Here is a 72089-nt window from a genome sequence, read left to right as displayed (position 1 = left end):
AATCTAACATTTCAACTTAAATTTAACTGGGTTTTTTTCTCTCAGAAAAAACAAGTTTTCTCCTTTTTTCACAAACAACATGGCCACCAGACCTACCAACCTCACTGTGGTCTCTCAGACCCCCGTAACCAGCTACAGAACCTCTGCCACACCAGTGCAACTCAGAAGATTGCATCTTTGCAGAGTGCAGCCAGCAGCTGCTATCCCGTTGGAGGAGAGATTCCCTCTCAACAATGGGGGGTTTGGGGGCTATGCTTTCAGCCTCCCAGAGGGTGAAATCTATTTCTATCAACTTAAAGCGGGCGAAAGTTTTGGTCCGCTCACACCGCGGATCACCTTGACCAGGCCATAAATCACTCAGTTTGACATAAGGGGTATAATATCCCTCTCTTCCTTCTTATTCTTTTTCCGGACTGTTACTGGTTACTGGTCCCCACACTCACACCCCTAGACCTCTTTGTGGGGACATAACAGGTACAATACAGTGAAAAGTCAGATTTTTTTAATGCTTTTTTTTGTCACATTTAAATGTTTCAAATCATCTAACAAAGATAACCTGGATCAATACAAAAAGCAGTTTTACAGGGATGATTTCATTTATGAAGTAGAGAAAAGCAAACCAGAACTATCTCGTCTAATGTGAAAACATGTTGCTCTCTAATAAACAGGTGTGGAAGCCCTGATAGCAACAACCACCATCAAGCATTTACAGTAACTAATAATGAATGGTTGACATTACTGGGGGCTATTTTGGTCCAATCTACTTTCAGAATTGTCTTAATTAAGACCCAATATAGAGTTTTCCAGTCATGTCAAGTACCTCAATTTCATTAAAGTCCAGACTCTGATTAGTCTACACAAAGAGTTGTGTTGCATTGAGAGTGGGACCTGCTTGTGTGCTTTGGATCAATTTCCCGCTGTGAATCCCAAACATGATTAAACTTAAACTCAGGACCTGATGAATTAATGCCAGTCCTGAAGTAGTAAAGGAACTCTGGGCCATCACAGTAACAGCATGGTGTTTGACTTTAATGATGGTGTTTTTCGGAAATATTTCTCTCACTATTGAAGATTCAGTTTAGTGCAGTGAGTCAAAACAGCTCTTAGTGATCATCAAGATGTTTTGTGGAAGGATTTGTGTTCTTTTTGGCCCGTCATTTTTTTTTTTTTTTTTTTTTGCCTTTGTGTCCACAACTTCTGGGAGTGCTCGTGTTTACTGGATTCCCCAAATCCTTAGAAATGTCTTTGTAAACCTTTCCAGATCTCTATGAATTTGAGCGGCTCATGATTAGTAGTTTAGGGACAATTAATTTGTCGGTTAGGGCCTTGTGGATTTTGCAAGCTTCACTGTCTGAAAACTGCTTGTTGTATTATTTTATTACAAAAAATTGTGTTGATGATTTGAAAAATATAAGTGTGATGAAAACATAAAAATAGGGCCTTTGTAAGAGGCCAGATATTTTTTAACAAAAATGTACTCTTTTATATAATCCTGCTCACATTTACAAAAGAAGAACGGTCTGAAAGTCATTTGTTTTTAAAGAAATGGAAGAATCTCCAGCAAAGACTGTACATACAACAGCAAAGACACTGGACTCATTTCTGTTTTTTTTTTTTGTTTTTTTTATCATTAAGTGATCTACAAAGAAATTATCATCATACTACATTTTGCTAATGAGGTCTTAAGATCAGCTATGATAAGTTTATCATAAATTTAGTGGCGTGCTTATGGCTGTGTATCAAACATGCCCCAGCTGTGACTGAAACATGTAGAAACTGCTGTGTAGGAATTTTACAGACTCGGTTTGGTTTTAGCACCTTCTCCAAATTTCTCACAAATGGAAAAAATCACAAAACCCCAACTTTTTTTTCCAAAAAATACATGCCATCTGATTTATTTTCTAACCATGATGCAGGTTAGATGTATACCAATAATTAACTGTATCAATGAGTTTTATGCATCTTTGTTTTGTGTGTGTGTGTGTGTGTGTGTGTGTGCAGTGACAGAAAAACAAAAAAAATCCACTTTCATTGACTTGATTTTTTAAATTAGCATCAGTGCTGTTCATGAAAATCAAAATTTCATTTTCTAAATAATACATGCAAACTAATTTGTTTCCTAACCATGATGGAGGTTAGATGCATAGCAATAATTAAAAGTATCAATGATTTTATATGCATATTATTTTTTGTGCAGAAAAAAAAAAAATACCTCTCAGCTTGTTCGTAGCCATAAATGGCCACCCCCTTTTTGTGTTTACAAAATGCTATAAAATTCATATATATTAAAACATTTTTCTACTTTCATTGACTTGATTTTTTAAATGAGCATCAGTGCTGTTCATCAAGACCAAAATATCATACCAATTCAGAATTTTAACCCTTTAAATACCAGTTACAGTTTTTCTCCATTGGTTTGGTTCATTTCTTGAAACAGAAATTACATTCTCAAAACTCTAAGATCATTTGGCAAAGTTTGGCACAGTTCAGCACAACACTATAGCTCACCTGCAAAAGCTCATATCTCTTCCAAAACTGTTCCCTCAGGCTTCAATCTAAATCACTTTCTCATCTAAACAGTCAATGTCTCCAAAATGGCGAAGATCCTTCTCAATAGCTTTGGCTCATTTCTCGACACAGATTGGACATTCTCATCATTCTTGGTGCTTTTGTCAAAGTAAACCTGGATGGTTGATCACAACAACATGGTCCACCTGCAAAAGCTCATATCTCTCCTAAAACAGTTCACTCATGTGTCAAAACTACATTTCTTGCTAATCTGAATAGTCAGTGCCCCCAAAATGCATCGTCCCTTTGGCATTGTGTGAGTACTGCCATACAAAATGTTTTGTCACTATGGCAGAGGACCAACAATATACAACAGAAAAGAGTATCCCCCAAGGTTTGACATCACAGATTGCACTCACACTACCAAGGAAATTATAACCATTTTATATTCACACGCAAAGAAAGTTTCATACATATGTAAAAAGAAAATGTACATTACAGTAGTAAATTCTATGAACACAAAATCAGAAAACAAGGACTTATTCAGTGGTCGCTGTACTCAATCTCCCGCTCTTGTCCACTGTCTTCACCCTCCTGATTATTTACACGCTGTTGTCCGTCTGGCCACAGATTCTCGTCCACATCACAGCGGATACTTTCTCTTGCGATGCAACAAGGGAAGAAACGGCGTGCATGCTGCAACCATCCCCTGCATTGATCTCCTGTAATGTTATCACATGCTGCGTCCATAGCATGGAGCAGGGACGGCTGATCCTGAGCATGATGCTCATACACTCTTCACCTCCGAGCAGAGAAAAACTCCTCTATCGGATTGAGGAAAGGAGAGTAAGGTGGTAGGAACCCCATGACCATCCTTGGATGCGTTGCAAACCAGCCCCTAATGAGTGGGCTATGGGGGAAATTGACATTGTCCCACACAATTACATAAATGGGTAGGTGAGGCCCTATGAGACCTCTCTCATTTTCAGGGATAAAATTGGTATAAAGGCGATCCAAGAAGATGAGGAGCTTGTGTGTGTTGTATGGGCCAAGACTGGGGATGTGAGTGGCCACACCCTTTTCAGAAATGGCAGCACACATAGTTATATTGCCCCCTCACTGACCTGGGACATCCACTGTGGCCCAGTGGCCAATAATGTTACGGCCACGTCTTCGGCCCTTGGCCAGGTTGAAGCCAGCTTCATCCACGAACACCAGGATGTGAGGGGTCTCATGTCCTTCCAATGCCATTATTCTCTAAAATAGAGTAAAGAACATAAAATCAGTCATACAGAAGAGTCATATACTACAGTTAGACAATTACATGTTCTCCCCCACAGGTTCAGTATACTACAGGCCACTACTCCAGTGGTTCTAAACTAGTGATAGGCCTATGAGGAAGTACTGTAGGGGTATTTGATAGAAAGGGGAGTGGGAAATACTGATGACTCACTGAGATGTTACAGTAAAACCTACAGTATTAGATAGATTTGATTGGGAGACAACAAAATAAGGATTATAATGAGAATTGTATCATACAGTAAACTGCAGTTTTCTGTTGAAATATTTGAAGTCAGATGAAGCAAATACTGATTCTGAAATCAGGTAAAGGAGGTATTGAAACCAAATAAGTGAACTACTGCTTACTGTGATTACAGGTAAGGTTATAATGAGAGACAACCAGTGACTGACTTACATCTACATACTGGTAGCGCAGCTCCTTCACTCTGTCAGAGTTCCTCTCAAATGGTACCCTGTAGACTTGTTTCATTGTCATCTGATGCTTCTTCAAAACCCGGTCTATTGTGGAGATGCTTATTGTGTTTATATTGTGGAATATGTGATTGTCCTGAAGGACGGCATCACGGATCTGTCTCAATGTGATGGCATTATCTGCCATCACCATGTTACAAATCTCTCTTTCCTGTTGTTCATTGAGCAGTTTTCCTCTGCCACCCACGTGAGGTTGTCGTCCAATCCTACACATAGAACAGAATACAGTAAGTTACCAGTGTAATTGTATTATTGTTTTACTCACAGTAACTTCACCACAATCCTAATGCAACATTGCACAGTGGCTGGAATACTACTCTAAACTGTATGAATTATGTAATTCCATAGTTTACAGTAATTTGTTCAATATCTTTCTTGTCATATTTAGTATCACAACATTCCACTAGTCCTCTCCACCTGCTAGTATAGACCTACTACTGTAGGCAGATGCACACAAAATCTCTACAGTAAGTTATACATTTTTTGCCTCACGCACAGTGCCCTGTCCTATACAACATATAATTCCATCATAGATTACATAGAGTACATACCTGTTTTCCCTGCGAAAGGTTTGGATGATGGAGGAGACTGTAGAGCGAGGCACATTAGGTTGCACTCGACGACCTGCCTCTGCCATTGTGAGGCCATGGTTTATGACATGGTCTATAATTGTGGCCCGAATTTCATTTGGGACAGCACAGTGTCTTCGCGCACCTCAGCCTCTTCCTCCTATTCCTCCACCACGCATTCTCAGTCCTCCTCTTCTTCTTCTTCCTCCTCTTCCTTGAGGGAGAACTTCTCCTTGTCCGTTTGCTTGGCCTTGTCTACAGGGAGTGCAGAATTATTAGGCAAGTTGTATTTTTGAGGAATAATTTTATTATTGAACAACAACCATGTTCTCAATGAACCCAAAAAACTCATTAATATCAAAGCTGAATGTTTTTGGAAGTAGTTTTTAGTTTGTTTTTAGTTTTAGCTATTTTAGGGGGACATCTGTGTGTGCAGGTGACTATTACTGTGCATAATTATTAGGCAACTTAACAAAAAACAAATATATACCCATTTCAATTATTTATTTTTACCAGTGAAACCAATATAACATCTCCACATTCACAAATATACATTTCTGACATTCAAAAACAAAACAAAAACAAATCAGCGACCAATATAGCCACCTTTCTTTGCAAGGACACTCAAAAGCCTGCCATCCATGGATTCTGTCAGTGTTTTGATCTGTTCACCATCAACATTGCGTGCAGCAGCAACCACAGCCTCCCAGACACTGTTCAGAGAGGTGTACTGTTTTCCCTCCTTGTAAATCTCACATTTGATGATGGACCACAGGTTCTCAATGGGGTTCAGATCAGGTGAACAAGGAGGCCATGTCATTAGTTTTTCTTCTTTTATACCCTTTCTTGCCAGCCACGCTGTGGAGTACTTGGACGCGTGTGATGGAGCATTGTCCTGCATGAAAATCATGTTTTTCTTGAAGGATGCAGACTTCTTCCTGTACCACTGCTTGAAGAAGGTGTCTTCCAGAAACTGGCAGTAGGACTGAGAGTTGAGCTTGACTCCATCCTCAACCCGAAAAGGCCCCACAAGCTCATCTTTGATGATACCAGCCCAAACCAGTACTCCACCTCCACCTTGCTGGCGTCTGAGTCGGACTGGAGCTCTCTGCCCTTTACCAATCCAGCCACGGGCCCATCCATCTGGCCCATCAAGACTCACTCTCATTTCATCAGTCCATAAAACCTTAGAAAAATCAGTCTTGAGATATTTCTTGGCCCAGTCTTGACGTTTCAGCTTGTGTGTCTTGTTCAGTGGTGGTCGTCTTTCAGCCTTTCTTACCTTGGCCATGTCTCTGAGTATTGCACACCTTGTGCTTTTGGGCACTCCAGTGATGTTGCAGCTCTGAAATATGGCCAAACTGGTGGCAAGTGGCATCTTGGCAGCTGCACGCTTGACTTTTCTCAGTTCATGGGCAGTTATTTTGCGCCTTGGTTTTTCCACACGCTTCTTGCGACCCTGTTGACTATTTTGAATGAAACGCTTGATTGTTCGATGATCACGCTTCAGAAGCTTTGCAATTTTAAGACTGCTGCATCCCTCTGCAAGATATCTTACTATTTTTGACTTTTCTGAGCCTGTCAAGTCCTTCTTTTGACCCATTTTGCCAAAGGAAAGGAAGTTGCCTAATAATTATGCACACCTGATATAGGGTGTTGATGTCATTAGACCACACCCCTTCTCATTACAGAGATGCACATCACCTAATATGCTTAATTGGTAGTAGGCTTTCGAGCCTATACAGCTTGGAGTGAGACAACATGCATGAAGAGGATGATGTGGACAAAATACTCATTTGCCTAATAATTCTGCACTCCCTGTATTCATGTTCAGAGATCGGACTGGCTCTGGTCAAGCTCTATATATCTGTGTTTGGCAGCACACAATCATGGAACACACCTGTGTGTGACACTTCCCCTTCGTTAGTCTAGTTTCAACTGACTGTCAATGACTGTCATCAATTTATCAAATATTCAAAGAAATTCATATATGGTATTCATGGTATTATGTTCTTGACCAATTTTCACAATTGAACAGACAGTTGTGCATGCGAGTACTTATACAATGAAATCATGCTGACATGTTTTGGAGAGAATGATCATTAGACTGGGAATCAACTAATCAGTTTAGATCTACAGGATCTATTCATTTGGAAAATGTGCTAAATGTGGGCTAACTGTATAACTGTAGGCTACTTGTACCTAATCATTTGCAAAGATGCACTGAGACAATTGAGACATATACTAAGGCATTTGCCATTTGACAAAATGAATGAGAAATGCCATTCTGTTGTGAACATTTGCCAAGAGGTTTGGAGGTTTGTCCATGTTATTTTGAGAATGTAATTTCTGTTTCAAGAAATGAGCCAAACCAATGGAGAAAAACTGTAAATCACATAATTTTAATGATTTACATAGGAATAAAGGGATAAAATCCCTATTTTTAAAACAAAAAATACATGCAAACTGATTTATTTTCTAACCATGATGGAGGTTAGATACATAGCAATAATTAAAAGTATCAATGAGTTTTATGCATCTTTTTTTGTTTTTCTGTCACTGCAAAAACACCCCAAACTCCCTCTCATCTTGTTCATGGCAACCCCCTGTTTATGTTTACAAAATCCTACTCATAAAAACCTACTCATAAAAACCAAAGTCCTACTCATAAAAACCAAAATATAATTCAAATTCAGAAATTATAACCTTTGAATACCAACCAGATTACATATTATTACTATGTAATGTGGCTGGGGGGGGGGGGTGTGAATGGCCAAAAAGAAAAATCATACATGGTGTGTTAGTGGCCAGAAAGGCAATTTAATGACCAAATAACCACTGACATGATCAAAATTTATATTCCAGCGTGTGTGCTTCTGTGTGCATCCTCATTAGCAGCAAGATGTACTAACCACAGTCGAGTGGTTTTTGTAGGCGCACTTTTTTACACCTGGTGCAAGGGGCTGCTGTTCCAATCCTGGAGGTGCGCCTTTTGCACCTTCTTCTCATTTTGTTGGTGGGGTGTGGGTCACACTTTGGTTCAGACTACTGCATCTAGAGATCAATGGCAGAAGTGCCTGAGAATCAGCGACAAGCGTGTCTTGCAGTTGTTGAGGTCACCAGCATGTGCCCCAGCTCTTCCAGGATCACTCTTCATTTGTAGGTTGTAGGGGATTCCCCCACTTCAGTGAAGTTGTTTCCAGCGGGACGAAGGCATCATATCCCAAGACATCCAGGAGACTGGAGAAAAGAGCCAGCAGCCATCAGTTAGAGAGGATGTTGGCACCTCGAGTAGTTGAAGGAAAACTAAGTTATCCAAGCAATATTTGTGCCTTTTGTAGTCCAGGATTGCTTCTTGCTTCCACGTGTCCTTTATTCCCCATCACTGACTGCTGGTTCCCTGTGTGTTGCTGTCAAAAGAAGCACATTCCTCCATTGCTTTGGCATGTGGGATACCGCTGTGGTGGTTTTGGTGAAGCCAAAGACAGACAACAAAATCTTCCTCTGTTGCAACTAGAGGAGCTGGGGAGGAAGCTCTCGGTTGTTTCCCCTGTGACAGTTAGCATCTGAGGAGCTCCTCTGCCAAGGTGACCGAAGTAAAGACGTTGTCCTCGGAGCTCCTCCGTCAGTTGGAGTCTGAACCCCATGCCATTTTTTGCTTCCTGATACTTCCAGTGTTGTCATCCAACATGCTATGTATTGCTTTATTCTGGTGTAGGCTTACATCTCCACTTCATCTATAATCCTCCAATCCTCACACCTTCGCCTCCCGTGCAGGTTTGTAAGGGTGCACAGCAGCCAAAAGATCTCCTTTGTTATAAAAAAGTCAAAAGTAGATCTGAGGCTGCTAATGCAGGGAACTGCATACAGGGTGATCCCTGGTTTGATACCAGTGGGTGCTGGATTGTAAAACAGTCTCTCTTCAGTGGTGGGACCCATATGGTTTTCCTTTCATGTGGGATCCACTCAGTCGCCGGCTCCTCTGTCTCAGAAAATGCTCCTATGTTCTTTTCCATCAGCTGCTCAACCTCCACCTCCATGCCCCCCAACCCCAATCCTCCCCCAAAGAAGAGGTTTCAGGCACTGGTTAGTACTCATCATCAGTGGTGATGCAGTCAGCCTCTTTGGAGACTGTCCCCACATCTTCTGGAGAGGAAGTGTCTTCATCTTGGGCAGGACTGCTTCTTGTTCTTGCTCTCTGACCAGATCATATAGACAGTGCTTGAAGCAATGATGACCTTCTTGCCATATTTCCAGAATAAATGATCTGGAAGCTGTTAGGCTTGCTTACAGAAGTACCACTCTCTGCACCTGCATAAACTCCAGGACATGACTATACTCTACGAATCACTCTAAGGGTCCTGACTATGTTAGCCATAATCTTCTGACAATACATCAAGTGGTGCAACTTTGTCTTACTAAAACATTTCACTGATTTTTGAGTGCTGTGTACCACATGAATCCAGTTCGAGGTCAGTAAGCACAACCAGAATGAATACATAAGACACACTGTTGATTTTTGATAAAATTACTGGATTTTAACTTTGCCTTATAGTCCGAAGAATATGGTAAAGCCAAGCTTATTGGAAATATGTCTAATTCCAGTCTCTTTGTGTCTTACAGGTTACCTTACATGTTAGTTTTTGCAGAACTCCTCATTTGGAAGCCATGGCATTTCCTGTGCAGTTTCCTATTGGTCAGAATACACTGGATGAAAAGAGACTTCTTAAACTGACACCGAGTGCTTACTTCAAGTCAAGGCTTTTCAACACTGATGCAAGATTTGCTAAAGACACAAATTACCTGTTTTTCTCACAGTATGCTTGGCTAATTCCAGCATGACAATACAGTTTAGGAAAGGTAAAACTATGACCAAAGATGGACGGAAAATCACATCAGGAATGTTACAAAGTAAGACAAAAGTAGAGAAGCTGATAAGAAATAAAGATGCAATCAGATTTATGCAGCTACTCAGAGGAACTCCAGCTTACTGGGAGAAAACTACTTATGCATATGCATATTCAGTATGCTTTGTCAAATAGGTCAACCTCAGTCCTTTGTCACGTTGTCTGCTGCTGAGATGAGATGGCCTCAATTGATTCAAGCAATAAAGAGTAAACAAGGTGAAAACGTTGATTTTGAAGCCCTGGACTGGTCCGAAAAGTGTGAAATTTTAAGATCAAATCCATTAACCACCATGCGAAAGTTTGATAAGCATGTTGAGGCTTTGTTCAGAGATTTGCTTTTATCTCCTGCACAGCCCCTTGGTGAAATCATTGATTATTTTTATAGAGTTGAGCTCCAGCACAGAGGTAGTCTGCATATACACATGTTGCTGTGGATTTGGTAAAAGGTAGAAGTAGATTTGGAAGATGTTCAAACTGTTTGCAACTTTGTACACAGATACATTTCAGCTTAACTGCCTGATCCAGAAAAACAAATAATAATAATGTATACTTTATTTATCCCCTTGCGGAAATTACTTGTTTTTCTCTGCATTTGACCCATTTACTCTTCTGAGCACTCAAAGCGCTTTGTACAAGTTATGCATTCACCCATTCACACCTATTCACTCACACACATTTTTCTAAGTGCTTTCTGACTAACATTCACACACATTCATACTCTGATGGACGCATCGGAGAGCAATTTGGGGTTAGTATCTTGCCCAAGGATATTTGGCATGCAGACTAATGGAAAGCCAGGAATTGAACCACCAACCTTCCGATCAGTAGATGACCTGCAGGAAACGCAACTTTTTCTAGTTTAATTTCATTTGGTTAATTTTTTTCATTTACTTCCTTTTGAATTCATATATATTGAACTAAAAAAACAACTAAAAAAACCCAAATAATTATTTTAGTTTCTTCATTAAAACTTTTATTTGTAATAACTTATATAGCAAAGGCAACATTATTATTATATGACAATGGTGAAACCACAACATGAACAATCAACACAACAACCAAAAATGAATAAAAGTAAACAAATCAAAAAAGTTACAAAGCTAGATGGCTTTTCTTGATGATGATGAGGCTGGATGGATAGCGGTCCGCTACGGGAGACGCCAGTGGCGTTCTGGGCGGTCCAACATCCAGCAGCACCAGTGGGTCACCCGAGGGATAGACCGTGCACATACTCCTGCCTTCGAAAGAGGGGAGGAGGAGTCAGTCTTCATTCCCTAAGACAAAGAAACAATCACTCCACTGTCAGCAGCAGAAGACTCAGTACTGGAAAAGAATACGCAAAAATTAAAACAGATTCTGATTCACCCATAGTCTTCTGAGAGTAATTAAAATGTTAAACAGTGTCCTATGACGCACAGCAAGAGAGTGAGGAGATAACTGTAAGTCCATGCAGTCACACACACACACTCTCATTCACGGACACACTCGCAAATACAATTACACTCACACACACTTTCACACACACACACTGAAAGTGAAAGTAAAAGGTGCTGCTGAGAAGTACAGGATTTACTGTAAATCACGTGGTAGACGTGTTTGGGGGTGGAACTGGGTTTCTTTATATAAGGAGACAGTTTGTGTCACTTTGAACAGAAGACATCAGCGGTCCGGAAACTGCAAAGGCAGAAGAGCATAGCTTCTGAAGGCTGCAGGTAAATCTTTCTGTCCTCACCATAAACTGCTCTACTGGCTGTATAGGAACATGCATGCTGTCAGATCATTTTTATCTGGAGAGATCTGTTGATTTAAAGCTATTATGTTACTGATTAGCTCTTTAGATGGGCATAAAACAGTTATCAGTCCTCACCAAAAGTTGTCGTGTCAGTTTTTTAAGAGAGAAGACAAAAAAAAAAAAAACTGACAGCATCTTTTTCTTCGATTTATTAAACAGTTAAAGAGAATGAGAGCGAGAGTGCTCTCTCATGCTCTGTTTGTGTCTAGGTGTTTTGTTACCAATGTACTTTCAACACTATTCAAATTTGTGCAGTAAAAGGTATAAATGTCTGAAAAAATATTATTAAGTACTTATGAAAGATTCAATAATGAGGTATAATAATGCGGTATATATAAAATATAAAAAAATAAATTCTGACAGGCCCCACAACACCTATCAGTATGAGTGGTTTGTGGTTTGAATACTTCCTAAATCATATATCTACATTTTCCATCTTATCCCATCAATAAACTAGATGGGGAATTTGAGTGTACCTTCACAAACCTGTTCATTCTGTTTACCAGTTTAAGTCCTGCTTCTGATTTAGGAAACTCACACATTAATTGGTGACTGTTACAGTTCAAAAGCCATCTGCTCAATTTAACCAAATATCGTTGCATCATTTTGTATGAAATAGCCAAACAAGTCTCATGTTTAATCAGCTCAGATAGCTGTGCTGCTGATGCTTGTATTCACCTCAGAATTTAACCCTTTAAGACCTACCATAGAACCAAGTCCGCCAGAGGTTACTTTATATTTTTACATGCTGTAATATGTATGCAGTAAGTCCTTAGTAACAAGAGAAATTGCAAAAAAGTGCAATAAGCTAAGAAAAATTTAAAATTGTTATTTTTTTTTACATATATTTCTAATTAGAGAAATTTAAGAGGTTTATCTCTCAAAACTGTAAATACAAAAAAAGTTGCACAAAATAGTTTACAACAACAGGAAATTTATTTTGAGTGTCTTCATAGTTTTATGTTTGAGATACACCAATTTTTATCTACTGCAGAAAAAACGAAAAAAAAATCCTGTAATGCAAATTTGCAAAGAAAACAGCATGTGCATCAAAATAAACTATTTAAAACAGTGCAATTTGAGTTCTAAGCATCCCAGACACTATTCAGAAAAGCATTAAGTCAAACATGACTCTTAAAGACACTAGTATAGGCTTATAAGGCCTATAAGTAAAAAACTACATTTTCCGCAAAATGACGTCACTTCCGGTTTCAGGCAGGTAATGGCGGACATGTGATAGTTCGCGCTGACATCTATTTCAATGTAGGAAGTGTTATGAACAGCTGATTGGATTGGCAAAGCGTGTTTGTGGAATATTATGTTTTTGTTGCTGCAAGTGCTTTTTATGCAATTTTTGCAAAGCAATATGTGGAAGGAAATCGTGACCTAGGACAAGCTGATGGCATAAGATGTAAGTACAACTCTTCTGGTTTCATATGCAAAAAAAAATTATTGCGCTAGCTTAAGTGGTTCCGGTTCTACACTGTAAAATCTAATTAGTTCCCAGAACTCAAAAAAATTATGGAAACTCGTTGCCTCAAAAAAATTGAGTAAAGCTTAGCTAAAAATGACTAAGTTAGGACAACGTATTTATTTTGAGTATTCTGTACAACCTCATTTGTTCCCAGAACTCAAAAAAATTGGATCAAGTTTACGTAAGATGACCAAGTTAGGGCAACTTACTCATTTTGAGTACACCCTACTCAAAATGTACACAGCCGTGTTAGTTCCCAGAACTCAAAAAAATTATGGAAACTCGTTGCCTCAAAAAAACTAAGTAAAGCTTACTTAGGATGACTGTTAGGACAACTTATACATTGCAAGTCTGCAGTATTAAGAATAACTTGATATTTCTGACTTTCTGACAATACTAATTGTTTACCTACTGACAAACATTTCAAGTTCAACTAAATGAAAAAACAATTTGTGGTACCATGAATATCATTAAAAATAATTAACAACACTTTTGTAATGATGTTAAAATGAGCACAACTTTTATTTTCAAACACAACAAAGTACAACTGGACACTGTTCTGCTGAATAAAAATGATATTGCCATCACTGTTATAATCTTACAACGAAACAAAGTCTCAGATGTAATTATTCTGAAAATAAGTTTAGGCCTACCACAAGTTTGTTTTGTACTTACATTATTTATATAATCAACATAAAATATTTATTGTTCTGTCACAAGTGCAGTCTCTAATTTAAACAACACATTCGTTTTTCATTCCAACACAGGAGCTGGAATGTTGTAATATTTTAAGGATGCTTGTTTCCAGTCCAGGCATTACTGCCTGAATGACTATCATGGATCGAGGTGATCCAAATGTAAGTGCAGAAGAAAGTCTTTAACTTCCCTTAAGTACAGTCGCAGTGGATGTGGGTTGGAGATGCAATGAGCTTGAACCTGCAGGCGACCATCTTCACTGACCACACCATCTGTGACGGGGGACTCATCTCTCCTGGTGTCCTGCAAGCAAACAATCATATTTGTTGGAACATGAACTTAATTGCTTTCTTAAAACATTTTTTCTGCATTTGGTATAAAACAGACTCCAATTTAGACAATCTCAGGCTCCCTCCCCGCCGGAGAGGTGACATTCAATGTCCCAAATTGTCAGTCTGGATAGCCGTGACCACCACGCAACACACAATATTGTCATGAAAGAATAATTTTAAAAAGGGCTATGCAAACATGGGCAATAACTTTCATTCTAATGATGTGCAAAATGATTTGGGCACAAAACAAATTTTGCTGTTAGAAAACTTGCAGACTTCACTATATACAGTGTAGATCCTTTAAACTAAGTTTGGGGGATGTGATCTTTCAAGAAATGCAGACCAAACTGTTGTTGTTTGTTTACTTACACAGCATGTCTTGCAGAATTAACTGGAGTCACAGCAACAGCATAGTGCAGTCACATCTCAAGTCTAATAACAGAAGACAGGAAAAGATCAGTAAAGAAACAACTTCCCCAAACCAAAGCACAAACAAAACAATAAGTAAAACAGGCTGATCTAAAGTATGATTAAAGTTCAGCCTGATTAATATAAATGTCACTGACAGTTGCTAATATATTGGAAAACCAAAATACTTACCACTGAGTTGATGTCTTTCTGTCCAACAGCAGGAGTGCTGGTCCCGAGCCTCAAAGACAGTAAGAAGCAAGCACAGGGAGAAAAAACAGAACATTTTTCAGAAACTGATTTGATCCTTAATGGCTGTGCAATCATTGTAACATAGAGTTCGCTTATGTTGTTAAATAAAGGCTAGATTTGACATTAATAGATGCCACAGATGTTCTAAAGCTGCCACAAAGCATGAAAAAATAGACGTCTCCGAAAACGTCGGAGCATTTTTGCAAATATGTGATGTCTTGATAAATCGAGCAGATATTTGAAATTCACACAGCTACATTCTTGCCTGAAAATATCTTAAAAGTTTATTTTGTGACCCAGAAAAAGTAATACGTTTTTCAGCAGTGCTCCTCCGCCATTGCCGCGCTTACAAGTGCGCACAGGCTCCGACAACCGTGGCCGACAAATGCGATCCTCTTTTTCACCAGACTACCCTTTCTGGGTCACAAAATAACCTTTTAAGATATTTTCAGGCGAGAATGTAGCTGAGTAATGCTCAAATATCTACTTAATTTATCAAAATATCACATATTTGCAAAAGTGCTTCCACGTTTTCGGAGAGCTCCGTTATCCACCCCCCACACCCACACCTACCCCACCCCTAACGGCTGCACCTCCCAAAGAATTTTGTCTGGGCTCTTATCTCACTTATTTATTTCAAACAATCAACAAAAAAATTCACCGACGTAGTTTTATGTAAGGTTTTTAAGGCTGTGGTGTTAATTTTTAAGTAACATGAGCACAGCGGCAGCAGCAACGCTAGGCTAACACTAACTAGCTAGCAAGATTATAAACCTGGTGCTAAACTAAGAGAAGCCACAAAATCAGTTTGAATAAGAGTAAACATTTACTCACCAAGTCAGTAAAGATCCACAGCAATGACAACAATAATATCTCCAGGTTTGCTCAATATATTCCATAACAAATGCTGGCGCCATGAACATGCGGACTGATCCGGGAGGGAGGAGAACGGCAGTCACGTGGCATTTTCAAAACACATCTTTCATCCTTCCGCCCTGAGAAGCAAAACTTCCAGCTTACTTAGTTTTTCTAAGTTAGGACAACTCAAATTAATCGAGTTTATCAGCATTTTTGCATAAAAAGTACTGGTAACTTATTTAAATTGAATTCTAATAACAAATTGATAAAAATTGAGTTCGGCCTATTTAATATTTTTAATTAAACACAATATTACATTTTACAGTGTACAGGGATTTAAAAATAGTTTCGCAAAACGGTGTGTACCCGCTCCGACCGGCTTTAAAGGATTAAAACGTCTAGAAGGAAATGAAAAAAAGGTCACCAATTTTATTAATGAACCACAATGAATTAATACGTTTCCACCAGGCTGGTAAGCATTCTTTATTTCAGAAACAAGAACAGAATCTCATTCAGGAAATAAGGATCATTTTAGTAGTTCAGAAATAAACACGGATCTCTCTACAGCCATCTCACAAAGAAAAACTAATTCTTTCTTTGACTGTTTGCCACAATGTTTGGTTATCCTGAGCCTACAGCTGCCAGTGTTAATCAGAATCAGAGTACTTTATTAATCCCTAAAGAAATCATGTGGTTACAATTTCTCCAAGACAATTAGTTACCCACAGCCTAGTACTCTGTCTCATCATCCTCAGTGATGCATCATCCCACTGCCAGATGGGCTAATACAGGAATGAGCAGTTAGATGAGCAGCTCTGAGACCCTGCTGGTACACTGTAAAATTTTATATTGTGTTTAATTAGAAATATTAAATAGGCTGAACTCAGTTTTTATCAATTTGTTATTAGAACTCGATTTAAATAAGTTACCAGTACTTTTTATGCAAAAACGCTGATAAACTCAATTTATTTGAGTTTTCTTAACTTAAAAAACTAAGTAAGCTGGAAGTTTTGCTTCTCAGTGCGGAAGGATGAAAGATGTGGTTTGAAAATGCCACGTCACTACACTGTAAAAAAAAAAAGTTGCGAAAACTTAAAAACTCAAGGCAACCCACTGCATTTACGTTTTTAGGTTCTGATGGATAACTTATAATTTTAAGTTTAGGAGAAAAGTTGCTTCAGCTAATGTTTTTGTGTTTACAAAATTAATAATTGTGCTTTTTCTTAACTCATATTTTATTGTTTTGGCAACGTATTTCCTAAAGTTTACACAAGGTATTAGTTTTAGTTTTGGCAACGTATCTCCTAAAGTTTACACAAGGTATTAGTTTTAGCTTTAGCAACATATTTCCTAAAGTTTACACAACATATTTCTTTTTGTTTTGCCAATTTCCTAAAATTTAGAAAAAGTATCTTTTATAGTTTTCATGAGGTGCTCCCTGTTGTAGCAATGAATGTTTACACAGTTGATTTTCAAGTAACTTTGTGTTCAAACACAACTGCACCATTGGCAATGTTGACTTTTGAGATCAGCCATTTTTAACATACTGACAACATTCAGCCACAAATAAAGTCCTTCCAAAAACACAAAAAAGTCAAATTTTTGTAACAAATGTTACTCATCCAATTTTAAAGGTGTGGTATTGTCAGACAGAATATCAAACCTATCTTGATAGATAGTCACTAACAAACAGATTCAAAACATCAGATGGTAGGATGTGAACATCTGGTATGCGAATATCTGGTTTCCATACAGCAAACAACTTTCAAACAAATTTTTCCACCACTTGTCTTTTAATAGTAATGGTATCAACACTCCTCTCTCTCCACTCAATTTCCTCTGAAGTTCAGTATCGCACCACATTTGTTATAAAACTAATACAAATGTACCTAAAACCAGATTATAAAAATTGTTTAAAACAGTTCAAGTTAGAATAAACCCTTTCAACATTGTATAAAAACTTGTTATACATGAAATCTGCAATCAGTCATGCAAGCTACATTAAGTAAAGTTAGAACAGAAGAGATTGATTCAGAACTTTCTGCACCTTATCATTTTCTTAAAGCCAGAAATTAACTTTTTTCAGAGCAACTTACCACAAAACCCAAAAACTGTAAATCAAAACAAATTGCTGCATTCTGTTTTACACAAGTTGCATTTGAGTTGAACATGTTGTCAAATAGGTTAGACTTTGGTTAAGAGCTTGGTTTTGAAGCTTTTTATCCTCTGGGAACAGGTAGATGTCAACTCCATAAAAATGTGTTGCACAGCTTCAAATGTGTACTTGAGTTCTTTGGGAAACTCCATGTTGAGCCCATAAAGTAGGCCAAACAGGTAGGCAAAGGCAGTAGGAAGGTCTGGCAGATCATCAAGAATAATGTCCTCTTCCAAAACAATGGCAGTGTTGATCACTGTGGACAGCGAGTTGGGTCTCACGTAGTCCTCCAGAACAGTGAGGATGCCCACCGTAACGCCTCGGGTTGCCCTCTCAACTGGATCTGTATCCTATGCAAAATAAAAAACAACAGTACATATAAGTCTCTGAAAACCAAAACTGAAGATTGAGTAGATTTGCATGCTCACCAGACATGTTAAGAAGAGTTTGGTCTCGTCGTCGCGAACAAATATCGGCAACCCTTCCAAACTGATAGTTCGTCGATGCTGGACTGTTTGAGACCTAAAACAAGGAAATCAAATAAGACTCAGTCTCATTTATAAACCTACCATTTTGTTTTTAAAACACATTAAGTGTTGTTGCTAAAAATACAGCCTTAAGAAATAAGATGTTGAAATGAGTTATTCCAGATACTTGCTCATGGTTTTGTCAGGTTTTTTTTTTAAAGTAATTTTGATGTGCAAGAAATGTAGCACACTTACAACATTTATAACAAAAAGTGCCATGAGTGGGATGAGAGTTGAACTGTCTGTCATGACCTGCCATCTGCCAAACACACAGCGCTGCTTGTTAGCTTATAATCCCATTCAGGACACACTTTCTGAAAACTAACAATTTTTACGTCAATTTAGTAAATATTTAATAAAGTATCTTTCGTTACAGTGGGAACTTCAGGTTCCTCATAAACCAGACACAAATACATTTTTATATATTACCTGTTCATCAAACTTCTGCAACAGGGAATCCATGTCATTGCGGAAAGCAGCTTTTCTAACTCGATACAGCTTAATCAGCCGAAGTGAGTAAGTGTCGAGGGCAGTCATGAAGGTCCCCATGAGATCCTTGGTGGTAATGCGTGAGAATTCCGCACAAATCCACAAAGCAACAAAAAAATATAGAAGAAAACTTTTAAAGGTACATTATATAAAAATGACATTGTTTTCAAATCTGGTTAAAACAGCTTAATTTCAAAACATTTAGTTAGTTTCGGTTGATCTATTGGTCAGGTCTTGATTGGATTTTTTTTTTCCTCTTTTAGTGGTAGTACAAATTCTAACTGACACATTTTAGAAAAAAAAAGAAAAAAAAATCTGATCGGCAGATTTTACATTAAGTCTATAGAATACCTAATCAAATGTTGATTAGACAAAATAATGGTTTCAATTGTTACAGGATGCATTGCAGAAAATAAATAAATCAATAAATTGTATTTTAATTTCATTGCAAAAATTTCATTAATTTTATGTAGGAATGAAGTAAGAATAACATCCTGTGGTCAAATTTGGATAATTTCATAACACGCAAGTGACTTTCTCAATCCTGTTCTGTGAGTTTCATGGCTGTTGCCTGCTAAGGGTCAGCACCAAAAGATTCTAGATGCCCAGTGAAGACAAGTCATTGCGGCGACCGTGGTTCAGGGGGTTGGGAAGCTCATCTGTAACCGGAAGGATGCTGGTTCTGTCCCCCAGCTCTCTCTGTCCTGGTCGTTGTGTCCTTGGGCAAGACCCTTTACCCTACTGCCTACTGGTGTTGGCCAGAGGGGCCGATGGTGCGATATGGCAGCGTCGCTTCTGTCAGTCTACCCCAGGGCAGCTGTGGCTATAACTGTGGTTTCCCTCCACCGATGTGTTAATGTGAGTGTGAATGAGTAGTGGAATTGTAAAGCACTTTGGGTGCCCAGCAAAGAGCGAAATAAATTCAATCCATTATTATACACAGTAAGTTGACAAGTAAATAGATTTCACTTCAATAGAGTTCTTGGTAATACCAAAATTAGCTTCATATTTTTAGAGCCAACTATTTTTTTATATTTTACCATTAGCATTGTTAGCTCAACGGTAGCCTTCAACCTTTTCTACAAGACATTGGAGTGATACAAACAGATGCTTGTCAAGGGCACAAGAAATGGAGCTCACGTTCATTTACTCACCCAGACAAGTTTCGAGGCATTTGGAGTTGTTCAGAAGAAATTTTAAAGGTCCTATATCATGTAAAATCAACTTTTTGGAGCTTTTAAACACATTTTAATGTTATTTCCTTATATTAAAAACCCTCCAGAGTGGTTTTTGGCTTAATTCAGGCATTTCTTAAGTCTCAGTGAATCCTTTCCCCATAACCGTGGCTCAGCTCTCTCCTGCAAAATGACTGACTCGTAACATTGGGATTAAAATTTCTTTCTAACAACTAAAATGCCTTGAAATTTGTCTGGGTGAGTAAATGAATGTTTTCCATTCTAGAAATAAGACCACACTGAAAAAAAAGGGAAGTTTTCCTTTAAGTATTTAAGAGATTATCTTACCTGTTCTTTCAAGAAGAGAGCTGGCCATCTGAGCTGCATTTCCTTGACCAAGGGCTGCGTCTCCACAACTTCTTTCCTCCTGAGAGAGAATGTGATGTCCATCTTTTGGGTGATGAGTGCCATGTTCTTATCCCTCTTCTTCATTTCATCTTCCAAAATGCATCTTTCATTTTCAAGAGACTCATCATTGTAGTTTTCTGGGGCATCAGGGATAAAGTTGACTTCACCTTGCTTTGGTTTCTTTAAGGAAAATCTACTTGATCCACTGTCATCTTCTTCCCCTCTTCTTTTTCAATTGACTGCAACTTCACTACATCCACTTTGACTTAGCTTGGAACGGTAGTTGGCAAGCTTGAACTGAATGCTTGTTGCCCAACCATCATATCCTGTGCCATTGCCGGGCTCTTTGAGGCAGGGATGTTTAGAAACTAGCTCCTGGGCAACAGATGTTATTTCATTCTTGTCAGGGTAGGCTTTGATTGCAAACATTTCTTGTGCCAGCTTGTCTAGAATTTCCATCTTGATGTCTCTTGTTACACTTAAATTTGCCCCTGCTTTCTCATATACCTCATTGCCCTTGCGAAGTTTTAACTCTACATCAAAGGAAAAGGTTGGGATAGGAAATGGATTTGGCCACTGTGAAGTGCTACGCATGTAGGTCTGGGTGGATGAGGATGGGCTGAAAGAAGATGCTGAACTCACACTGGCTGTATCAATAGATGAGATGGTGCTATGATCAGATGGAGTCTGTGGTGGCGAGGCTGATGCATTTTCCTCCCAAATGAGGTGCAACACTGCCCGTCCAGCGGGTAGCTCATTAATATCCATCAGGTTGCAAAGTGCGTTCCCAAAATCTGGGTCTTCATATTGTATTGCAAAGTCACCTTCAAGTCCAAGCGTTGCTTGTAGTTCATCTTGAAGCTGCTTCACATATTCTGGAACAGTGGACAGTTGGATTTTTCTGATAAGTTTTGGACTGACGTGGACTCGCAGTAACAGGGCCTGTGAAGACAAACCAAAAAAAGGGCGCAATTCTAAATAATTAACAAATTCAAAGTAATCAACTGAAAACTATTTAAGAATAATACATACCATCACTTTCAATGCAGGAGGCACGTAACAGGTGTCACCATCAGTTGTCCAGCTACGCAGTATTCAGCTAAAGGGTGGTAATCATTCAAATCTTCTGGGTCAAGTATTTCCAGATCTTTGTAGCTGCTGTCAAGCCGATATGATCTGTAATGTTCCATATACCAAGAGGAGAGCTTTGTAGCAACAAATGACACTTTCCCAGAGTCTACCAAAATGTTCAGTATCTTGTAGAATTCAGGCAGTCCACTCAGTTGTCCTGATGAAATGATCATGCCTTTGACATACTGGGTCCCATACAGATAAACACATTTAGCAAATGACACAGCTTTTACATGTGGATATTTCAGTTTCAAGCACTTCTGAAGATTTTCATTCAAGAAACAGATGTCAACTGTGTCATTATTATCAACATGCAGACTTGGTTTAAAAAGACTGTGACCATCTAAGAAGTATGCCATCATTTGTTGATGCTTTGAAGAAAGTGTTAGTAGTATATTCTTAAAGCATTGGACATCATGCACAGTTTTCTTGAAAAAGTTGTGCTTAGATTCAAATCGAACAGTCCACAAATCAACTAAGGGACCAAAACAATGCACAAGATGACTATAATGTTCAATATAGTGGTGTTTTGGCTTCAAATTCAAATTCAAATTCGAAATGGGACCCCATTTCACTGCAGGGCAACCTGCCCTGACCTTACGCACACAACACAGACATTACATGGGGATACAAGTCGGAGATCGGTAGCGTTACAGAAAAAACATTGAAATATACACTACAATGGGAAAGTACAAGAGGAAAAAAAGAGACCTCTACTCATGCTGGGCTCCCATCAGAGGACAGCATGAGAACAGGAAACAAAAAAACTCCTCTGCACAAAAGCACATAAACGTCCACATCACAACATTATGGAACACGTGACAAGCCACAGGGTTGGGTGGGGGGTGAGGACTATTCCGAAGCAGACACAGCAGCTGCCCTGCCCTGCGCTACCATTCCAGTGCGGGCTCAGACCCGCCGTGTTCTCCAGGAGGGCACAAGCATCGAAGGCGTTTGGAAAGGGAGGGGGGATTAGTGTTTGCATATCAGTGTATATGTATGTGTGTCCGTGTCCAGAGTTCAGCTGAAACAGTGTCCTTCACCCTGCCAGGCTAAGTAAACAGTCTTCCAGCCAACCCAGGTGGCCTTGCATGGTATGGGAGGAACAGTCTAGACACAGTCGTTATCAGGGAATTTTTGTTCGGCTACAGCCTTGAGCCCACAGCTGGCGCCGAAGGGATAGCCGCATGAAGTGATGGTGTTTTTATCCTTTTATGAACAACTCATTAGAATTTCAAAGCCGTTTTCTAACACTCCGACACTGACACTGGTCTCTCAATCTCCTGTTGGAGAGCCGCTAGCTTCTCCATGATGTTATCCAACTTGCGTTCCGTGGTCTATTCATTCTTGTGCCCAAAGAGCCGATTCTGAGACCTCACGACCGCAGTGAGCTGCTCCAAGATGTGATCCAACTTTCGCTCAGAGGTGTTATTCTGAGTGAACTTCTCCTTGATGTAATCCAATGTATGCTCAGAGGTCTTATTCTGAGTATTCACGGCAGCCGTAAGGTTCTCCAAGATCTTAACCATGCTGCACTCAGTGAGCCCATTCTGAGAAGTCGTGCCTCGTCCCATCATTTCAATCCCAGCAGGCAGCCTTGGGGGGGTTTGAACAGCCGGTTCCGCTTTCTTAATTCTCCAATAAGCCAGGGCCAAGCCAGCTCCGATCAGCAAGAACCCTGTTATCATGGTTCCGAATAGGTAGATATCTTAAGCGTCCTCGATCGACAGTCCCGTCAGGCACACGACCCTCCAGTTATGCCACCCGTCCATCGTGTATCCAGCATGGAAAGTACTTCCAAGGCACTCAGGCTCTCCCGAGCCGTGGCGTCTTGTTGAGAAGAGCGTGTCAATTGCATTCAGAGACCAGTTGATCATCTCCATAATTCTCTTTTAGGTTTTAGAAACAGACTGTGAGAGAGTGTTCCAGGGAAAAGTAAAAACACGAGACAAGACAATGACATAAGAAGCTAAGCAGGGAAGATAAGGGAGAGGAGAGGAGAAAAAGTGTGACCGCCTTCGCCGAGAGCCAAACGAGAAGTCATCTTAAGTAAGCTTTACTTAGTTTTTTTGAGGCAATGAGTTTGCATATTTTTTTTGAGTTCTGGAAACTACATAGGTTTTTACTCTGTACTCTAAGTGAATAAGTCGCCTTAACTTAGTCATCTTAAGTAAACTTTACTCAATTTTTTGAGGCAACGAGTTTACATGGTTTAGGGTTAGGGTGCCCTTTTCGGGACCCCTCAAAGCGCTTTACAAGACCATTATTCATTTACTCTCACATTCATACACTGGTGAAGGCAAACCACAGTTGTAGCCACAGCTGCCCTGGGGCAGACTGAGAGAGGCGAGGCTGCCATATCCCGCCATCAGCCCCTCTGGCCATCACCAGTTGTGAGGCGGGTGTCAGAGACAGACTGTGAAGTAGTTGTCCCAAGAAGACAACAGCACTTAAGAACCTAAGGCATTCTTCTACAGATTTCCAGTCAATTCTTTTTGAGCTCTCTGGACCTTTTCTTCTGCAAGTACAATGTATTTCATTTTCACAAGTCATATCTCTATCCAACCTTATAATGTGTTTTCTTTATTTCCATGTGAATGTTTTGTAAAGATGAGTAGCAGATGACATGGAGCTGTATAACGCCACAACGGAAGAAGGTGGAGGACAGCCTGAAATCAGACCTCAGACCCCACCTTTGAAATCTTACAAAGGTAACTAATCATTGATCCATTAATAAAATGTTGTTATTAAACAAACACGGATTATTAACCAAACATTAATTATATACAAGATATTCATCCTGTGTTTTCTTTTTCTTACTTCAAGAAGTTGCAGTAAATGAGAACAAGGGAAACACTATCCAAGGTAAGACAATATTGCCTGATTAGCTGTAAAATATATTTATATGACTATGTGGAAGCAATCTGATTTATAGTTGTACATATTGTGTCTGCTGGAAAATCTGAATTGTTGTTGTTCTTTTTAATTTGAGTGCTGATGCAAAGGTTTGGACACATTGGTTGATCAACTTTCTTTTTAGTTTTTACTGAGTTCTAAAAAAAACTTCAAATCAAATAAAATCAGATCATTTTTTTGTTACATCGCATGTGCAGGTAAACTGGTACAGCACATGCGAGTGAAATTCTTGTGTGCAAGCAACACAACCACACACACAAGCAACAGAGGTGTGCAAAATACAATACAATAACATAAGAACAAGCAAAATCTAAGAATGGGAAAATCTGAGAATGCCTTGTCCACCCCAGCTGAGAAACTCTGAAACCAGTCTTACTTGTTATCATCTATCGTCCATCTGGGCCTTACACAGATTTTCTGTCTGATTTCTCAGGCTTTTTTATCTGATTTAGTGCTCAGCTCAGATAAAATAATTATTGTGGGTGATTTTAACATTCATGTAGATGCTAAAAATGACAGCCTCCACATGGCATTTAATCTGTTATTACACTCAATTGGCTTCTCACAAAATGTAAAAGAACACACCCATCACTAATCACACTCTACATCTTGTTTTAACATATAGCTTAGAAATGGAACATTTAACAGTTCTTCCTGAAACCCGTCTCCTATCTGATCATTTCCAAATAACATTTACATTTACAATAATTGATTACACAGCAGTGGGGAGTAGACTTTATCACAGTAGATGTCTTTCTGAAAGCACTGTAACTAAGTTTAACAATATAATCCACCCACTGTTATCATCTTTAATGGCCTGTACCAACATAGAGCAGAGCAGCAACCTGAACGCTACTCCAACCGAGGTCGATTATCTATAATTTTATCTCCTCACTACATACGACTAAATGTAGCTCCTGTGAAAACTAAGGCCTCAAATCAGAAGTACATGACTCCGTGGTATAATTCTCAAACATGACAATGGTTAGAATTTTATTTGTGAAGAAGTTCATGAAGTTATTACTAGTTAACATTAAAGGGATTGTTGGCTCAACAGTGCTCTGACTTTTTGTCAGCCTGGCTAAGTGCTGAAGAGAAACCTAGTGTTGTTCTTATTTTCTTCAATCATTGATGAATACTAAGATGTTCTGGCTTTGCAGAGGGCTTTCTTATAAAACAACATACTATTTTTCCAGACTAAATGATGGTCTTCTAAATTTGTGTCATGCCATTTCCTCTCCTGCTTACAAGTTATCTGCTTTAAGCTACAGTAGAAAAAATTACACATAATCATCTCACACATGTAATGTTATCTACATCTACTATTATTACTACTTTTACTACTATGACTACTACTGCGTTTTTCAGTACTACTTTAGTATTGATATTCATTTAGAGTCTTTTTCTCCAATTGATCTTTCTGAGTTAACTTCAATAATTACTTCCTCCAAACCATCAACGTGTCTTTTAGACCGCATTCCTACAGAATTGTATCCAATTGAAGCCCAGACTTCCCTCTCCCCAGCCCCCTCCTCTGCCTTGTCTGTTGGAACACCAAGTCATTCCCAGGCCAGCCAAGAGATATACTCTCTCCAGTGTTTCCTGGGTCTGCCCCGGGGCCTGCTTCCGGTGGGACATGCCCCGAACACCTCACCCAGGAGGCATCCCTGTCAGATGCCCGAACCACCTCAATTTGCTCCATTCACTGTGGAAGAGAAGTGGCTCTAGTCTGAACCCTTCCTGGATTACTAAACTTCTCACCCTATCTTTAAGGGAGAGGCCAGCCACCCTTTGAAGGAAGCTCATATCCGCCGCTTGTATCCGCAATCTTGTTCTTTCGGTCACTACCCACAGCTCGTGACCAAAGTAAGGGTAGCATGCCCTCACTATACGTTTAGGCACACCAGGTCTGTCCAGTGTCCTCCCCCGCCACCTGATCCAACTCACGACCAGGTGGTGATCAGTGGACATCTCAGCCCCTCTCTCTACCCAAGTGTCCAGAACATATGGCTGCAGGTCTGGTGATACGATTTCAAAATCGATCATCGACCTGCGGCCTAGAGCATCCTGGTGGCACATGCACTTATGGACACTCTTATGTTCAAACATGGTGTTTGTTACGCCTAAAATGTGCTTTGCACACAAGTCCAGTAACAAAACACCACTCGGGTTTAGATACGGAAAGCCGTACCCCCCAATCATGCCCCTCCAAGTCTCGCTGACGGTACCGAAGTGAGCACTGACGTCTCTCAGTGGGACAACAGAGTCTCCAGGTAGAGCACCTTCCAGCAACCCACCCAGGGATTCTAAAAAGGCTGTGTACTCTGAACTGCCACTTGGTGCATAAGCACAGATGACAGTCAGGAGCCGTTCTTCGAGCTGAAGTCGCAGGGAACAAACCCTCTCATCCACCGGGAAGAACCCCAACGTACAGGCAGCAAGCTGAGGGGATATTAGAATATCCAACCCAGCCCACTGCGTCTCACCAGGGGAAACTCCAGACAAAGACAGAGTCCAGTCCCTCTCCAGGAGACTGGTTCCAGAGCCCAAGCTGTGCGTTGAGTTGAGCCTTACTATATCTAGCCGGTACCTCTCAACCTCACGCACTAACTCAGGCTCCTTCACCCACCAGAGAGGTGACATTCCATGTCCCAAATGCCAGTCTTGGGATCAGTCTGCCAGGGCCTCCACACCTGGCCGCCGCCTGGCACACCATGCACCCGACCCCTACGGCACCTCCTGCAGGTTGTGAGCCTGCAGGAGGATGGGCCCATGTCCCCTTTTCAGGCTGTGACCGACCGGTCCCCATGGACTAAGGCCCGGTGACCAGATACTCGCCCTCAGGCACGCTTCCCGGGCCTGGTTCCAGGGCAAGGCACTGGTTCCCCTGTCCTGGGCAGGGTAAACTGTTCCCTCGGTGATGTACTCATAAGGGTCTTCTGAATCGCTCTTCGTCTGGTCCCTGACCCAGGACCAATTTGCCATGGGAGACCCTACCATGGGGCAAAAGCACCTGGACAACATAGCCCCTGTGTCATGATCCTGAATCTTTTGACCCATGTTTTAAGTTTGAGTTTATTTTGATGTTTATGGTCTATTTTTAAGTTCATTAGGTTATCTAAGTTCATTTGTTTATTAGATTCCCCTTGTGTATCCAACTCCTGTTAAGTCTCCCTTGTCCTTCATGTGTTTCATGTTTGTGTTTCTTATGTTGTCATGTTTGCGTTTCATTATATTTCCCATTTTATTTTGAAAGAGGTTCTGTGTTCCTGTATTTTGTTTTACTCTTCCCCTATGGCATTGTTATGTTCATGTTGTGTCTACTCTGCCTTTCTGTCCCATGTTTCAGGTCCCTATGTTCTGTTCTCCCCAGTCTGTTAAGTTTACATGTCTTGAGTTCAGACAGTGTTTCCTGTTTTACTTCCACAGTCTATGTCCTATGTTAATGTTTCTAGTTTTGCTTCCCTTATCTCGTCCAGCCTAATTACTCCCAGCTGTGCTCTCCTCCTGTGGCTCATTCCCCCCTCGTTATCTCTCAGTGTATTTAAACCCCATGTTTCTCTTTGTCAGTGTTGCATCCTCCCTCATAGCTGTGTGATTTTTCCCTGTGGCTCCTTGTGCTTTAGTTTTCCCAGTTTAATTTAGTATTGTTTTTTGTGTCCCACTCCACGCCAGCAATAAAGCTGTGTTTTTTGAGTTTACTTTTGTTGTCTGCGAGTTTGCGTTTGGGTCCTACTCTTGCCTGCACACAGCTGTACTGTGACACCCTGGTGTCCCTGAAACACACAAACCCCTGCACCACGACAAGGTAGCGATTCGTGGAGTGGAGTTAATAGTTAAAACCTCACCACAACCACAACCCCTCCCTGAGCCTGGTTCTGCCGAAGGTTTCTTCCTGTTAAAAGGGAGTTTTTCCTTTATAATTATTTTATAGTTTAACAATTATATAACAATTATAATTATAATTGTTGGGAAAATAATAATTGTATAATTGTCATATAATTGTTTGGTTGGGATATGTACGTAGCATTCTCCCGCAAAACGCTACGTCCAGATGAACAGAATCAACTTTTGGAGACAATGGTCAGCCTCCACCTGAAAACTTACATAAGACAAACATCACAGAGTACAAACAACTCCACCGCCTGGTGTGGTGAATGAAAGCATCACATGGCAACATTGACCTGGTTCATTTGTTCCACATCCTGTCAGATTTCTCCATGGGCTCACAAGCAGTAGAAAAAATAACCACTTCTTTACATTTAGAATGATCTTTCCTCAACACTGGTTCAGTTTTGAAGTTGCACTGTAATAACACTGAGTTGTTAATTTCACCTGTTGCTGTTCCTGTTCCGACAGTCACATTATCTGACTTCCTGCTTCACTTTTATCTTTCAGGTCCCTCAGATGATGACATGAGTGGAAAGAGGGTAGGAAAGTCCACAAGCTCTTAAAGACTATTTCCATGTTATCGCTTGTTAAAATAGTGTGTATTTATTTGTTTTTTTCTGCAGTCAGTGGAGTTTCTAGATGAAATCACCAGTAAGAGGCCGTGTCAAAGGCAAACTGAGAAACTGTTTGCTAGACTTCACCTTCAGGATAAACTTACACAGAAGCTGTCACCAAAAGAGTTTCTTCACTTCTGTCCATCTGTGACACAGCACCATGTCACATCTGAGAAAAATCTGGCTTACATGTTTCTCCACAGACTAATGATGTTGGACTACAGGGCCAGATATATTTCTGTGAGACCAGACAGTCCTGAGGGCACAGACCCAAAGTCTAGTCCAGTGACTGACATCAGTGACTGGGACACTTTTTTGAGCACCATTGTAGACACTCATCAAAAAGAACAGACGCGTGTGCATCCAATGGATGTTCAGATGGCAGTATTTCACTGTTCAGACAGCTTCCTTAAACAGATGATCGTTACAAAGCTCTCTCAGTGTCAGTATGCCTTACCTTTGCTTGTTCCTGACCCAGTCACAAAGGACATTGAGTGTCCTCTATGGACTTTCAGACAGATAACAAAAACCTGGATGGTGAGTCAGATCAAAGATGGTGCATGCATCATCACCGTGAAGAGTAGTCCAGTCTGCAAAGCCCAGACACCCTTGGTGTCATTTTTCCGCCTGGGTTCTCTTTCATTGTCTAAATCTCAGCTGATGAATGCTTTGATCAACGACTGTCACAATACCTTCTTCCACAGAAACTGCCTAGGAAGCACAAGGTCTCGCCATCTGATGGATGGTGTGGCAGAGATTGCCTGGTACTGCCCTGCTGGAAAACCCACTGATGCCTTCAGTGACTGCATTGCATTTTGTAATCTTCATGGTGATGCCCTGCAGGTTAAAAAACAGCGCGACATACTGATTGAAAAGTCCTCCATCAACGTTTTTCTTGTTGAATCTTTCCAAAAAGATGAAGAAAGCAGATCACTTCTGTTAGACCTCTTAGAGTCTCATAAGCCTCTCATTTTTATCATTGAAGATTACAGCTGTGATATTGTAAGAGCAAAAAAGAGAAAATACAAAATGGGTCTGAAAGGCAGAAACCAGCCAGATGTATCCGAACAACTGAAAACAATCATTAGAGAAGTTTTATCTTCTGCAGATGGACCCAGCTCACAACCATTGTTTCAACTTGAATCTATGGATTCAATCTCTGGAATTACAGTGGATGAACATGGGGAAGCCTGTAAGAGAGGCAGATTTGCTGCTTCAGAAATAATGGAGCTGATTACAAAGGAGAACACTGATATCTCAAAGATCAATCATCTCAGAGGAGACTCTGAAAATGAGAAAAGTGAAAATCAGCAGGAAACAATGGAAGAAAGTCAGAAACAATGTGGTGCCTTCTACAGTAAACTGTTCATTAAAACCCATTCAGCGCTAGCACCAATAGAAAGAGAGTATTTCCTGAAATGGACTCAGATCTTATTGGACGACCACTCCACAGAGAATTTTTCTTCTGTTCTTCATAGTCTTGGTGAAAATTGTTTTGAGGTATTACCTATAGGGAATAAACATGACAAATCAGATATTGCATTCAAGAACCAAACTGAGATGGAAGACATATCCAAAAAACTGCCTTCTGGATCCTTCAGGTTGGAGCACATGTTCAGGGAAATGGTACATATCTGTGACTGTTGTGAATATCCTGACTTGACTGCAGAGCTGATGATATCAGGACACCCAGTGAAGCTTATAGATGGTGATGCAGGTCACCTGCCTTTAAAAGGGATCTCAAGTCTCTTAGAGAATGTCATCCAGAAACTGGGGGACAAGAGAGTTTTTGTGTTGTCTGTTTTGGGACTAGAAAGCCCAGAGAGGGGTGGAAGACCAACCATGCTTAACACCATGTTGGGACTGCAGTCTGCAGTTGGTGCTGCTGGCAGATGCACAAAGAGTGCCTTCATGCAGCTGCTCCAAGTGTCAGAGGTGATGAAGAAAGACTTTGGGACTGACTATGTTCTAGTGGTTTACACTGAAGAATTGCAGGGTCTTGAATTGGAAGATGGCACAACTCCCCAACATGGCAATAAACTGGCAACATTTCTTGTTAGTCTAGGAAACATGACGTTGATTAACATAATTGGAGCAGATCTATTGAGGATACAAGTCATTCTGCAGATTGTTCAGACTATGATGAGGATGAAGAAGGTTCAACTTTCTCCCAGATGTCTGTTTGTTCACCAAAATGTTACAGATGTACCAGCAGAGAAGAAAATGGATGAAAGAAAACTCTTACAGAAAAAACTGGACCAAATAACCAAACTCGTCAAAGCGAAGGAGTTTGAATCAGAGTGCTTCACTGATGTCACTCAATTTGATATACAGATAGACGTGAAATATTGTGAGCACTTGTGGGAGGGCACCCTGCCCATGTCTCCTCCAAATCCAGGTTACAGTGAGAGCCTCCAAGACTTGAAGAACAACATCTGTAAAGCTTCTAAGTCTGCTGGTATCACTCTGTCACAGCTTATAATGAAAATTAAGGATGTGTGGAACGCCCTTCTGAATGAATCTGACAAGTCAGAGGTAAGTTATTCTTTCTATAGAAAACAGCAAAACCTAAGAAGAAATGTGATAAAGTAATGAAATGAAATTCTGTTAAAGCATTGTTTTAAACACCCTCATAAACATAGGAAAAAACAAAACAAAAAACAAAGTATTGTGGTCACTGAATGCTACCTTTTCCATGACAATTATGTGTTTTATTACATTATACAGAGCCATTGTCTGTTTGGTTCTTTTTATTGTTTGTACTTATTTGGCCAACAGTCTTACTCAGCTGAGCATGAAAATTGACCAAACTACATCAAAATATACTTCTTGATGAAATATTGCACCATTAATTAGATTATAAAGTTAAGTTTGTCTGTATGCCTGCTTACAATGAAGCATGAACATCTAAATTTATAAGTTCAGGATGCATTCACTGCTCGTGTTCAAAGCCTCTTGTCGTCTTCCAGGCTGGGGAGGGTGGGTTTGGAGATAAGGCCTGGTTCACATTGTGTAGACATCATGTTCTTCTGTCTTTTATAGCTGTCAAGCAAAGTGGTGCATTATAACAAATCCACTGATGCAGGGTTTTCTAGTACAAAACTAACTAAAACTACAAAAAGTGTGACTCACTAGGAACCGTTTATGTGGCTAAGTCCTGCTTTATTGATGGACAATTAATGAATGCTGGTCTATATTACTGCTGGCTTTGGTGATCCATCTGTAATGTTCTCACCTGTTTCATACTTAAAGTTCAAAAGGAATCAAAACTCTGCTCTTACTGGTTTATTTTCCAAAACCAGTAATTTCAACCATTTTTGGGGGCTACACCCAAAAATTACCGATATGTTTCCAACGTTAGTCACCTACAGGGAGCAGTAGACAACTAGAATATAATGTAATTAGACTGATTTTAAAATCAAATAAATCTTTATACAACCACATCAACCATATAAGATTCTTATTGTGAAATGAGCTTCCAGCTGGTTTCATGATGAGCATAAAGTAAAAGCATATAGTAAGGGCTGGATCTGGTGGCCCTGAATCCTACCTTAGTTATGCTTAAATAGGTCTTGGATGCTGGGGGATTCCCATGATCTATTGAGTGTTTAATCTTCATTCACTATGTGTTTAAGTAACGTCCTGATGACACCCAGTTTGTGCTCGAGCGGATGATAAGAGTCAAAACTTAATGTGGTGGTTTATGTGTATGAGTTGGTTTATGGTAAATATACACTTTTAAATGTCCCTCATTACTGATGGAAATCTCACAGTCTAATAAGCCTAACCTTTCAAAGCCACTTTTCATACCCTCCCTGTTGAATTTGATGTGTTGGTCCACCGAGTTACTGTGATCAGTGAATTCTAGTACGTCCTGAGATTTAATCTTGTACCAGGTGTCAACCACATACCTGAACCAATGACTTAGTGGTGTTGCAGGGTCGGATAACAAAGCCCTCTTTACCACTTTTTCCATGTACAATTTGGCCAAAGTGGGTAAAACTGGGGATCGCAAGGCACACCCATGTTTTTTTTTTTCCCTGTAGTACTCACCCTTTGTATGGGAAAGAAGTGGAATTAAGACACAGTTCCAAAAGCAAATTCACTCGGTCGGTGCTGAGATTGGTCCCGTTGCTGAGGTTGGGGTAATCATGTAATTTCTTACAAACTACATCCAACACTTCAGTTACTGGAATGCAAGTGAAGAGAAATGTAACATCGATACCATCACTCATTGTTTAGTGTGCAGAGCTACAGTGTACAGCATTGTGCAAAACTTCCTTGGATATTGGATGCTTTGTTTCTGATCTTATGTCCAGTACTTGTACCTAACCACATTCAGAGAAAGGGAAAAAAATCCAGCAAAGACCTGACACAGGACCTGAGTGATGCATGTGGACATTTAGCTGGTCTATCTACTGTTCACTTAATACCACGAAAAGTATCATCAGAGTTTTATCCGTCATGCAATAACATCTTGAATCATCTGATTGGCAGCATCTTCATGTTTCAGCATGACAATGATCCAAAAATACACTACCAGCACAGTAAAGGCATACCTTGACAGAAACAAACAGTGGAACACAATCAGTCATAGAGCCCTGACCTCAGCATTGCTGAAGCAATGTAGGATCATCCTGACAGAACAGAACAAAAAGCAGAAACATCAAAAGAAGACCGTTGGATGCTGTCGTATCGAAACTCAGACCCCGCTGACTCAGAGACTTATTCCCGTGAAGGAAAGAAAGCCAGGCAACAGCGATCGATTGATTTACTTGCGCAAGGGAGGCCTCGTCAGTATCTCAGGAACGCACTTCAAATCCTATCACAAAATAACCTCGAAAACACAGTTGCAACATACACAACAGTTTACACAAGCACCTCCCACCGTAAAACCCCGCTATGGCTCTAAAAGACAAGGCACTATGTGTGTCTGTGTGTCTGTGTGTGTGTGTGTGTGTGTGTGTGTGTGTGTGTGTGTGTGTGTGTGCACCTGTAAGCACATGTGTGCCTGTGCAAGAACGTGTGTGTGAATATGTGTGTGTTTGTATGTGAATTAGTATGTGTCATGGGGGGGTGTTTGTGTAATCTCCTGCTCACCAAAAGGATCATAAAAGCAGGAAGCTTACCACACAACAAACAGATCTTTCAGAAAGGATGTGCCTACAATAAAACCTCAACCCAGCACCAGAGTGGGTGGAGAGATGGTCAGAGACAAAGGAATGTCTTTGATCCTACTGCTTGAACTAAGACTTCACAAATTTAAGAAACACAATGACAACATTTAACAATTTGACTCAAACAGATGACCTTTAAGAAACACAGAGAACTATTCCTAAAGATCCTTAAAAAAGTTAGAGAAAATTGCCTCACAGAATTTAGGCTGAGCTGTACGATACATATGCTCACACCAAATATACATTTTTAATAGTATTAAAAGGTAAATTGTGAATTTATTTTTTCTGTTTTCAGTTTTATTTGTCATATACAAGGTTGTACAGGGTCAGTACTGCAATTAAATATGTTTGACGAGCAGAAGACAAGTCTCTCAGCAGTGTAATGCAATATAATCTTGAGCTTGAGGGTCTGTGTAGTATCTTTAGCTGTTCCTAGGACTGCGCTCTTCTGGACAGAGATCTCTGATGTTGTTCCTCGGATCTGCTGGAGCAACTCGCCCAGCTTGGGAGTCACTGCATCTAGCGCTCCAATCACCACTGAGACTACTGTTACCTTCACCCTCCACATCTTCTCAAGCTATTCCCTGATCCCTTGGTATTTCTCAAGCTTCTCACTTTCCTTCTTCCTGATGTTGCTGCCATTCGGAACCACTACGTCAATCCCTATGGCCGACTTCTTTTGTTGGTCTACCATCACTATGTCCAGTTGGTTAGCCACCACCATTTTGTCTCCCTGTATCTGGAAGTCCTACAGGATCTTAGGGCAGTCATTCACACCATCCTAGGGGGTGTCTCCCATTTTAGTTGCAGCTTTCTTAGCGGCCTCTTCATTGTTCCCATTTGCCTGTGGGATCCCCAGGAACTTGTAACTGTCTTCAATGTCTGCAATGTTTAATTTAATTTAATTTAATTTAATTTAATTTAATTTAATTTAATTTAATTTAATTTAATTTAATTTAATTTAATTTATATAGCGCCAAATCACAACAACAGTCGCCTCAAGATGCTTTATATTGTAAGGTAGACCCTACAATAATACATCAGTGTTGCCCTCTGGTGGTTGGATCCCCTCACTTCTGACTCCTTTCCCTCTCTTTGTTATCATCTGACTACACTTCTCCAGTCCAAACGACTATTCCGATGTCAATGCTGTATATCCTGGTGGTGTGGATCAGTGAATCGATGTCTCATTCACTCTTGGCATACAGGTTGATAACATCCATGCACAAGAGGTGGCTGACACCATCTCCATTCCATCTCACTGAGGGGGTTCTAGCCCATGCAGAACAGCAATTGGGTGATGTTAACTCTGAGGAATCTGAAGTTAATGAGCCTTTCGACCTTGACACCATATAGGTGGATGGGCTGATGTTCCCCAAATGGTCGTTTCCAGTATCCAATATCATTTCCCTTGTTTTGCTGACCTTGTGAGACAGGTTATTATCCAGAAACCACTGGTACAGCGCCATCACCTCCTCTCTATAGGCCGTCTCATCGTTGTCAAAGATAAAGCATCCGCAAACGTGATATTGGTGTTGGACCTATGTTTAGCGGCAGAGAATACAGGAGTGGGCTAAGCACACATCCCTGTGGCATTCCTGTGTTTAAAATGAGTGATGAGGAAGCGTGCAAACCAACTCTCACCACCTGAGGCTTTTTTGTGAGGAAGCTGAGAATTGATCTTCAGATAGGTGTTCCCAGCCCAAAGTCGATGAGCTTCAAGGCAAGTTTTGATTGGATGATGGTGTTAAATGCCGACCTGTAGTGGATGAAGAGTATTCTTGCATATGTATTCCCTTTTTCCAGGTGTGTGAGGGCAATGTTCATTGTCAGGGCAAAGGCATCCTCTGTGGCTCTGTCAGGGAGAATCCAGCATGTCAGGGAAAGAGGATGTTCTGGTTCTTACATAGTGTTTTTCTACTCTACAGGAAAACTCAAAACTCTTTATACAGCATGCTCCATTCAGCTATTTATACATGCGCTTTTTTTCTATGCATTCACACTCTGATGGACGCACCAGAGAGCAACTTGGGGTTAGTATCTATTAAAATTATACAATCTGTTTTAAAAGGGGTATTTTAATCTAATTTTATTCATATAGCCCCAAATCACAACAACAGATCCCTCAAGGCACTTTATATTGTAAGGTAACGACCCTACAATAATACCAGGAAAACGGAAAACCTCAGCAATCACATGACCCTCTATGAGCAAGCACTTTGGGAACAGTGGAAAGAAAGAACTCTAACAGGAACTTTAACAGGAAGAAACCTCCAGCAGAACCAGGATTAGAACAGGAGCGATCAAGGAGCCATCTGAGAGACCAGTTGTGGATGAGAGGAGGAACACAGGACAAAGTAAAGCTGTGGAAAAGAGCCAGAGATTAATAATAACAAATAATTAAATGCAGCGATGTGTATGAACACATAGTAAGTGAAGAAGAAATACTCAACGCACCATGGGAATCTGCCAGCAGCTTACACCTATTGCAGCATAACTAAGGGAAGATTCAGGCTCACCTGATCCAGCCCTAACAGGGTATCACTCACATGGCTGGTGAGCTGCATCTCACCAAAGTTGACCTTTTGTTTATATGGTATGCTGTATGAATTAAAAATTAAAATAAGCAGTTTCAAGTTTTGCCGTAAATACTGTGCTAAGTGTAAATTACATATACATCTGTTTTTAACATATCTGTCTGCTAAACAACATAAATAATGATTAAAAGTTTTGTGTAGGACGTAAAATCCCAAATCCCTGAATCTGGGGACACAGTAAAAACATTTGTAAATCTCTTTAACCCATATCTTATTACCATATTTTCATTAGCAAAGTCAGAAACATTTGAAACCACATTCAATAAAGTGCATCACGACGCTTAAACACGATCAAACTTTACCCATAAAATGATGGAATGAAAACACTCCACTAAACTATCAGCACTGTTACAAGTTGCTTCTGTTTGCTTCTGAATACACATTTTCATGTTTTTTAAATGCAGATGCCAGAAGAAGTGATTGAAGTCCTTGAAAAATTAAGGCCTATGGTAACACAAGAATGTTTTCAGTGTATGTACGGCTACACACATTTGATGAGTTCAAAAATAAAACTTATTCTTCTATTTATGTTTTTTTTATATAAATACTATTATTATGTGTATGTCATTTATCATGTGAAATGTTGTGACTGTGTGTGTTTTCCTTGTAGATGCTGAAGATTCGTTGAAGAAGAAGTCAGTTAACCAGAATGAACTAATGAAGCTCTGCAGTCATTTTGTGGAACAATTCGAACAAGCACACAAAGGTGAGTTTGAAGCTAACATTAACATGTTAGTACAAATATAAATCTCTTATTAAAGTTTTACTTTTGAAATGTTGAGTACATACACTTGATGGCACCATGTTTCTGTCACGGTCCTGAGTCTGTGGACTCAGTGTTTTTCTGTGTGTATTAGTTATCTTTTATTTCATGATATGTTTATTAGTTTCTCGGTTTTGATTTCTGTCTCTAGTATTCCTAGCTCCTTAGTTCCTTAGCGTTTCCTGTGTTCTAGCGCTTAGGTTGTGGTTCTGTGCTACTTCAATTCAATTCAGTTCAATTCAATTCAATTCAATTCAGTTCAATTCAATTCAATTCAATTCAATTTTATTTATATAGCGCCAAATCACAACAAAAGTCGCCTCAAGGTGCTTCATAGATACAGAAAAAAACCCAACAATCATATGACCCCCTATGAGCAAGCACTTTGGCGACAGTGGGAAGGAAAAACTCCCTTTTAACATGAAGAAACCTCCAGCAGGATAAGACAGGATAAACTTCTGTTTAGTGTACAGTCATTTCTGCCATGTGTGTTCCCTTTGTTCTCTGTCAGCTGTATCCCCTAGTCAAGTCCGTGTCTGTTATGTTTCCTGTTTTACTTTGAAAGTCTGTGTACTCTGTCAATGTGTTGAGTTTTGCTTCCCCTTTGTCTTGTCATGTCAGATTACTCCCAGCTGTGCTCTCCTCCTGTTTGACATTCCCTAATCCCTTCAGTATGTATTCAAGCGCTGTGTTTTTTCCCTGCCAGTTGTTGTGTCCTCCATGTTAGTTGTGTGTGTATCCTTTGTTTGGTACTGTCAGGACAGGTCAGGTCATGCCACGTTTTCCCCAGTCTAGTTAAATTCTTCTAAGTTTTGTTCTCTGTATTGCCGAGCTTATTGCCATCAAATAAACCTGCCACCTTAAGTTAATGTTTCATCCCAGAGTCCTGCACTGGGGTCCAGCCACTGCCAGCCGCAAAACTCACCATGATAGTTTCACTTAAATTGTGAGAAGATTATCTGTTAAACTGCTTGTGTGAGAAAAACTTCAACACATTAGAGGCACCATCATTTAAAAATGTATGTTACTTTAAAAGATTTAAGTAAAAATACAAGATGCAGACAGGATTTAACAAAAAGCAAGTGAGGAAACTGCGACCCTGGAGGTTCCTGTTGGTGGCGCTGTCACTTGGTGTTCCCTCTCTCTGCGGTAGAGTGTCACTTCCTGTTTCAATCTAGGCTTCGGTTCCCCTTTTACCTCTTTCAAAAAATAAACGGCTGTGATTGGTGCCTTCCGTCCACCAATCACAGCCGAGCCCCTGCACAGGTGAATTATACACACATTAAGAAACAAACAAACCAACAACACACGCACATAACAGATAGACTTCAGTTTTCAGATAGACTCTTAATAAATCTGCAACTTATGTCAAGTCTTTTCTTGAAGATTATAGTCTAACGGATCCCTGGCGGTTTCTGTTTCCTACTGGTAGAGACTATTCTTTCTTCTCACATGTACATCACACCTACACTAGAATAGATTATTTTTTCATTGACAATTTGCTAATTAATAGTATAAGATCCTGCAGCTATGAAAGTATTACTGTCTCGGATCATGCCCCCCTTGTGCTCAAAATAGCATTTCAAGGCTGCAACTCTGTGAGAAAGCTCTGGAGATTGGATCCATTGCTGCTCACGGATGAACAATTTGTTTCTAACATCTCTTCTAAAGTTAAAATTTTTCTTAACGAGAATAGAACACCTGGTATGCCAAACAGGACGGTGTGGGAAGCCCTGAAGGCATCTCTGAGAGGAGAAATCATCTCAGTGGCAGCATTTAAAAGACAGTGTGCACAGCGGGAACAGAGGCTTATTTCAGACCAGATTTTAAACATCGACAGGCAGTACGCTCAGTCACCATCACCAGCACTATATAAAGAACGCTTAAGTTTACAAACCAAACTCAATCTACTTTCCACTCGACAAGTGGAAGGATGTCTGATTAGGAATAAGAGCGATTTTTACGAACATGGTGGAAAGACCGGTAAGCTTTTGGCCACTCAACTGCGTGGTATTAGGGCTAAACAAATTATAACTGGCGTAAAGGCGGACAATGGAGTGGTGATTAGGGATCAGAAGGTGATTAATGACATTTTTTCTTCATTTTACTCTAAGTTATATACATCAGAGTCTACTGTTAATGTAAAAGATTTACATGGTTTCTTTGACTCCATTGATATTCCCTTGCTCTCCCCAGAGCTCAGACAGACTCTGGAAGCCCCTATCTCAAAGGCGGAAATTCAGGCGGCAATAACATCTATGCAAGCTGGGAAATCTCCTGGTCCTGATGGATTTTCTGCAGACTTTTATAAAAAATTCTCGGACGATTTGGCTCCTTTCCTTTGCGAAGCTTTTACAGAGTCGCTAGACTCTGGGGCACTTCCTTCATCATGCTACCAGGCCTGTATCACAGTGTTACTTAAGAAGGGCAAGGACCCGACTGACTGTGCTTCTTATAGGCCTATATCTCTGTTAAACACGGATGTTAAAATTCTGTCTAAGCTACTGGCGCACAGACTGGAAAAAAATCTACCTGCTATAATCTCTCCCGACCAAACTGGCTTTATTAAAAATCGGCATGCCTTTTTTAACATACGGCGACTTTTTAATATTATCTATGCCCCTGGCCATGTCGTGCCTGAATGCCTTATTGCTATGGATGCAGAAAAAGCATTTGACAGGGTGGAGTGGGAATATTTGTTTTTTACTTTAGAAAGGTTTGGAATGGGCCCCTTTATTTTGCTCATGGATTAAACTTCTTTACGCAAGCCCCACGGCTTCAGTGGTAACTAACTGTCACTACTCTGACTATTTTAAGCTCCACCGCGGAACGAGACAGGGCTGCCCTTTAAGCCCATTGCTTTTTGCCCTTGCAATTGAGCCATTAGCAATTGCAGTCCGTGGCAGTGGGGACATAAAAGGCATATGGAGGGGGGGGGATTGAGCATAGAGTTTCACTGTATGCTGATGACCTTCTCTTATTTCTTTCCAACCCGCTTACCTCCTTACCTGCTGTACTTAATATACTGAACGGTTTCAGTCAGCTCTCTGGATACAAAATTAATATGAATAAGAGTGAACTGTTTTTGATTAATGAGAGGGCTCGAAATCTGGATTTGGTAAATGTTCCCTTTAAAATAGTCACAGATCACTTTGATTACCTTGGAATAAGTGTCACAGAGCAATTTAATTGTTTGTTTAAGAAGAATCTCCTCCCCCTGCTGGAACAGTGCAAGTATATGTTGTCTAGATGGTCCCCATTATCCTTATCTTTAATAGGTAGGATTAATTCAGTGAAAATGATGCTACTTCCAAAATTCTTATATGTCTTTCAATGCCTCCCTATCCTGATTCCAAAATCCTTTTTTAAATCTTTAGACTCACTAATCACTTCATATATTTGGAATGGCAAAGCTCCCAAATTGAAGAAATCTATTCTTCAAAGGCCCAAGTCGGTTGGAGGTTTAGGCCTACCCAATTTCCAGTACTATTATTGGGCCGCCAAAATTAGGTGTTTGTTATATTGGAGACACTATCATCTCGAACCGTCACCACCAGTTTGGGTTGCCATGGAGTCATATTCAAGTGGGAATATTTCTCTACCTGCAACTTTAGGTTCATCACTCCCTTTGGCATCGCCTCTACCCAGTAACAATAGAGTTGTCCAGCAGTCTCTTAGGATTTGGTCTCAGTTTAGGCAGAGTCTGGGTCGCCGGGCTTTCTCACTTCAAAGTCCAGTTGCAGCAAACCACTTATTTGTTCCCTCAATGGCAGATAATGCTTTTCATATCTGGCATAGAAAGGGCCTAAAATCCTTTGCAGACTTATATGAAGACAGACAATTTGTAAGTTTCTCTCAAATATCCACCAAATTTGGCATAGCTGCAGCTCAGTTTTTTCGCTTTTTACAGGTCAGACATTACGTGCAGAGTGTGACAGCAGAATTCCCCCAAATTCCTCTGCACAACCCAGTAGATGATTTTTTAATGGTCAACCCAACCTCAAGGGGTATAATATCAGCCCTCTATAGCTTAATTTCCAATTTACAATGCTCTTCAATAGCTGCTATCAAATCTAAATGGGAACAGGACCTTACCTTTCATATTACGGATGAACTGTGGGACTCTATCCTTGGTCAGGTTCACAATATATCAATGTGTGCTCAACATACACTTATCCAATTTAAGATAGTTCATCGGGGGCATTGGTCCAGGGATAGGCTGGCACATATATATCCAGGGGTGGACCCAGCCTGTATAAGTTGTGGGGGTGCTCCTGGTACATTGTTTCATATGTACTGGTCCTGTCCTTCGTTGTTCACCTTTTGGAAATCTGTTTTTCATACGATGTCTGAAGTCGTGCAACATCAAATTGAACCAGAGCCACTCTGTGCTATGTTTGGTGCGGTCCAGAATTTGAATCTGTCCAACTCCAGACTCAGAATATTAAACTTTTCATTACTGCTGGCCAGGAGAGCTATTTTGCTGAAATGGAAAGACTCTTCTCCCCCTTCACACACACAATGGCTAAAAGATGTAATGTCCTGTATGGATTTAGAAAAAATTAGATATACAGTTCGAGGGTCTAAAAATAAATTTTATAAACTGTGGTCTCCCTTTCTGGACTTTTTTGAAAGGCCCTCAACTATTACTGAGTAGTCCAAGGAAACACCCCCCCCCCCCCCCCCCCCGCTCATTTTTTTTTGTTTTTTTGTTTTTGTTTTTTTTCCTTATATGAGCCTATTTGTTGTTTTTCATTTTTGTTTGTTCTTTTGTTTTTGTTTTGTTGGGCTGCCAATTATTTGTTGTTTTAAGGGTTAGGGTGGGAATAAGATTCTGAAAATTCTGAAGCATTTTTTTTTTTGTATACATTATATTGAAACCTTTGTTTAATAAAAAGACTTTTGAAAGACTTCAGTTTTCAGGCCCCTCTTCTTTGGAACAAGCTTGCAGTTTGGATTCAGGAGACAGTCACCATCACTACTTTTAAGATTAGGCTTCAAACTTGCTGCTACTTTAATCCTGCTGCTACTTTTTTCTAAAGCATAGAGTTAGGACTGGACCAGGTGACCCTGAATCCTCTCTTAGTTATGCTGCACCAGACTGCAGTGAATTGTACCTGTTATTAATCTCTGGCTCTCTTCCACAGCATATCTTAATACTGTTTTGCTTCTCTCACCCCAACCGTTCATAGCAGATGGCCACCTCTCCCTTAGCCTGGTTCTGCCCGAGGTTTCTTCCTGTTAAAAGGGAGATTTTACTTCCCACTGTCGCCAAAGTGCTTGCTTATAGGGGGTCATTTGATTGTTGTTTTTGTTCTCTGTATCTATTATTGTAGGAGATACTGTACAGTATAAAGTGCCTTGAGGTGACTGTTATTGTGATTTGGCACTATATAAATAAAATAAAATTGAATTACATTGAATTGAAAAAGGAGACGCATAGAAACAGTGCTCTAAAACATTAACAAAGAACATTAACAAAGATAAAAATGATGAAAAAGAACAAAGTATATGATAGAGAATATTTTATTTTAAAAGTCTCAAATTCCCTGCAGAGTGCAGGGTCAGAGGTCAGGTTAAACAGTGATGAATTATCACAAATCACCTACTATCATGTATCTGTTTTAGGAAAAAGTCAGAAATCATCCTCATCACGTTCATGGATTCGACCCACAGTCAGGGTCTACACTGTTTGTACTGGTCGGACCTTTGGTGCTGATGCATCCATACTGGAACAAGTGAACCAAAAGTCAATGGAGGTTCAGCTGACTAGCTTGGAGGAATGTGACATCATCATCGTCTTCTGTCCAATCACGTCTCGTATTGTATCAGATCTGGCAGCAGCACTGACAAGAGAGGAAGGTAATAACGAGATTTTCCATTAGATTAGATTAGTTGCAGAATGTGTGTAGAAATATAGCATATAAACATATACACATATATAAATACAGTGACATATATAAATACAAAGCATACAGGGAGTGCAGAATTATTAGGCAAATGAGTATTTTGTCCACATCATCCTCTTCATGCATGTTGTCTTACTCCAAGCTGTATAGGCTCGAAAGCCTACTACCAATTAAGCATATTAGGTGATGTGCATCTCTGTAATGAGAAGGGGTGTGGTCTAATGATATCAACACCCTATATCAGGTGTGCATAATTATTAGGCAACTTCCTTTCCTTTGGCAATATGGGTCAAAAGAAGGACTTGACAGGCTCAGAAAAGTCAAAAATAGTGAGATATCTTGCAGAGGGATGCAGCAGTCTTAAAATTGCAAAGCTTCTGAAGCGTGATCATCAAACAATCAAGCGTTTCATTCAAAATAGTCAACAGGGTCGCAAGAAGCGTGTGGAAAAACCAAGGCGCAAAATAACTGCCCATGAACTGAGAAAAGTCAAGCGTGCAGCTGCCAAGATGCCACTTGCCACCAGTTTGGCCATATTTCAGAGCTGCAACATCACTGGAGTGCCCAAAAGCACAAGGTGTGCAATACTCAGAGACATGGCCAAGGTAAGAAAGGCTGAAAGACGACCACCACTGAACAAGACACACAAGCTGAAATGTCAAGACTGGGCCAAGAAATATCTCAAGACTGATTTTTCTAAGGTTTTATGGACTGATGAAATGAGAGTGAGTCTTGATGGGCCAGATGGATGGGCCCATGGCTGGATTGGTAAAGGGCAGAGAGCTCCAGTCCGACTCAGACGCCAGCAAGGTGGAGGTGGAGTACTGGTTTGGGCTGGTATCATCAAAGAAGAGCTTATGGGGCCTTTTCGGGTTGAGGATGGAGTCAAGCTCAACTCTCAGTCCTACTGCCAGTTTCTGGAAGACACCTTCTTCAAGCAGTGGTACAGGAAGAAGTCTGCATCCTTCAAGAAAAACATGATTTTCATGCAGGACAATGCTCCATCACACGCGTCCAAGTACTCCACAGCGTGGCTGGCAAGAAAGGGTATAAAAGAAGAAAAACTAATGACATGGCCTCCTTGTTCACCTGATCTGAACCCCATTTAGAACCTGTGGTCCATCATCAAATGTGAGATTTACAAGGAGGGAAAACAGTACACCTCTCTGAACAGTGTCTGGGAGGCTGTGGTAATTGGAATGGGTATATATTTGGTTTTTGTTAAGTTGCCTAATAATTATGCACAGTAATAGTCACCTGCACACACAGATATCCCCCTAAAATAGCTAAAACTAAAAACAAACTAAAAACTACTTCCAAAAACATTCAGCTTTGATATTCACGAGTTTTTTGGGTTCATTGAGAACATGGTTGTTGTTCAATAATGAAATTATTCCTCAAAAATACAACTTGCCTAATAATTCTGCACTCCCTGTATAATAGGAATAAATAGGAATAGAAATACTGTTGTGAGTCTATTGCAGTATTAAATATAAAAAAAGAAACATTGCACAGTGAAAAGGACACTACAGCTTAGTTGTTCCCACCCTCCTTTGTCCCCCTGTTTCCCCGCTCTCTTCCCTCCAGCGAGGAGTTAAACAGTATGATGGCATGGTTTCTTGTGTGAACCACGGTCATAGTGGACAGTGAAAGATTTCTGTCTGCAAAATGTAATTCTGCTACTACAGATGATGTTCCTTGTGTTCCTTAGTCTGTTTCAGGGTGGATGTCTTCCTCCTCTTCTTGAAGTCCGCCTTCTTTTTAGGATATTGTTATTACTGCTTACTGAAATTCTGAACATGAAAATGAGGCTGTGAAATGAAATCAACATGTAATACATTCCTGTGTTAAGTGGAATGATATTTCAACTCCATGTTCCAAGAAATAAAAACAAAAATTTGATTTTAAAAAAATTCTTTTATGTCCTTTAGTGTCATCAAATGATAAGCCCGTCATTCTGGTGCTGATGCATCACACCCGAGATGTCAAGTACTCAACTGGAAGAAGAAACAGGGCTGAACTGGGTCCAAATGTCAAACTGCAGGTCGATGTTCTCTTCCATGACACTCAGAACGGATTACTGCAGTGTGACAGAAATAAACAGTCTGTTGAAGAAATACACAATGAGCTGTATGAACACAGTAAATATGGATGGATGGAATGGTCCTAATTTTGTAATTTTTAATGATCTGGAGAAAATCCAGCATTAAGATGGCAAGCAGAAACATATAAAATCAAATTATTAGCATGTATTAATCACAAAGAAAGAAAGATTGACTGAAAACTGGTTTAAGACGTTCATAAACATACAGGTTTATCATGGAGGTTCATCCTGTAAACATGTGTTGGTCAGTCTGCTTGTTTAAATGATTAAAAATAAACCAGCCTTATTAAAATCATTATCTTAACTGTGTGGATAATGAAGACTTGGAATAAACAATAAAAATGTCTTTACATATATATTAGAGATGTGCAAAGTAGCCAGTATTTGTATCTGTATTTGTTTTTGTTGAGTGGGGAAAGGTATTTGTATTTGTATTCAAGTAAAATTCCAAATAGGGATAAAGATCTAGTTTTTTGCATTACACTTCTAATTAAAGTTATAGTGTAAGTATTCTTTAATTATATCCATTATAATAATTATGGATGTTTTTAATTGATGTTTTTTCCATAAATCCAGCAATGAATATGTAACGCTATTGAAAAGAAGATAACATAACAGCCATTGCCTCATCCATTCTTAAACCAACAACTAATAAAATACCATTGTGAAAAATATGAACACCCCCGCAACCTGTCCTTGTTGGAGGATGCTGAACAGACAGCGAAACTGACTTGCAGGGGTAGAACATGGCTGTCATAATGAATTAGTGCTGGTGGGGAGATTGGTGCTTGTGGGGGGTTGGCAGACAGTACCAGGAGAGTATGCTTTAAGTGTATGTGATTATGCATAGCAGATGTTGACAGATGTTTAATATCTCTGAATCTGCTGATTTGACTTTTGCACACATTACATATCAATTTGGTTTTGTTTGCAGCACTGACTGTAAAATGCTTCCACAAAGAACTTAAATGGCTCAGCAGCAGCAATGCTCTTTTCTATTTGGTTGCTCAAATCCATGTGGGAAGGTTCAGCTACGTTAATGAGTGACGGGAAGCTATGCTAAAGTTAACTGGCCTATAGCCTACATCTTGCTGTCTGCAAAACACAAAGTAACTTAAACGTACCACATAACTCATACAAGTGCTTTCAATTTGACGCAACTACACAAGCATTGTTTTAAACCTTTAAATGAATGTTAAGATTACACTGTCAACAGCCTATTGTCTAAATTACCAAGCTGACAGAGCTACGTAAACAGAGATAACGTGAGAGCACCCGACTGCAGATGTCAACAATGCAACGTAATGGAATAAACTCCCAATCTTCTATTTGTTCGAAATAACGTGTTTTTTATGAATACTTATTTGTGCCTGTCCGAATACCATATTTGGGTTCGGCTCCACCCCTAATATATATATATATATATACATATATATATATATATATATATGTATCCAGTAAGGGTAGACCCCCTGTGCTAAGCGAGCCTACCGCAGACATAAGCGAGACAGATAAATATGAAGGCATGCTGGCTCAGACGTCGCCCTGATCAACAAGGTCTGCGTCAGGTGTCGAGGAACCAGGGCACCCTGATTGGAAGTGGGCTACTGGAACAAGAAGGCATCGGTGGGCAAGAGACGAAAACAGGGCGTTGTTGGAATGCTACTACGCAAGTAACCCTGGTGGAAGGGGTTACATGAATAGGATGAGGATCCATCCTATGGATTCTTCGATACCCAACATCCACAATGAGGGCGAAACAACTAGTTGCTCAGTGTTCCAACATTCGAAAGAAGGGACTGCTGTCACAGCTAGAGATTGACGAGGTACAAGATAAATGCTATGGTAAGGGTGAGCCAGGACGCCAGGTCAGAGGGGAGATATCATCAGCCCCACCCGAGATTGGGTACCAAGAAAGAACACACGGAGCTTGAGAAATACCAAGGGCTCAGAGAAGAGCTCGAGAAGATGTAGAGCAGGGGTCCCCAATCTCAGTCCACGAGGGCCGGTGTCCCTGCGGGTTTTAGATCTCACCCTGGGTCAGCACACCTGAATCACACGATTAGCTCATTACCAGCCCTCTGGAGAACTTCAAAACATGTTGAGAAGGTAATTTATCCATTTAAATCAGCTGTGATGGATCAAGGACACATCTAAAACCTGCAGCCCTCTTGGACTGAGATTGGGGACCCCTGATGTAGCGTGTGAAGGTGACAGTGGTTCCAGTGGTAATCAGAGCACTAGGTGCAGTGACTCCCAAGCTAGGCGAGTGGCTCCAGCAGATCAACAATATCGGAGATCTTTGTCCAGAAGAGCACAGTCCTAGGAACAGCTAAGATACTGCGCAGGACCCTCAATCTCCCAGGCCTCTGGTAGAGGACCCGAGCTTGAAGGAGAAACCGCCCGCAGGGGCGTGCTGGGTGTTTTTTTTATATATGTACATATATATTATATGAAATATGACTGTCATTGATCTGTTAGACTGTTAGCCTCATGGTGTTTTCGTATGTTTTTAAAAACAGAAGTTCAAGTTTTAGTTTGTAAAACTTGCTTCTTCTTCTTGTTGTTCTTGATTTTTACTGGCAGTTGACAAATGGGGAAGTTTTGCATTACTGTCATCAGCTGTGTGGAGTGGACCAGACTGATAGTGGTGGTTGTATATGAAGAGCCTCTGCACTCAGTGAAGCAGTTCTTTCTAGTATGTATTCAAGTAGTTTACTTGTTTGTGCTCATGACATAAGATATAGCTGGCAGAAACTAGTAAACATTCAATTCAATTCAATTCAATTTTTATTTATATAGCGCCAAATCACAACAAAAGTTGCCTCAAGGTGCTTCAAAACATCAGTTTGGTGCTTATTAGCAATGTTTTTGAGTATCATGACTTCATGATAGAGATCGTGAAACCACCTAGATCTCCGTGGACTAGTGTTACAGCATGAAGTTGACGAAGGTGGTCCAGAGACAGAGGTATGGTTTTAGAGGTGGTGTACGCACTAGGCTAGCATGTGACCCACATAAGCTTCCAATACCAAGATTCTTCGTGGCAAATGTACCCTCACTTCCTAAGTAATAAAGAAATTGTTATGCGCATTAAGCACAGAATCATATAAAAAGAATGTGTATGCATTATGTTTTAAACTAACAATAAATCATGCTGATGAGTATATGTGAATCAGAAGTAACTAGAAAAATTGCATTTCCTGCGAAAATGCATTGTAAATGCCTTGTAGTGGAATCTGAAAACAGCAGAAGGAGAAGAATCTGCTGAAAAGAGCTGAAGAAGCTGAAAACAAGGGTACACTAAAGCGTGCCAAAAAAGCAGAGTGAGTTCGAGGAGGGAAGATCCGGGGCAACAACCACAGGTAGGATTCGAACCTGCGCCACCTGGCTTCCAGGCAGCATCTCCTCTCACTGAGTCAAACTGGTGGTCATTTGCCTGAAAACAGGTAAGAAAGCTGAATTTTCTGTTGCAAAGAGATGACGAAAAGTGAAAATTTAGCTCAATGAACAGGGGCTATTAAGAGTGTGGCCTGTGTTTCTCTATGCCAGTCAAACAACTGGATCCGCTCAATTTAAATCCACCAATCAGAGATACCACTTATGTCTGCTTCATCAGGCTGTGTACTTGTTCCTGTCAGTACAGCTCCACCTCTTACACACACAGAGACAGACATGCAGCCTTTCTACAATGTATTTCTGGAGGTTTAACAAGAAGCTGAGGTCCATATTAGAAAAGCTGCTAAAATCATAAAACTTTGCAGAATTGTAATAAACTAGCAACATAGATCACTGGTCTGTGATAGTGTATTAATTTGTAATGAAAAAAAAATGTTGCACCACTGGCAAAGGGGAGGAGTAGATGGAAACCAGAGTAAAGTGCAGTCAGAATTCAGTGAGAGGCAAAAACCGCCGGGGATTTTTTGGTGTTACAAAACGTTGTCTAAATCAAACAGTAGATGGGATAGTAGCATAATTCTTGTACAGGGTGCATCAGCAGACTTTGGTGAACTTTCAAGGTGATTTTCTGGGCTCTCTGAAACTCCATTGCGGAGCTATGACAAGAGAAGAAACAGCTTCATTTTCAGAGCTTGAAAACTGAGAGAAGGACAGATTTCCGCCCCTCAAGCAAATGTAATTTATGGCTCAACGGTAAGATGACTGTAAAAACTGTGTCTGAAGAGGAATTGGCACAAGCCTTGTGCCTCTTCATTGCATGGTTAAGGTGATATGACGGTTTGAAAATGCCTCTCGTTACAGAATTTCAGCTCTGAATTTCACAACATCCCCATAGACTTTGAATGGGGAGTTTTCAGACCTTGTGTCACTTCGAGGCAAATTGCGAACAAACGGTAAATTTCACAGTAATGACAGTGACATTATCTTAAAGCCAACAAAAATACCTACGTTTTGATGTATAACTTCTGTGGGTTCAGCTAAAATTGAGTAGGCAACAGGAGTTTGTTCGGACATGAAGAAGGGATTCCAAGATTGGAGTGCACGCATTCTAACACTCAGTCCATAGCAACGATAGCAACCCATGCAAATCATCATAATTCATGCAAAAGTTAAAAATTCATTTAAGGGAAACGGTAGAACTTATGGAAAAGCTGAATTAGACGGGAGTAGCAGAAGGACAGGAGAACAGTTCAAAGGCCGAATGGTGGTTCTAGGTGAAAGAATGTGGAAGTAGTTAAGCTTCAAAAACATGCCAGTTAGAGCGTTTTATGGGATGTCTGCCATACATTACAATGGGAGCAGAAATTGCATGAAAAAAGTTAATATAGCAAAAATATAACACTTATAACCACCAAAAAATATAGCTTGAAAGATAGCTTTTACAGAAACTGTAAAAATTTAAATGGTGATAATGGCATAAAAACTGAGGGACTAGTTAGCGGCAAGAAACGTACAGAAGATACTAGAAATAGAAAAAAGAAAGAATAAAGAGAAACCGGATCTCAATAGGGTGAATGCCTAATCCAGAGCCTGCATCCTTGGAACTTCCTAGAAACAAAACCTGTGTGTTAACCTGAACTTCACATTTCATACTCAGTTTTCCCACTTATGATCCAATCGGTATTATAAGAAAGAAAACTTAAAACAGAACAGTTATCAGTCATGTGTTTAACCTTAGTCCAGTCTTTATCTCAGTGTCCAGTCAGTCAAACCTTTAGTCCACATCGTCCGACCAGTCACAGTCCATTTACACAAATTCATTCACACACATTCACACCAGGTATTGCCGATAGTGGAGATTCCCGCGCAAATAATCAGATTCTCCACCCTCAGCAACATGAGCTCATTCATTTGTTTTATTTTGTTTTCTAGGAAAATAGTTCTTTATGCTTTTGGACTGGATTGGCTCGACCTGATCAGGTCCCCACAGGTAGCCTTCTCCTCAGCCAGTTGTAATCTGGAAAGCCCACCTTATATTTGTTCTCCAAGAAATTATTTACAGCGCTGTCAATTTAATCTTCCAGTCCTGCTTAGAACAAAAATAAGAAAAAAAAGAGAGCTGATTATTAGCTCATCAAAGCACAAAACAAAATCACCTGCCTGGTTTTCTCTAAGTGCACTATTACAAAAATAATGGGCCCCCCTAGACATGTCCATGTTTAATAAACCTACCTTTATTTATAAACAAGACAATCCAAACCTAACCGACCAAATCAACCCATCACTAAAACAACAACGTCAAAAATCTTAAACACAGAAAATTTTGCTTATTAATCTATCCATATGTTGTTGGGATTAGAACTTCAGGGCCACAAAAGTTTTCCCCTACTTTTGGCTTAACTAATACTTACATAGTCTGAAATCAGACTTAAATCACTCCATCTGTTCATTTTCCCCACATCATATTTCAGTGGCCTCAGGTTCTTCAGCATCCTGACAGTCTGAGGTCTACTGACATAATTTCACCTGCTCAATACACAGAAAATCTTGTTAAAGAGAGACCCCTGCACAGCTCAAACGCCAGTTGCAGGATCTCTAACATTAGAATCATAAGTCAAAAGTGAGTCAAATGTGGCCTTGCTCTACAAGCCTTCATTATTAAAGTACATAAAACAATCTAATGAGGAGATACACATTAAAAATATATTTCTTTTGTCCTTAACACAGGTCACTAAAACATACTCAGCAAATAACAAGTGACATCGATCTTTAGAGGAGTGCTTTTGTCATGGTCTGGGTCTGATGACCCAGAGCTCATGTATTTCTTCTGTATGTTTTTCCGTATGTTATGTTTTGGTGGTTTTCTCTCCCTTTTTTGTCCTTTCTCCCTGTGTGCTCCCGGATGTTTTGGGGTCGCTGGGGGGACTGCAACCTGGAAGTGTTCCAGCACTGGGGACTGCCGCACATGACGCTCATTAGCCCTCACCAGCTGCAGCTGATAGATTCATGAGGAGCGTCTTATTTAAGAAGCTGGCAAAGCTCCAGTCAGCGCGGGATTATACTAAGTCGAACGTGTTAAGTACCTCCCTAGATTAGTGTGTTGTGAACGGCTTCGCTACTAAAGGCTGCCTGCTGAGCTGTGTGTGTTTTTGTGTCACCAGGAGTCGGGAGTCAGGAATGTCGTCACGAGGGGAAATCACAGAATGGAATCGGGTTTTTGGAGTTGTCACCTTTTCACTGCTATGGACACGTGCACTGTGTTGGATTCATAGAGGAATCACTACAGGAGTCACAGTGCTTGAATTGCATATAGTTGTAGTTTCTGTCCACTCACCTTAAATAAATCAATCCACTGTCCTTCACTAGAGTCTCGCGTTTGGGCCCTACTTTCTCTACAACTCCACAGTCTGCCATCGCAGCCCGTGACAGCTGTTGTTATTGGGTGTGGCTGGTGACTGTGTTCCATTAAAGGACTGAGTACACCGAATCACAGTTAGTGCAGAGTGGAAACACAGACGAAGGCAGTTAAAGGCTGAGCAAGTCTCCTCGCTGCCAGCTTAAATCAGTCTCAGTTCGCCTATTAGCGTTATACCCTAATGGGTAGCTGTGGCTACAATGTAGCTTACCATCATCAGTGTGTCAATGTGTGTGTGAATGGGTGAATGACTGAATGTAGTGTAAAGCCCTTTGGGGTCCTTAGGGACTAAGTAAAGCGCTATACAAATACAGGCCATTTACCAAGCTATTTACCCATAGGGATATAGGGACTCTGACCTGTAGGATGGAGAGCTGGTCCAGACCTCATGTACAGGAGTAACTGGGATCTAACAAGAGCATTGCAGACAAGTGCCAACTCCCCTCCCCCATCTCTGCCTGTCTTTGAAACCTTACTGAATGCTGTTAAAATCCCTTTTCCAAAAGTATGCAGTCCAGAGTATGTTGAGAAAACTGTTATAATACTAGAGATGGCACGATACCACTTTTTTATGTCCGATACCGATACCACATATTTGGATATCTGCCGATACCGATATAAATCCGATATAGGGTATTTCATAATCAATAAAATATTATTTTTAATATCTTGCTGCATTTTCTATAAGTTTATAATCAAGTTTTTTTTTTTTTTAAATACACTGCACCCAAAATATTTCATAGTTCAGAAACACTGATCAATCTAATAAACTTAAACCTACACCATCCTCCCTATTCTGGTATTTTAAAGAATACTTAGTGGAAATATTAAACAACCTAAATAATAAATGGCATAATAAATGCCAACTCCCAGCAAAAAATAAAAATAAAAATAGGGAACCACCCCCCACCCTCATAATGCTTAATTGACGTAATCAACTTTAATTTAAAGCATGTGTAAAAAAAACAAATGCACAGAAGTCAATTATTTTATCTACAATAATTAAATAGATTCAACATCTTTCTTCAACAGAATTGCAAAGGAAAAAGTACTGTAGCTTTCTAGGTTTTAAATTTGACTTAATAGTTATTATATACAATAATGGATTTCTATACATTTTAAATCAGATGAAAACTTTGGTTGTAAGATTCAGATAATTATTTATTAAAAGCTAGACATGACAATTAGAAAGAAAAGTATGTTTTTGTGCCCCCCTTTCCCTGTTGATGCCCTACCTGGCCCCCTGGCAAAACCATGCTAGACCCGCCCCTGCACATTTACCAGCTGTCAGCTACGTAGAAAAGGATCATGGTGTAGAAAGTAATATTAAATAATTTCTAACAACAGCTTATTAAGCTTAAACATGCTGCTGTTGTTCAGCCGCTGGTTTCCTCTTTCTGGTGCAAAGTGGGTCAAAAACAAACAAGAGAGACAGACTCTTGACCGAAAAGCCGATCAGCTGATCATTGATCAGTTTCATGATTGAAGTAGTAACAGGAGGGGGAGAGTAGCAGTCGCTCCATACATCGGTTGTTAAGCTTAACGTGGGAATGCTTTACTAACATTCAGAGATGAACTTACACACTTGCTTTACTTCTCTGGAATAGCTTTCTCCGAGATGAAATGCTGGTTAGGCAGCATGTGGTTTTTTTTTTTCTCTCTTGCTCTTGTCGAAGGCGGTCGCACTTTTCTCCTCTCCTCCTCCTCTCCCTTAGCTTCCCTGCTTAGCCTCTTGTGTCCTTGTATAGTCTCGTGTTTTTTGTATTACTTTTCATTGGAACACTCTCTCACAATCTGTCCTCTAAAACCTAAAAGAGGAATTATGGATTTGATCAACTGGTCCCTGAATGCAATTGACACCCTTTTCTCATCGAGAAGTCTGGGTTCGGGTGAGTCTAAGTGTTGAAGATATCTACCTATTCAGAACCATGATAACGGCTGCCGTGAACACTCAGAACCAGACCCCTGAGTGCAAACTGGATTACATCTGGAGAGCAATGTTCCCTCTAATTTTTCTTGTGTCTGAGCGAACACACAAACTCCCTGAGCGATCCCTTGGACCACTGTGAGCGACATCAGACATGTGCACTGTGGTCACGCCAGCATCTAATCCATCCAAGTTACATGGTTTATTAAAATAATCAAGTTACAGTATTTACATTTATGTTAGACTACTTTTAAACTGCTTTAGCCCACTTACAATGAAAATGTTAAAAAAAATCTAGCCATTGTCCTGTGCAGTATGTTAACACTATTGGAAGTAAAAATAACTTGAACTCCAATATTGAAAACACAACTTTCTTTGTTCTTCTTCTTTTTTTAATTTTTTTTTTTTATAAAGCTCTGACTTGTATTATGAGTCTGTGGTCTGGGAGAGAGTCCTGTAACTCTGTCTACCAAACAGTATATAATGACCAATGTTGGGCAATTAATTATATAGTTACTCCTCAAAAAAGTAACTCAGTTTGGCAAACAACAAAGTTTTTCGCAGCTATTTTTTTTAAATGCAGCCAATGCATTATGAAAATAAACATTTCAAACTATTTACAGAACAATCAGCTGTTCTGCATTAAATGTGATGCCACACAAATTATTTGTGCCACTCCAAAAAATAATTTCTGTCCACTATGAGATAAAGGAGAACAACAGCCTGATACCTGCAGGCCTGACAACAGGAGATGTATCACTGCTGTAACACCTGTAACATTCAGCAGTCGCCTCATTGTTCTGACACACACAACAAAACTATTGACTACACTACACACTAACTACACACTAACTACACAAGATTTGCGCTAAACGTCTCAAATCTCTCACATCTCAAAACACCACCGTCACTCCTAAATCTTCCCCCCGTTTCTTAACAACTAGATGCCACGTTGCCATATCATTTTTTGATTGGTCGACATGGTACATTTTTGAACGAATAGGAAAGAGAGAGGGGGGTGGGGGTTTGTTTTTGCTTACAGGTGGAGAGTGCTTTCGAGCCTTTTTTCTTATAAAACGCCGTTTTTACCGTTTCTTCCCGCAGTAAATATAAACAACGATAGTATTCAGGAAGAAAACAAAACATTGCAAATATTTTTATCATACTTCTGGTTTTACGTGGCCTATCAACACAATTTAAAAACTGGTATAAAGTCCACACTTTTCCCGTCAATTGTTCCGTCTGTCCTGCTCACATCTCCAATGGTTGTACACGTTGTCATTAACGTGGCTTCACTGCACATCAGCCATGCCGCTTTGCTAGCTAAAACACCGGTGTCGGCACATAAGGACACTGTCATAGCCTGTCAACGACATTAGCTGCGTATACGAATGTGAATCGCATTATTGGCTGGACTATGGGATGAGGTGGCATCATTCTAATCCCATACTGGAGCAGCCAGTCACTTACTGACTAACACTGCAAAACAGAATTGTTAAAGTATTAATTTTAATTTCCATTTAGGTTAGAACGTTTTTGTGCGCAACGCAGATTTTCTGTGCGCAGAGACCGTGCCAGCAGTGCGCAATTGCGCACATGCGCAGCTTAGAGGGAACATTGCTGGAGAGGCTCGCTCAGAATAACACCTCTGAGCGCAAATTGGATCACATCTTGGAGAAACTCACTGCTGTCGTGAGTTCTCAGAATCGGCTGTGAACTCACACCTGCATACAGATACTGTAACACACACACAGGAGCGTGGATACATCCTCATGTGCTCGCTCACATGCACAGATGCGAACTTTTTACATTATCCATAAAGTCAGCGCTAACAGCAGGATTGGAAAATCAATACTTGACTCTGTCTCTCTTATGCACAGACACACACACTTACACACCGACCTGTGTGTGTGATACTACCTGCAGCAGCATCATGACAGCAGGTCCTCTCGAGAGTACAGAAGCTCTCCAGAGGTTTGCTCAGTGTCAACTCCTCAGTGGCTGTCAGGGAATGGAATCACAGGCTGCCATTTAAACTCAGTCATTATCCATGACCCTGGTCCAGACCTTCAGCCCTGCAGAAATATCATGGTAAATACCAGCACGTAGCGTAAGTTTGATAAAATCATGGAGAAGCTCACGGCTCTAAAACGGGAGATTGAGAGACCAGTTTTAGACTCTTAGAACAGCTTTGAAATTCATATGAGTTGTTCACACTAAAGTAAAAAACACCAAAATCCGTATTCACTTCATGCGGATAACCCTTTGGCGCCAGCTGCGGTCTCAAGGCTGGAGTTGAACAACAACACCCTGGCAACAACAACACAACAACAGGCCTTTTCTGTCCTTGCTCTTGACGAAGGCGGTCGCATTTTTCTCCTCTCCTCCTCTCCTCTCCCTTAGCTTCCCTGCTTAGCCTCTTATGTCCTTGTCTAGTCTCGTGTTTTTTGTATTACTTTTCCCTGGAACACTCTCTCACAGTCTGTTTTCTAAAACCTAAAAGAGGAATTATGGATTTGATCAACTGGTCCCTGAATGCAATTGACACCCTTTCTCAACGAGAAGTCTGGGCTCGGGTGAGCCTGAGTTGAAGATATCTACCTATTCGGAACCATGATAACAGGGTTCCTGCTGATCGGAGCTGGCTTGGCCCTGGCTTATCGAAGAATTAAGAAAGCGGAACCGGTTGTTCAAACCTCCACAAGGCTGCCCGCTGGAATTGAAACAATGGGACGAGGCGTGAGTTTCTCAAAATGGGCTCATTGAGTGCAGCACGGATAAGATCTTGGAAAGGCTACGGCTGCTGTGAATACTCAGAATAAGATCACTGAGTGCAGACTGGATGACATCTCGGAAGGGCTAGCTCGGAATAACATCTCTGAGCGCAAATTGGATGACATCTCAGGGAGGCACACTGTCGTGAGTTTTTCAGAATCTTCTCCTTGAGCACAAGAATGACAACATCACAGAACGCAAGTATGGCGAAGCTCGCGGCTCTCCAACGGGAGATTGAGAGACCAGTGTTGGACTGTAGAACTGCTTTGAAATTCATATGAGTTGTTCGCACTAAAGTAAAAAACACCATCACTTCATGCGGAGACCCCTTCGGTGCCAGCTGCGGTCTCAAGGCTGGAGCTGAACAACAACACCCTGATAACGACTGTGTTTAGACTGTTCGTCCCATGCAAGGCCACCTGGGTTGGCTGGAAGACTGTTTACTTAGCCTGGCAGGGCGAAGGACACTGTCTCAGCTGAACTCTGGACAAACACACACACACACACACACACAGACATATATACACATGCAGATGTACACTCATCCCCCCTCCCCCTCCAAACGCCTTCGACGCTTATTCCCTTCTGATGCTGACGGTGGATCATGGAGACCAGCGCATAGGCTGCAGGCCTGGATGTACTGTCTACATTGGCTGTCTCTCACCCTTTACCCATCTCTGTTGTCTGTCATGTGTTTCTTTGGTGTATTAAGAGTTTTTTTCATGTACTATGTGCAGAGGTGTTTTTTTATGTTCTCAAACTGATCTCCCTATTGGAGCTCAGTCTGGGGGGAGTTATTTTTTTTTCTCCTTATCTTTCCTCATGTTGTGCTTTTTCCATGTTATACTCCTCTGACCTGTCTTCCCCATGTGATGTTTGTGTAATGTATGTATGGTCGGAAGGGTAAGATGGCGCTGGCACGGCTGGCAGCCTTAACCCAATTTCCTTCGGGATGAATAAAGTATGATCAATCAATCATTCAGTGTAGCGAGGCTTCAATTGCTCGACCAGACCACCGACAGCCGCTCTATCACGTGACGCATACTGCTCCGACGTCCTAAGGTTATGAGCTGGGTTACGTCGCTAGTTTTGTGAGGTGCTTTTGTGATAATTATTGGATCGGATTACATTTTTTATTTCTCTCCGATATCCGATCCAGTAATTTAGGTCAGTATCGGATGGATACCGATACGTAATATCGGATTGGTCCATCTCTAGTTAATACATCTGCAAACTATGTGACATGTGGAAAATGAATATTATTTTACTGTTACTATTCATAACCAGTATTATTACTGTTGCATCACTTATCATTTCTTATTTTCATTTCATCAGAGCATTTATTGAAGCTGTTGATGTTACATTAAGGTTTGTATTTATGGTGTTGTCATAATCACATGATAATCTTTCATTGCAGGTGCAACTGTATTCATGTTATACACAATGTTATACACAATGCATTATTGTGCTTATTAAAGAGTTGAAGCTCAAGGTCAAGTTAATTACTGGTCTGAAGCTACGGGCAGCACGATGTCTGGCCAATCTATGGAGTAATTTAAAGTGTCCCACAGCTATGAGAGTATTGCATGCATGCTTACAATACACCACATATAATATAGAAACTGAATAGAGGCCTGTGTGTTCAGCAACCTGCTGCATTGGAGTCTGCCTGGTAACAGATGACTCAGAGTAAGGTCATGCACTGAGATCAAGACACACATCGTTTGCTTGCACGCATACACAGTATCTAGACTTGTTTTGCTCGAAACTGCAAAGTTGTTTTACCTGCATAAGTGATAGTTTAGTTCCACAGATAAGTGAAGTGCACTAAGTGAAATAACAGGAAGCATCTGGCGGAGGAACAGAGGAAGGAACTGTTCTTTTTTAGAATATGTCCAAGGTTGGAATTACTGGAACTGATGCATGTTTTTATCTGCTTTGACGCATATTACTCGTCATCAACTATGTTGATACGCCTCATTTATTGTTCTGGGAAGACTGATGCTTTTTGGGTGATCGTGCTCGGCTTCCCACATATATGTGTGTTTCAATAAAAATCATTGTTTTGACGCATCTCACTGGACTCTGCAGTCGTTTGTCTTACACCTCAAATACGAATCAGGACAGACACCATGTTGAATTTATAATAGAATGTAACTGATAATTGTTCTACAAATCGATTTTCTCTGCCTTACAGAAACCTGGTTACAGAAGGATGATTATGTTAGTTTATATGAATCAAAATCCCCGAGTCACTCTAACTATTAGAAACATCGAAGCACAGGCCGAGGGGGCAGTGTGGCAGCACTTTTCCTCACTCGTATATTAATCAGCCAAAGAGCCAGACAGGCCTTTAATTCATTTGAAAGTCTGATGCTTAGCCTTGTCCACCCCAGCTGTGAAACTCAAAAATCAGTCCTATTTGTAATTATCTATCGCCCACCAGGGCCTTACCCAGAGTTTCTGTCTGATTTCTCAGACTTTTTATCTGATTTAGTGCTCAGCTCAGATAAAATAATTATTGTGGGTCATTTTGACATCCATGTAGATGCTAAAAATTACAGCCTCAACATGGCATTTAATCTGTTATTAGACCCAGCACTTTAATCACACTAGATCTTGTTTTAACATGTGGCATAGAAACTAAGACACATTTAACAGTGTGTCTGTCCGGGCAGGTAGGACGGACTCAGGCGAAGACTAAAAAATACAACTAAACAGTACTTTATTGAACAACACCGGGTGCACTATATGAAGGTGGGAGAAAAGGCCAGGGTTCAAGGGGTCCATGGGAGGTTGGAAAAGGGGTCTCAACACTCACTTGCTCCTCAAAGGGAATTTCTTCCTCACACACAAACTCCACAGAAAACTGCCAACACACACTCTCAGGGATCCAGGTCTCAGGGTATAAGAACGGTCCAGGAAATTTATATACAGAAACAAAGGTTACTTTAAAGGCAAGCACAAAGAGAGAGAGATATTTGCTGAGCCAAGATTTTACTTACGTTAGTTACTCAATATTCCAGTGACAAGTAGCTTAGCGCCTCTCCTTTATGAAGAGGCCGGCAAACAAAGGCTGTGTCCAAATTCAGCGGTAACATGCTTCGAAGGCAGCATTTGTGGGCAGTTATGTCAGAGGCATGGAGGTACAGGGATAAAACAATTTACACATCATATGGATAGGAGTATGGTTTTATTAACCCTCAGACTGAAAAAAATACAATAGGGGTGGTTGTTGAATTTGCATATAAGGACTTCATATAGCCTGCATGACTAATTCAAATTTCTCTTCTAAACATAATTTAGTCTTTACATTTTCTCATATTCTTTAAGGATGTTCAGTCTATTACAATAAATAATGTTGAAAAGAAATAAAGTCATCATGCTTTCTGCTAAAGCTCCACCCCCTGGAAAGTTTCTGGAGAAAAAATTGGCTGCACAATCTGCCATTTTTGTGCTTGCTTTGGAAACTCTGCTACCGTCTGGAGTTCTGCACTTGGAGATAAAAAAATAAATAAATAAATAAATAAAGCTAAAAAAACAGTGAGAAAGAGTGTTGATCCTTTATATATGTGTACTTTTACAGAGGTAACATTATTTTACTGGCATGTGGGCTGTTTTTTGAATAACATGAAAGGTCAACGTAAAGCTACAGTTAACCGAAATGATATGATAATAAAATTTGTAATAATGAAAAATAATGTGAGTTAAGATTGTTTGTCTATTTTTTCACTCGAAATTAACAGACTATTCCAAACTTGCATCAGTGTCTGTAGTAAGTGGTGGTACCTGCAGTGTTTTAACCATTAAACAAGCAAATTATTGCAGGGATAGGACTGGCTTGTTGAAACATTTCTCCTGCCAGTGTGACTGAGAGTAATATTACCAGGACATAGCCACAGCCACTATAAACATGCTGACAGGATGATGTAGCTTCTTGTAACAGTTATCTAAATGTTGTGTGTCCTGTTTGTAAGTTCAAAAAACGAAATTAAATGAAACTAGAAAATGCATTTTTTTTGGAGAAACTGCAGTGTGAATGCTGATAGCTGAATGTTTGGAGCTGAAATGAAGTAATTGCTGAATGTTAAGTTAAAAATGTTCAGTGAGCTGAAATACACTGAATATTTCACCTGAAAGATAAAGTGCAGAACTATTAAAAGTTGAAATTCATATAGAAGTTTCACGACCATGAGAAAGTTGATGACCATGTTAAAATGTACATTAGAAAAAGCAGACTAATAAAAAAAATATTAGAATCAGAAAACATCTGAAGGAATGTTGAAGGTTCATATTCTTTTATCACTGAATGGCTGAAATGTGGGAAAATGTCAATTAGATTAAATATTCTTCCTCGACTCCTCTATTTGTTTCAGTCCTTACCGATTGCCATGCCACAAAAACAGTTTGTGGCATGGTATACGATGTTTTCAAAATACATTTGGAATGGGAAAAAAGCCAGAGTTAATTATAAACCCTCTGACTAAAGACAGAAAAAGGAGGTTGTGGGCTTCCTTGTTTACGACAATATTATTGCTTAAAACCTTAGAGTCATTTTCTAAACCGCAAATTCTTATTACTACTTTCCAAGCAGATATCATTATTTGTAGTATAGGTTCCTCTGCCATGCGTATTTTGTTCTGTAATTTTATATTCAATATTAAAGCTGTAACTGGTATTCCTTTAACGACTGTTCCTTCAACATCTTACCGTCTGGCGGTGTAATCTACACAACAAAGACATTTCAATGGTCTTAACTGAGCTACAAGATGGTGTGCATATGATTCAGATTTTACCCCAAATCAGTACGATAATAGATTCAAGAACTGGATTTCAAAAGGTATAATTAATTACTATTCATTTGTCCACAAGGGGCATTCCAAAGCTTTGAATTCTTAAGGAGTAAACATGATTTAGGCTCAGATGACTTCTTTAGATATCTACAGGTCAGGGATTACTTTAATCAAAACTTAAAAGTGAACTTAAACAATTTAAAATTTGTAAAAACACTTTTAACTTTTTTTGCACTCCATATTTTAAATATGGAGTGCGAAACAAAATTTTTCCCAAACTATATAGCAGCATCCAGCGGTGTTAAAATAACAGCACTGTCTATATTAAAATGATGTGGGAAAAAGAAGGTAATCTGTCAATTACAGAGGAGGTTTGGAGCCACGCATACAAGATACAATGGGCTACCACCGGGTCCAATGTTTGGTGTGAATTCTGCTGGAAAAACGTTATGAGAATTGCGCCAAACCATCTGTCAATCTCCGGCTCCCTTCTCCCATCACTTGCGAACAAGACCCCAAGATACTTGAACTCCTCCACTTGGGGCAGGAGCTCATGCCCGACCTGGAGTGGGCACTCCACCCTTTTCCGACTGAGAACCATGGCCTCAGATTTGGAGGTGCTGATCCTCATTCCCACTGCTTCACACTCGGCTGCGAACCGATCCAGTGCGAGGTGGAGGCCATCACTCGATGAAGCCTCATGAACAGAACAACATTATGCGCAAAAAGCAGAGATGAGATTCTGAGGTCACAGAAGTGAAAGCCATCCACCACTTGGCTGTGCCTAGAAATCCTGTTATGAACAGAATCGGTGAAAAAGGGCAGCCCCGGCAGAGCCCATCACCCACTGGGAATGAATCCGACTTATTGCTGGTGTGAGGAATTGAGGTGTTATTTTTCTGCCATTTTTATTATTTCATTTTATTATTTCTAGTTTCATTATTTTGTTATTGCTATTGCATCATAATCATATAACAGGCATCTGCATTGACGCATTTATTAATAGTGATATTGTATTTAGATGTTTAAACATATGGGCACCCAATTAAGCTTTATTACAGGTGCAGTTATAACCACTTTAAACTGTTGAGTTGGATTTATAATCTTAAATGTTTATATGCAGACTGCAGTGTGAAAGAGTAACTCTGTGCCAAAATAAGACAGGAAGTTACATGTTTTTGAAGTTACATGCTTTGCAGGAAGTGAAACCAAAACCAGAGTCTGAGTGAAAGTTGTTCTGAGGAGCAGTTTCGATGATGCTGTTATCTTTCATACTTTTATATCTTTTGATTAAGCTTTTAGTAGAGGTTCTTGATTAAAATATTTATTCAGTAGAATACACATACATAGTTTCGGTTCGGTTATTACATACACGAGAGCGGCTTCTGTCTCTCTGTCTGGGGAGAGGCCAGGAGCTAGTCGGCGAGGTGAAATGGGGTGCGATTGTGGTTAGCACATAGACACACACGTAACCACACACACACACACACACACTTAGAGAGGTTCACTTGTAGGTGAAAGTTTAACCATGTTTTGCTTGTGGCTGGAAAATTGTGCCTGCGTACGTGACTGTTTGATGAAGAAGCAGGTGCACGAGGCGAGAGCTGAGCGGGCTTGCGGGAAACCACCGGGGAGAAGATGGAAGCCAGTGTTCTTTTAATTGTGTCACAAGTTGTCAAACAGAACATTTGTGGTTTTGTGATGACGCAATGAGGGGGCATCACTAAATATACTCTGATGCATATAAAATTGTATTTTGAAGTCTGGGCGATGAGACGTGATACTGTCGGAGTACAGTGTTCAGCTCCCACACTGCGTGTTTCATTAAAATCATCGTCTTTACCTTTTGGACCAGTGTGGTTACTTGCATTCCGCCTGTATTTACGTCCCTATATTTTTGAGCCTTAACACCGGCAATGCGAACAAAGCTTTTGCAACGGTTGTAGAGGGATCGAATGGCCTGTAGCAATGGGCCTGACACCCCATACTCCTGCAGCATCTCCCACAGGACACCCCGAGGGACACGGTCGAATGCATTCTTCAAGTCCACAAAAAACATGTAGACTGGTTGGGCAAACTCCCATGCTCCCTCACGTATCCTTGAGAGGATAAAGAGCTTGTCCAGTGTTCCGCGACCAGGACGTATCTGTATCTGAGGTTTGACTAGCAGACGAACTCTCCTTTCCAGCACCCTGGCATAGACTTTCCCAGGGACGCTGAGGAGTGTGATCCTCCTGTAGTTGGAACACACCCTCCGGCCCCCCTTCTTAAAGATGGGGACCACCACCCCAGTCTGCCAGTCCAGGGGTAAAGCCCCTGATCTCCACGCAACATTGTAGAGGCGTGTCAACCAGGACAGCCCTGCAACGTCCAGAGCCTTCAGGAACTCGGGGCGGACCTCATTCACAGCAGGGGCTCTGCCACCAAGGAGTTGTTTAACTGCCTCAGTGACCTCGCTCCCGGAAATTGGCGGGTCAGCCCCATCATCCCCACACTCTGCTTCCCTCTCGGAAGACGTGTCAGTGGGATTAAGGAGGTCCTCGAAGTATTCCTTCCACCTCCCGACAATTTTCTTAATCAAACTCAGCAGCGCTTCGCCAGCACTATACACAGTGCAGGTAGAGAACCGCTTCCCCCTCCTGAGATGCCTGATGGTTTGCCAGAATCTCTTCGAGGCAGTCCGAAAGTCTTTTTCCATGGCCTCTCCAAACTCCTCCCACACCCAAGTTTTTGCTTCAGCCACTGCCTGAGCCACTTTCCGCTTGGCCTGTCGGTACCTGTCAGCTGCCTCCGAAGTCCCACAGGCTAACCAAGCCCAATAGGACTCCTTCAGCCTGGTGGCTCCCTTCACCTCTGGTCTCCACCATTTGGTTCAGGGATTACCACCACGACAGGCACCAACCACCTTGCTGCCACAGCTCAATGCAGCAGCTTCGGCAGTGGAGATGCTGAACATGGTCCATTCGGACTCAATGTCTCCAGTCTCCCTCGGAATGCTGTTGAAGCTCTGCCAGAGGTGTGCGTTTAAGATCTCGCGGACTGGGGCCTCTGCTAGGTGTTCCCAGCACACCCTCAGGTGCACTGGGTCGGTCCAGCGTCCTCCCTCGCCGCCTGATCCAACTCACCACCAGGTGGTGATCAGGGTAAAACCCCCCTCTTTACCCGAGTGTCCAGAACATATGATCGCAGGTCTGGTGATACGATTTCAAAATCGATCATTGACCTGCGGCCTAGAGCGTCCTGGTGCCATGTGCACTTATGGACACTCTTGTGTTCGAACAAGATGTTCGTTATGGCCAAACTGTGGTTTGCACAGAAGTCCAATAACAAAACATCGCTTGGATTCAGATCAGGGAAGCCGTTCCTCCCAATCACACCCCTCTAGGTCTCGCTGTCTTTACCCACGTGAGTATTGAAGTCTCTCAGTAGGATAACAGAGTCTCCAGGTGGAGCACCTTCCAGCAAACTACCCAGGGACTCAAAGAAGGCTGGGTACTCTGAACTGCCACTCGGCGCATAAGCGCAGATGACAGTCAGGACCCGTTCTCCGACCCTAAGGAGCAGGGAACAAACCCTCTCACACCTACAGAGTGAGGAAGAGTTATACAGTCTTATTGCCACCGGTACAAAGGATTTACTGTGGCAGTCAGTTCTGCATTTCGGGGCAATGAGTCTTTTGCTCCGTTTGCTCCGATGGTCCATCATGGGGTTGTCCATTATAGAAACAAGCTTTTTTAGCATTCTACTTTCAGACACCTCCTCCAGGTTCTCAAGTCTGACACCCAGGACAGAAGCAGCCTTTTTAATCAGTTTGTTAAGCCTGTTGGCATCAGCTATCTTCACTCCACTTCCCCAGCACACAGCTGCAAAGAACACGACGCTCTCCACCACTAGTGATAGAACATGGACAGCATTTTCCTACCAACATTGAAGGACCTGAGTCGCCTCAGTAGGAAAAGCCAACTCTGCCCTTTTTTGAAGATAGCATTGGTGTTCTTGGTCAAGTCCAGTTTACAGTCCAAGTGTACCCCCAGGTACCGGTAGTCCTCAACTATCTCCACATCAGCCCCTCTGATGGTGACAGGGTTAGGAGGAGGAGCCTGCTTCCTAAAGTCCATAATCAGTTACCTTCCCTTCCTCTTCAACCTCTACACATCTGACTTCAGGTACAAGTCTCAGTCATGTCATCTGCTGAAATTCTCAGATGACTCTGCCATTGTGGGCTGTATCAGGGATGGACAGGAGGAGGAGTCCCCTGCGGTGCCCCTGTGCTGCTCAGGATGTTATGTAAGCGGCAGCTCTTCAGTCGGACATGCTGTGGTCGACTTGTTAAATAGTCCGTAATTCAACATACCAGTGGGGCGTCCACCTGCATTTCCGTGAGCTTATTCCCCAGTAGTGATGGTCTGATAGTGTTAAAAGCACTGGAGAAGTCAAAGAACATGACCCTCACAGTGCTCCCAACAATGTCCAGGTGAGAATAAGCCTGGTCCAGCAGGTAGACGATGGCATCCTCCACGCCGATACGAGGTTGATAAGCAAACTGCAGGGGGTCCAGCCAAGGCTCCACCAGCAGACGCAGATATCTCAGGATGAGTCTCTCCAGCGTCTTCATGACATGTGAGGTCAGAGCCACTGGCATCTAGTCACCGAGGGTCAACGGGTTGATCTTTTTAGGGACAGGAACCAGGCAGGATGTCTTCCAGAGTGATGGGACTCTCTGCATTTCCAGGCTTCCAGGCTCATGTTGAAGATCTGTTGAGGAACTCCAGACAGCTGGGAAGCACAGAACCTGAGGGCCCTGGGATTGACACTGTCAGGGCCAGTAGCTTTGCTGGAGTGGAGTCTGCCCAATTCTTTTTTGATGTCATCTGCCGAGAGGGACAGGGTGTGAAATTCTGATGGGGCAGGAGAGGGGGGAGGCGAAAGGAGAAGATGGGAAGAGCTGGTTGTGGAGACAGGAAACACAGGGCATTCAAACCTATTGAAGTGCAGATTAAGGTTGTTAGCACTTTCTAGCCAGTACCTCTCAACCTCAAGCACTAACTCAGGCTCCTTCCCCACCAGAGAGGTGACATTCCATCCAATTGCCAGTCTTGGTAGCCGGGGATCAGTCCGCCAGGGCCTCCGCTCCTGGCCGCCGCCCGGCACACAATGCACCCGACCCCTACGGTGCCTCCTGCTGGTGGTGGGCCGCAGGGAGGATTGGCCCATGTTCTCTTTTCGGGCTGTGCCCATGGACTAAGGCCCCATGGACTAAGGCCCGGCCACCAGGCGCTCGCCCTCGGGCAACCTCCCTGGGCCTCTCTCCAGGGCGGGGACCTGGTAACCCTATCCCGGGCAGGGTAAACTGTTCCCTCGATGTTTTTCTCATAAGGGTCTTCCTCTCCGTGAATTGCTACCTTATCGTGGTGGAGGGGTTTGTGTGTCCCAGGGATCCCAGGGGCTATTTTGTCTGGGGGGCTTTTGCCCCCTGGTAGGGTCTCCCATGGCAAATTGGTCCTGGGTGAGGGACCAGACAAAGAGCGATTCAGAAGACCCAAATTGAGTCTAATAGATTAAATGCCATGTTGAGGCTGTAATTTTTTGCATCTACATGGATGTTAAAATCACCCACAATAATTATTTTATCTGAGCTGAGCACTAAATCAGATAAGAATGCGAAATCAGGCAGAAACTCTGTGTAAGGCCCAGGTGGACAATAGATGATAACAAATAAGACTGGTTTCTTAGTTTTCCAGCTGGGGTGGACAAGGCTAAGCATCACACTTTCAAACGAACTAAAAGTCTATCTTGGTCTTTCATTGATTAATAGGCTGGTGTGGAAAAATTGCTGGAACACAGCCCCCTCGGCCCAAGCTTCGAGAGTTCTAGTACTTAGAATGACTAAGGGGGTGTTGATTAGTTTAAACTAACATAATCATCCTGCTGTAACCAGGTTTCTGTAAGGCAAAGTAAATCGATTTGTTGATCAACTATTAAGTCATGTACTAAGAGAGACTTGCAGGAGAGAGACCTAATATTTAATAATCCGTTCAGGCTTATTAAAGTCTGGTTCTGTCATTTCACTGTTTTACTCTTTTGTTCGGATGTGGATACTTTATTGCTCTTTCTTTGTGATTTTTCATGTTTAAGTTGTTTATTGCTGGTTTTTAGTTTGTTTTTTGTTTGTTTGGGAGCTCACACAGTCTCAATGGAGATGGGTTTTTTGGGGGGTAACAGGAGGAGAGAAGCTGCAGAGAGGCGTGTAAGACTGCAACTCTGCTTCCTGGTCCCAGCTCTGGATAGTCATATTTTGGGGGGTTTAATAAATTGGTCCATATTTCTAGAAATGAGAGCTGCTCCCTCCAAAGTGGGATAGATGCCGTCTCTCCTAACAAGACCAGGTTTCCTCCAGAGGGTTTACCAATTATCTATGAAGCCTACATCGTTTCTTGGACACCACTCAGACAGCCAGCAATTTAAGGAGAACATGTAGCTAAAGATGTGACTCCTGGTCTGATTCGGGAGGGGATCAGAGAAAACTACAGAGTCCGACATTGTTTTGGCAAAGTTACACACCAATTCAATATTGATTTTACTGACCTCTGATTGGAGTAACCGGGTGTCATTACTGCGTCGTGAAATACGATTTTACTGAATTTACGTTTACCCTTAGCCAGCAGTTTTAAATAAATTTCACTCAATGTCGCCTGCTCTGGCCCCCGGAAGACAATTGACTATGGTTGCCGGTGTCTCTGGCTGCACATGTCTGAGAACAGAATCGCAAATTACCAGAGTTTGACCCCCGGCGGGTGTGTCACCGAGTGGGGAAAAATGGTTAGACACATGAACAGATTGGTGGGGTTCCTGGTTCTTCTGTTTAAGACTATGCTTCCTCCTCACCGTCACCCAGCCGCCCTCTTTCCCCAGCTGTTTGGGGTCTGCCGGGGCACAGCTGGCGGGGCCTATGCTATCTTTGGCTGCACCAGCTACAGGGGCCTGGGTAGCTACGGGTGAATGAAGGGTGCAAAGCCGAGTCTCCAATTCAGTAATCCTGGGCTCCAGAGCTGCAAATTTGCTATATTTGTTACAAGTATCATTACAGCTAAAGGAGGCCGAGGAGTAACTAAACATCTGACATAATGAGGAGGAAAGTGCAGGAGGGACAGGTGAAGAGGTGTTGCGGGTTCAAATATTGAGGATGGGCACAAAAACAACACTAGTCCAGAGGAGTTGGTCAAACAATGATTTTTACTGAACACACACGTGGGGAGATGAACACTGCACACACCAGTATTGATTTCAAAATGGTGGAGCATTGCTCAAACTGTTATAGCCTCTAGTGGCCCCCACCTAGTCATAAAAGCTTAAACATTCACATTCTTTCTCTCACATGGCGCCTAAGTGGCGGCCTTGGCTCCCTGTTTTATCTCCTCCTGATGAGATGGGGCAGAAAACCTCTCCGGTATTTTCTGTTCTCTTCTAATCAGACAAATGAGGTCATAACTCTCTGAAAACAGTATTTCAACAGTATAATGGATCATAAAACAATATCATTCATTCACAATAAATCAGCAGTCCAATGTAATACAAATCAGTTTAACAAATGTAATAGTTATACCTTCTTCTAATTCAGGAGAATAATGCAAACTAAAACTACATAATAATTTCACAATCTTTAATTAGGGGTATAACATAGCATAAGGTAATATTATAATCCCACAGAGGCCATGCTGCTAGCGAGTTGGCTACGAGCTAAGCTAAGCTAGTGAAACAGTACAGACACAGTTAGTGAATACTTTGGCTATAAATCAGGTAGTGACAACACAGAAAGTGTGCTTCGGATGAAGCAGGTGAAGATTAAATTAGGAAAAAAGAATGTATCTGACAGTTTTTAATTAAATTAGTAGCTTGCCATCACCAGTGTGTGAATGCGTGTGTGAATGGGTGGATGACTGAATATGTAAAGCGCTTTGGAACTAGGAAAGCGCTTTACAAATACGGGCCATTTACCATTTAAATTGCTAAGCAGATTAGCTACTCACTAACACCACTGTGTTTGAGCAGGAACAGGAAGTGATACTCTACCGCAGAGAGAGAACACCAAGTGACAGCACCACCAAGAGTCAGGAGTCACGGTGATGAAGCCCCTCTTATCTGTGGCATTACAGTTCCTGCTGCTATGTACTCCACACTGTTAGATGTTACATGTGAACCTTGGAGAAGACACAGGAGAACTGTTTCTCTCTTAAAAAATAAAGAAATAAACCTGAGAACACCCCCCTACCCCCCACCCCCCCCACTCCACTCCCCAGCCTCACACCATCTGTCTTTTTAAAAGACATTGAGATTGATACAAATGTAGGGTATCAGCTAGTAACAGAAAGCAAGTGTTACATGTTTAGTAGATATGTTACACTGCTGAAACATTTCTGGCTAGAAATGTGCATTTATCAATATGGTAACATGGTAAAATCTCATAAAAATGTATGTTTAGTTGAAAAAAATATGTCCAAAAATATAATCGTATACTTTTTAAAAAAAGTTTAAAACAAACCTAAATCAATAACATTTTTGTTTTATTTAACAATAGAGACATAAACTGGCTCATGTCATTATTGTTGTAATTAGGTTTTTATAAAAGCAACAGAAATAGCAGAATTCTTTAGTTTGAACGTAGTATTTATACTAAAACATTGTCTTTCTTCGAAATCATAATATTTGAACCAATTGATAGTATTTCTGCCAAATCACAGTATTTCTGATAAATCACAGTGTTTGTGCAAAATCACAGAATTTGTACCCAATCATAGCTTTTGTGACAAATCATAGTATTTAGCTAATTCTGTGCTAAAACATAGTATTTCTGCTGAAACACAGTATTTCTGCTAAAACTTAGTATTTATACTAAATAATATTTTTTCTGCCATATCATAGTATTTGAGCTAAATCATACAATTTGTGCTAAAACATTATTTATGATTTATGATTTAGCAGAAACACTGGGACTTGGTAGAAATACTATGATTTACATGAAATACTTTGACTTAGCAGAAATACTATAATCCAGCAAAAATACCACAGCATAGCAGAAATTCTATCATTTGGCACAAATATTATGTTTTAGCACAAACATGTGGGGAATAGAAATATTTTACTGCTATTATTTGCTGCTATTTTTATAATCATCATTACCATTTCATGTTAATAGGGATGTTGCATTCAGATGCATTCAGATGTTCAAACATATTGGTATTATATTAGCCTTTATTACAGGTCCAAAGAAGAACCATTTTAAATGGTTGAGTTGAATCTATAATTTAAATGGTATTAATGCTTTTATGATCTCTGTGTAGAGGGCAGAGACAGGGAAATACACTCTGTGCCAAAATGAGACAGGAAACACGTCTGCAGAGCATGTTTTTGCAGAAGTGAAACTGAAGTCAGAGTTTAAGTGCAAGCCAAAGAGCAGGGTGTTATTCTGCATGTATCGTTGAGACACACACGCTTAGTTAGAGGGATCACAGATAGGGGAAAGTTCAAATTGCTTTGCTTGGGGTTACTTTTAGACTATATTAGGAGGAGCAAACATATTGGCAGATCTGAGAAGGAAAACCTGTGTTATGAAAATGATTTTAATCTTTTACACATGATTGCATTTGAGCTTATTAAAGAGCTGTGGCTCCTGGTCACGTGAAGGTCAGAAGTGTAACGGGTGAGATGTGAGAGCATTTAAGGGCGAGACATATACATACAGACAAATAGTGAGAGGTCATGACACGTACGCAGTACACAGCATGCACGCGCCCTCGCACGTGTACGCACACACATACACACCATGGTAGATCTATTTTGGTAGGGCAGAAATGCAGAAGTGTGCCGACGTACTTAGAGGAAGTGCACCATATGAGCAACAGCGAAGACGAGCTGAGGGGAAGCACCGACCCGAAGACAATGTTCTTTAAAACTATGTTAAAGTTCATGGAACATTTTGTGGTTTAGGCTGACGTATGCTTTGTTTAAATCTGCCTACCAACAGAAAAGGGGGCTGTACTATCTTAACCCTATAAAACTGTTGTCTGAATATGGTAAAGACAGTTCAATACTGATTGGGTTGTTGAACTCACACATGTGTTTATTAAAATACTGTCTAATTGCACACTGGACCGGATCTGTGGTTATTTATGGATTCTTCTCTCAACATTGAACCCTAACAAACACTATGATTTGGCTCAAAAACGTTTATTTTGCAGTTATACTATGGTTTGGAAGAAATACTATGCTTCGGAACAAACACTATGATTTAGCACTAATACTATAACATAGCAGAAATACTGTGATTTTGCAGACATAGTATGTTTTTGCACATATAC

The 72089-nt window shown here is 40.8% G+C and overlaps 1 protein-coding gene across 1 annotated transcript; it reads left to right on the top strand.

The window, feature by feature from the left end:
• Positions 1–24081: 24081 nt before the first annotated feature.
• On the top strand, positions 24082–43171 carry LOC134622816 (interferon-induced very large GTPase 1-like; the record flags this gene model as incomplete). Its single annotated transcript, XM_063468145.1, has 7 exons — positions 24082–24165; positions 24281–24319; positions 28769–28800; positions 28885–31410; positions 37054–37120; positions 37260–37355; positions 43041–43171. Coding segments are annotated over exons 3-7 (2835 nt in total), but the record flags the coding sequence as incomplete, so codon positions are not given.
• Positions 43172–72089: the final 28918 nt, after the last annotated feature.

Source organism: Pelmatolapia mariae, linkage group LG3_W, assembly GCF_036321145.2.
Source record: "Pelmatolapia mariae isolate MD_Pm_ZW linkage group LG3_W, Pm_UMD_F_2, whole genome shotgun sequence".
NCBI classification, from domain to species: domain Eukaryota; kingdom Metazoa; phylum Chordata; class Actinopteri; order Cichliformes; family Cichlidae; genus Pelmatolapia; species Pelmatolapia mariae.
The sequence above is the reverse complement of the archived record's forward strand: the minus strand, read 5'-3'. Positions and strand labels throughout refer to the sequence as shown.